The 68,234-nt window shown below is 55.4% G+C and overlaps 3 protein-coding genes across 9 annotated transcripts in view; 2 read left to right on the top strand and 1 right to left on the bottom strand.

Moving 5' to 3' along the window:
• SLC6A8 (solute carrier family 6 member 8) overlaps positions 1 to 5,634 on the top strand; it is an 8,442-nt gene extending 2,808 nt beyond the window's left edge. Inside the window, exons 3-13 of the mRNA XM_049872552.1 lie at positions 24 to 273; positions 779 to 911; positions 1,781 to 1,915; positions 1,996 to 2,099; positions 2,196 to 2,320; positions 2,818 to 2,930; positions 3,026 to 3,163; positions 3,240 to 3,342; positions 3,426 to 3,526; positions 3,599 to 3,769; positions 4,101 to 5,634. Coding sequence (XP_049728509.1) covers positions 24 to 273; positions 779 to 911; positions 1,781 to 1,915; positions 1,996 to 2,099; positions 2,196 to 2,320; positions 2,818 to 2,930; positions 3,026 to 3,163; positions 3,240 to 3,342; positions 3,426 to 3,526; positions 3,599 to 3,769; positions 4,101 to 4,241 — 1,514 coding nt within the window. The 3' untranslated portion in view covers positions 4,242 to 5,634. The remainder of the gene's footprint in view (positions 1 to 23; positions 274 to 778; positions 912 to 1,780; positions 1,916 to 1,995; positions 2,100 to 2,195; positions 2,321 to 2,817; positions 2,931 to 3,025; positions 3,164 to 3,239; positions 3,343 to 3,425; positions 3,527 to 3,598; positions 3,770 to 4,100) is intronic.
• Positions 5,635 to 9,024: 3,390 nt separating this feature from the next.
• On the bottom strand, positions 9,025 to 39,667 carry BCAP31 (B cell receptor associated protein 31). 5 transcript variants are annotated; one of them, XM_049871910.1, is made up of 8 exons: positions 39,592 to 39,667; positions 38,089 to 38,220; positions 36,565 to 36,665; positions 32,745 to 32,892; positions 17,744 to 17,879; positions 16,625 to 16,748; positions 15,648 to 15,748; positions 9,025 to 9,430 (listed from the first exon to the last, which is right to left on the bottom strand). In XM_049871910.1, exons 2-8 carry the CDS (start codon positions 38,178 to 38,180, stop codon positions 9,392 to 9,394), a joined length of 741 nt encoding a protein of 246 aa, XP_049727867.1. In that variant the 5' UTR covers positions 38,181 to 38,220; positions 39,592 to 39,667; the 3' UTR covers positions 9,025 to 9,391. The 5 variants fall into 5 exon arrangements, with proteins under 5 accessions (XP_049727867.1, XP_049727870.1, XP_049727869.1 ...); XM_049871913.1 differs by lacking the exon at positions 39,592 to 39,667 and adding an exon at positions 39,455 to 39,532; XM_049871912.1 differs by lacking the exon at positions 39,592 to 39,667 and adding an exon at positions 39,426 to 39,506.
• A 289-nt stretch (positions 39,668 to 39,956) lies between these two features.
• Positions 39,957 to 62,788, top strand: ABCD1 (ATP binding cassette subfamily D member 1). 3 transcript variants are annotated; one of them, XM_049871909.1, is made up of 10 exons: positions 39,957 to 41,261; positions 43,964 to 44,144; positions 48,717 to 48,859; positions 48,942 to 49,110; positions 49,814 to 49,908; positions 58,360 to 58,505; positions 59,140 to 59,285; positions 61,040 to 61,124; positions 61,239 to 61,364; positions 61,449 to 62,788. In XM_049871909.1, exons 1-10 carry the CDS (start codon positions 40,356 to 40,358, stop codon positions 61,693 to 61,695), a joined length of 2,244 nt encoding a protein of 747 aa, XP_049727866.1. In that variant the 5' UTR covers positions 39,957 to 40,355; the 3' UTR covers positions 61,696 to 62,788. The 3 variants fall into 3 exon arrangements, 2 of the variants coding, with proteins under 2 accessions (XP_049727866.1, XP_049727864.1); XM_049871907.1 differs by having other exon boundaries at positions 48,714 to 48,859; XR_007515812.1 differs by lacking the exon at positions 61,449 to 62,788 and having other exon boundaries at positions 48,714 to 48,859; positions 59,140 to 59,478; positions 61,239 to 61,325.
• Positions 62,789 to 68,234: the final 5,446 nt, after the last annotated feature.

Below are 68,234 nucleotides of genomic sequence, written 5' to 3'. Positions count from 1 at the left end.
AGAACTCTCCCTGCCGCCCCCAGGCCTGGGCTATGCCTCCATGGTGATCGTCTTCTACTGCAACACCTATTACATCATGGTGCTGGCTTGGGGCTTCTATTACCTGGTCAAGTCCTTCACCACCACGCTGCCCTGGGCCACCTGTGGCCACAGCTGGAACAGTCCCGACTGTGTGGAGATCTTCCGCCACGAAGATTGTGCCAATGCCAGCCTAGCCAACCTCACATGTGACCAGCTTGCTGACCGCCGCTCCCCCGTCATCGAGTTCTGGGAGTGAGTCAGGCGCCTCTGGGCCAAGCCCATCATGCCCCTGTGGTCTCCCATACTTGGCCTCAGCCTGTTGGGGCCCAGCCCTTGGGAACCGAGGCCAGGTGCAGAGGAATCACTCCCAGGCCTGGCCCATCCCTTGGGGAGCTCCCAGGCCATCCCTGCAGCTGGAGGGGGGCTGCTCTGTCAGCACCAGTTGTCATTCCCATTCTTCGCTGTCATTCAGTCCTGTCTGCCCAGTGGGGGAGCTGGTGCTGCATGTGCGGGGGTGGGGGGGTGGGGGGTGGCCTGGGGCCAGGCCAGCAGCCCCGCTCCCTGCAGCCAGGGGCTCCAAGGCTCCAGGTGCCCTGGAGTGCCTCCAGGAGGCAGGCTTGGGCCCGGGCCGAGCCCAGGTAGACAGAAGGGACCAGCTGGACTCACAGCTGAAGGAGGGAGGGGCCACAACCCCTCGGAGAGCTGCCAATCGCTTTGCCCTCCACTGACGCAACCCTCATGAGCTGTCCCTCCCTAGGAACAAAGTCTTGCGGCTCTCTGGGGGGCTGGAGATTCCAGGGGCTCTCAACTGGGAGGTGACGCTGTGTCTGCTGGCCTGCTGGGTGCTGGTCTACTTCTGTGTCTGGAAGGGGGTCAAGTCAACAGGAAAGGTACAGCCAGAGCCTGGCGGGGGACACCAGGAGCAGCACGGCCTTGGGCAGGGGTGTCTCTGGAGGGGACAACTGTTGCAACAGGAGGCGACTGGACCGAGGAGGGGGGAGGTGCTTAAATCTAGGCCACTTGGTCCCTGCCCCATTGCTGGCTATTCCTCCCGCTCTCCAAACCCAGAGACCCTGAGTGGGAGAGGCCCAGGCAGCAGCTACCCCCTTGCCACGCTTCTCTCTCTTCCTCACACTCTGCTGGGTCTGTTCTGTCGGGATGAACCGGCTCTGTGACAGTCTCTCTCACCGGCCTGTCCGGCCCTGTGTATGACCAGAGACACATGAACGTGGGACCCCAGCGTGTCTCACTCCTGGCAGGGGGAAGCAGGGACTTTGCTGTCAGTCTTTCTCTTGCCTCTGTTGATACCTGGCCCAGTCCCCTCCCAAGCTACCAATAAGGAGCCTGCCATTCCACAGAGAAACGCCCTGGGGTTAGGGGTGTGTGAGGCAAAGGAGCTGCCCACCCCCCCACCCCCTCTGACTGGCATCCCCTCAGCCTGGGCCCTACAGGGTTCTGGGAGGGAGGTCCTGCTGCCTGCGCCTCACAGTCCTCACACCCCACACACACCCACACACCTGGGTTCACACTTCAGAAAGTGCCTGTGCGCCGCCCCTCAGGTGAGCCTGCACCAGCCTGCCCGCTCCCTAAAGGACGTGCTCCCTGGCAAACGAGGCCTGGCCTTGCTCCAGCTGGCCTCACACCTACTTCCTGTTGGGGGGAACCCCAGCTCTGGGGGTAGGATGGGGGCCTCTGAGCCAAGGTGCAGTCTGGGGGCTGTGGCCAGCCCAGGTCCCCCCTGAGCAGCCTGACCCCGCAGATCGTGTACTTCACTGCTACATTCCCCTACGTGGTCCTCGTCGTGCTGCTGGTGCGCGGCGTGCTGCTGCCTGGCGCCTTGGACGGCATTGTGTACTATCTCAAGCCCGACTGGTCGAAGCTGGGGTCCCCTCAGGTAAGGAGCCGGGCCACCGCGGGATGGTGCGGGGCTGGTGGTGTGGTACCCCCTCACTCCTGCTTCTGCCACCCCTCCAGGTGTGGATCGATGCCGGCACCCAGATTTTCTTCTCCTACGCCATTGGCCTGGGGGCCCTCACGGCCCTGGGCAGCTACAACCGCTTTAACAACAACTGCTATAAGTAAGCTCCATGTCCCTGCAGTCCCCGTAGCCTGGCCTGCCCACCTCCCTGCCTGCAGGCGCTGACCGGTCCCTCCTGCCCTACCCTGCCCACCAGGGATGCCATCATCCTCGCGCTCATCAACAGCGGGACCAGCTTTTTTGCTGGCTTCGTGGTCTTCTCCATCCTGGGCTTCATGGCGGCAGAGCAGGGGGTGCATATTTCCAAGGTGGCCGAGTCAGGTAAAGGCCCTGGGTGGTGCCCAGTTCCAGAGCTGTGCTGCTGTGCGTGTGCATCCTGGACATCAACACTCCGCTAGCTGGGCCCTTGCGGGCTGGGCACAGCCCCCAGGGTCGGGCTGTAGGCCAGTCCATCTGGGGACTTGAGCCCCCCGCTCCATTCGTCCATCTGTCCCAGGGGCCTGGGGTATGTCGTCATCTTTGTCAGAGTGTGGCAGAGGGAAAGGCGGGCCTCCACCCAGAAGTCGTGGTCACCTCTGACTGCAGGATTTGACTCAGGCACACAGGTCTTATGGCTGGGGGCTGGGGAGGACCTGGAGCCTTCCTGCCCTATTGTGGGGTGCCCTGGGGCTGGGGCAGGCCCGCAGTGCTTCACAGTATGGAAAGGCCTGGCAGGTGGCTAGTGCCCCCAGGGCCCTGGCTTTGTCACTGCCCTCCTCCTCTGAGCGGATGCATGAGCTCAGGTGGTGTTCAGGTCTGGACTCAGCACCTTCCCACAGGGCCTGGCCTGGCCTTCATCGCCTACCCCCGGGCTGTCACACTCATGCCTGTGGCCCCGCTCTGGGCTGCCCTCTTCTTCTTCATGCTGCTGCTGCTCGGACTCGACAGCCAGGTTTGGAGGGGACCCAGGCAGGGCGGGGGGCAGAGGGAGGAGAGGTGGTGGCGGGGCAGATAGGAGCAGGGCCTCGCCTGAGCTGCCCACCACAGTTCGTAGGTGTGGAGGGCTTCATCACCGGCCTTCTCGACCTCCTCCCGGCCTCCTACTACTTCCGCTTCCAAAGGGAGATCTCCGTGGCCCTCTGCTGTGCCCTCTGCTTCATCATTGACCTCTCCATGGTGACCGATGTGAGTGGGCTCGGAGGGGCAGCCCTGGCTCCCAGCTGCCCTCGGCCCCTGCCTGACCTGGGTGTGCCCCACACAGGGCGGGATGTACGTCTTCCAGCTGTTTGACTACTACTCAGCCAGCGGCATGACCCTGCTCTGGCAGGCCTTCTGGGAGTGTGCGGTGGTGGCCTGGGTGTACGGTAGGTGCTACTGAGGGGCAGGGGCAGGGGCAGCCAGGACAGGCAGAACTCCAGCTCCTCCCCTCCCTTCCTCTCCCTCTCAGGCGCTGACCGCTTCATGGACGACATTGCCTGCATGATCGGGTACCGGCCATGCCCCTGGATGAAGTGGTGCTGGTCCTTCTTCACCCCGCTCATCTGCATGGTAATGCCCACAAGTTGGGCCAGGAGGGCTGCGGGCTGGCCAGGCAGGTGGCTGATGCCTCTTGTTCACCAGGGCATCTTCATCTTCAACGTGGTGTACTACGAGCCGCTGGTGTACAACAACACCTACGTGTACCCATGGTGGGGCGAGGCCATGGGCTGGGGCTTTGCACTCTCCTCCATGCTCTGTGTGCCCCTCCACCTCCTGGGCTGCCTCCTCAGTGCCAAGGGAACCATGGCTGAGGTCAGTCCCCTCGTCAACCCACCCCTAGAATGGGCAGGCCGGCCCTGGTGCAGGAAGCCTTGGAGCCAGCTCCGACTGGGGTGGGTGGAGGGAACACTAGGCCTCGACAGCCTGGGAGTGGCAGGGGGAGGAGGGCAGTCCTCAGCGTCCCTCACCCGTCCCGACACCCACTCAACCCTGCTTTCACAGTGCAGGGAGCGGGCTGGACAGGGGGCCACCGAGCGAGCAGGTGGCGGGCGGGTGTGAGCTCCTGGCAGGGGCTGTGGGCACGGCTGCGCTGAGGCCCAGCCGGGGCCCTCCAGGGGGCTCACCGTGCCCTTCTCTCCCGCAGCGCTGGCAGCACCTGACCCAGCCTGTGTGGGGCCTCCACCACGTGGAGTACAGAGCTCAGGACTCGGATGTCAGGGGCCTGACCACCCTGACCCCAGTGTCTGAGAGCAGCAAGGTCGTGGTGGTGGAGAGCGTCATGTGACAACAGCCTCCGCAGAGCCCTGGCCTCGCCAGCTCACATCACCAGCGCACCCTCTTGTAGCCATAGCAGCCCCTGCTTAGCCCCTGCCCCACCCCTCCAGGGGACCTGCCTTTCCCTGATAGCTTCGGGGTCTGCCTGGGGACGGGAGGCAGGGGGAGGCGGCCAGGGGGAAGCACCACGAGTGCTAACTAAAATCATTTTTCCGTTTTTAATAAAACACCAAAAATATCACATCCCACCAAAAATAGATTCCTCTCCCCACCCTGCCCGCAGCCAAGCTGGTGCACATGCTGCTCCCAGGCCTGCCTTCTCCCCTCCACCTTCAGCCCAGGCTCCCCTAGTCACCTGCCCGCTAACCCGGGAGACCCGGCTGGCCCGCCCTGCCTCTCAGGGCTCTACCCCCACAACATGACCACCCTTGGGGGCCCATCGCCCCAGAACCAGCAGAGGCTGCCTGGGGGCCCGAAGGAGAGGGGACGGTGAGGAGGGGAGCCCCCGGGGAGGCGCAGTGGCCCAGGCCCAGATTGCAGCTGGGCTAGACGCCCCCATCCCTATTCTCCTAGCTTGGAGAGCTAGCCATGAATGGAACCTTCTGGTTCCTGCACCAGTTGCCACCGCTATCAATTGTGTGCACTTGTGAGTACACTTGAGTCTAGGCCGTATACCTAGAGCTCTGTCTGTTAGCGAAGGTGAATACCAGGTGGAACCTGTGCTGCTGGGCAAACGAGGCTTGTATTTTGCACATTTTATAAAGACTTGAGTGAGATTTCTGCTTGTATATTTCTAAAAAGAGAAAACAGCCCAAATGGCCCTTTCCTTACCACACCCCTCCGCTTCGGCCCCACCGGCCTCCTCTCCCCCTAGCCAAGGAGTGTGAATTTCTAGCTCTAATTTTCATAGGCAAAACCGAAGCTTCCAGCTGTCCAGTAAGCCAGCCAGCCGTGTGGGTGTGCGTGTGTGATCTCAGCCCCAGACACGTGGGGCCTCGAGAGGCATCTCCCCTCCTGGTGCCCACAGTCATGGGGTCACAGCATGCAGTGTTGTGCCCTGTGGGAATCTGGGCTGCTCACCTGGTGTGCTCAGGCTTAGCTCACACCCTGCTCCCCAGGCTGAGCCAGGATGGCAGGGATCCGAGGTGGGCAGAGCCCAGGGAAAGGATCCTGGGCACAGCTGCCACCTCCGAGCTTAAGACCGATGCACTTAACACATGTGAAGTCTTCCACGTAGCAGCTTTGACCCACGTCTGTGTCACGTGGAAGCCCAGGCAGCTGAGAAAGGATTCCCCCACACCCTGAGTGACATAGGTGGAGGGGTGGGCGCAGGGCCCACGGGGACATTCTTACTGTGCTACAAAGCCACTGCAAACATAGCAATAAAAACATGTCATTTTCCAAAGCGGCTCCTGCTTCTACCTCAGCTTCTCTCTGCAAGTATTTGAGGGCCTCGGTGCCCGGGAAGGCCTTGGAACAAGAGTAGAGCAGGAACGAGGCCGGCGGAAAGCCTTTTCCCCACGGAGCTGACACACTTGGGGAGATAACGATAAAAGTACACTAAAGAAGAACACATCAAGCAGGGAAGGGTGGGTGTGAAGTCATGGAAGCTGGAGTTTTCACCAGGTTGCCCAAAGAATGCTTCACTGAAAAGGTGACTTTCAAGATCCGAACGAGTTGAGGGCGCGGGTCAGGCAGATCTGGGAAAGAGGTGAATGAGGAGGCTCCAGCAACACTCAGGGGAAAGGTGGTGGTTACCTGGACCAGGGTGGTAGCAGTGGAGGTGATGGGCAGCCTTCAGATTCCACAGGGTTGTGGATGAACAGGATGCAGGATTGAGAGAGGTGTCAAGGATGACACCAAGAGGTTTGGCCTGAGCCACAGGCAGGATGCAGTTGCCAGGTGATGCGACGGGGAGGTGAGGTCTGGAGGGAACGATCAGGAGTCTGCCCCGGGCAGGTTGTGCAGGTGTGGCCATCCCAGTGGAGATGTCTGCTGGCGGTTGGATATGGGAGTCTGGAGTTCCGGAAAGAGGTCTGGACTGGGAACAGCACTTTGGAAGTGGTCGGCACATACAAAGCCCTGAGCCTGGAAGAGCTCACCCAGGGAGGCAGGGAGTGGGGGGAGGGGGAGAAGCTGCCCGAGGACCCCGCGTCCAGTGGGGAGGGGAGGGAGGGAAACCGAGAGTGAGGTGGCAGCATGGAACACGAGTGAGGCTCCCTGGTGTCAAGGAGGAGGGAGTGATCAGTTGTCAGATGCTGCTGAAGGGGCGAGTACAGTGAGGCCTGAGAACCCTCGCTGGGTTTGGCGGCAAAATGACAGTGGTCTGGACGAGAGCAGTTTGGGTAGAGGAGGGGTCTGGAGGGGGCAGTCCTCATGAATGGGGTTCACAGAAGGGGAAGAGAGTCATTGGAGGTGGTGAGTCCAGACCAGTCTTGAGGGCAGGGGTCTGGTGACAAGCAAAAGGTGACCCTGGCTGAGCACATGGCACTCTGCCCAGACTGGCAGGCAGAGGGCATGGGCACAGGTGGGCAGAAGTCACGAGGTGCTCGTGTAATAATGACGGGGATGGGCCCCTCTTGCCCAGATCTCAGGCTCCTGGTTCCCACTCATGTCTTCAATACTGGTGTTCTCCAAGGTCACCTTCTGTTCTTTCTCACCCTACAAACCCTCTGATCTTGCTTACCTGGAACTTCACCCCCCCCCCCCACCCCCACCCCTACCCCAAGCGGCTCACTCCCAAACCTCCAGCCTGGCCCTCAGCTACAAACGCCCTTTCCAACTACATCAGATGTCGCCCCAGGGTGGCCCATACCCTCACACTGCTCCTGATGGCCCTCACCTGCAGTCCCTGTCCCTCAATCAACTCCTCTTCCAACAACTTACCTTCTCAATATGCGGTCCTGTGGCTACCCACTCACTGGATGGGGCCTGAGGCCACCCTCTCTGCTTCCCACCAAAAGTCCTGTGGGACTTTTGCACTGCTCCCCGAGGTCCTCATCTCCTGCCTGGACTAGAGCAACAGTCTACTCACCGTCCCCCACCTCCCTTCCACCAGGCCCATGTTGAAGAAGGGAAAAAGCAAGCTTCCCCAAGTGGCGGCATTGGAACCGCCATGAGGAGCAGCGGGCATCACCGTTTATCGAGGAGACAGCGACTGAGCCCCTATGGCTGTGACCCTGCTCCCATGTTCAGTGTTCAGGACATAAGTATGAGACCGGTGGGAAGCAGGCTCATGACAGCACCGCTCTGAGTGGACAGCCCTGGGGCCTTGGGGGATGGTCACTGTCAGGAATGCTGGGGCGCCAAGAGAAAGGGAGCATGCAGAAAGGGCAGGTGAGCTGGGCCTGTTCAGAGAGCAGGGGCTAGAGACTGGTCGTTTCCACAGCGCCCGAGCCTCATCCCTTAGGGCATGCCTCCCTGTCCCTGCTCCACCCCCTGGCTGGGAGCTTGGGGACCTCTCCTCTGCCCAGCACAGGGTCTGATCCAAATGGGAACTCACAGGGGGACAGGGAAGGGACGAGAGCGCTGAGAGGAACAGTAGCAGGCCCTCTGTTGACGAGGAGGGCCCGGCCAGCATGCTGTTTGGACTTTAGCCTTTAGAAACTCAGGGAGGCCTCAGAGTAAGGCCCCACTTCCTGGAAAGTGGGTCCAACCCTCAGCCTTGGCATAGCAACCCCAGGGCTGTCGCCGGCAAGCCTGGAAGACATCCGCGTGCTGTGGGTGCCGAGACTGCCTCACAGAGAGCACCTAGCAGAGTGGGAGGAAAAGGGTGGAACTCCCTGATGAAACGCTACAGAAAGGAGAAGGGAGCCCCCTGCCTGGAGCCAGACAGGGCAGGCAGCATGGGGGGGGGGGGCACGTGACTGGCCACCTAGACACTTCTAGCGACTCTGCTCCGTCTTCAGGAGGTCCCCCGACCCCTCTCCCAGGTCCTCATGTGTATGCCAAGCACGGCAGAGGCAGAAGAGACCCTGCACAGGACGAGCATCACACTGGGGGCGGGGGCTGGAGAGGCCTGGCACTGGCTGAGCTCGGGCCCACGAGGCAGGAAGCCCCTGCCTCAGCCCCAGGCACAGCCCGTGTCTGACTGAGGAGACTCAACTCCAAGGCCCAGCTCCAAGACTGGCGTACCAGGCCCAGCTCTGCTAAACCCAGACTGCCAAATGCAGCCTAGGGGGGTGGGGGTGAGGGTGAGTCACCCTGGGGGAAACCCACTGGAAGGGGGGGCTTTTAGGGCCGAGCCCACTCCTGAAGGCTGAAGCAATAGAGGGAGACCTGACCCATTTGGAGCCCCTCTCCACTGCCTCACTCTGCCCCCAACCAGTTTGCAGTCATGGCCAAGGACAAGCCTCCTCTCTGAGCTGCATTAGTCAGAGGTCATCCTGCAAACCTTCAAGAGGGGGTGGGGTAGGGTGTGACCAGTGGCACTCTGCCAAGTTCTCTCTGTCCCAACTGTGAGTTAACAGGAACTCAGAGCTGGAGTCGGCCACCCAAGGCCCTGCCTGCTTACCTGCATCTCACCGGTCCCCTGGCTCCAGCTGCCAACCCCCAGGAGACTGACATGCAGACACTCCCCAGGCTGTCATAAAGTGGGGCCTCACCCAGTCGGCAGGCATGGGGGAGGGGCAGAGCCTCCCAGAGCAAATGCGAGCCTACCCAGCAGACCCAGGAGCAGCCCCTCACCCCAAGGCTGGCCCCCCAAGAAGCCTCAGAGGGTGAGTACTATTGGCCTCAGGGAGAGCTACCTGGCCCCCGCCTGGCCAGTACCATACCGGGCTTCAGAGAGGAGAGAAAGGTGGTCTCCTGAGGCACCGTGTTTGCATCATAACAACAACTTTTATTGCCCCAAGAACTGCTGTGCCTGCTGCACCCTCCCACAGGAGCAGAGGAAAGGGGGCTCAACAACCAGGAAGCAGCCCCTACCCAGGCCGGCCCACGCCTTCTGGAAATGGAAACTGGGGGCGGGCTGGGGCAGAATCACAGGGAATTTGTAGAAACCAGGCCCCTGTCAAATGCTGGAGAGGGGACGGCCCGAGGTGGAACAAGCAACGGAAGTGCGTCTGGGGAGGGGGAGGCAGAAGGCAGTGAGCTGCGGTACTGTGCAAGCATGTGCCAGGTGGGAGGCAGCTGCGGGCAGGGAGGACAGAGCGCCTCTCCTCACTCCTCCTTCTTGTCCGTGGGACCATCGACCGCTGCCTGGAAAGGGACAGAGAGCCCAGAGCAATGGGTTGGCAGGGACCACCCTACGACTTTCACCTCCAGCCCCTAGCCCCCAAGGCCTAGCTTGGTTCCTTTGGCCCTGTGACAGGTACTCAGGTGAGCAAGGGACCCTGCCCTAACGGCACTCAAAGTTGCCAGGGTGAGACTGTCAACCCTCACCCTCACTCTACTGAAGGCCCTGAAGGACCAAGCTGGGGGCTTGCTGGCTGAGTGGCCGAGCCCCCGCCAGGGTGAGCCTAGCCTTCCTCAGAGCAGCTGGAACCTTACCTGAAGCCCCCTCACAGGCACTCCCCGTGCCACGGCAAGCTCTGCATCCAAGGCCCTTTGAAGGCCTGTTCTGCTATCTCCAAACTCTATGCCTTCTGCAAACATCTTGACACCCAAGTCCTACCACCCCATGAGCCTGGCCTGTCCTGAGGGTGTCACTTCCCCCTTGGGGCTGGCCCCAGCTCTCCATCTTCTGTGGCACCCAAACTTTGGCCACCAAGCACCAAGGCAAGCTGTCAGAAAACAGGGATTGTTACCTGCCCCTCACGCCCAGCTTCAAGACCACCTGAGCTTCAAGATGGAACGTGGTACTCCCAGGCTAGTCTGAGAACTCGAGGGTGGCAAAAAGCAGGGAAGGGATTAAAAAACATGATCCAACTATATGCTGTTTACAGGAGACACACCTTAAACCCAAGGACACAAATAGGTTGAAAGTGAAAGGATGGAAAAAAATATTCCATGCAAAGAGTAACCAAAAGAGAGCTGGGATGGCAATCTTAATATCAGACAAAGTAGACTTTAAGACAAAATCTTTCAGAAGAGATAAAATGGACATGATTTTAGTGATCAAAGGGTCGATTCATCAAGAAAATTTAACAACCATAAATACATATGCACTCGACATTGGGGCATCTAAATACGTAAAGCAAACACCGATCGAATTAATTAAAGGGAGAAACAGAGAACACTACAGCAACAATTGGAAATGTCAATATACCACTTTCAATACTGGACAGAACATCCAGAAGGAAGATCAACAAGGAAACAGAGAACTTAAATAATACTGTAAACCAACTAGACTTAACAGGCAGACATAAAACACTCCACCCCACACTCTCTGTTTCATGGCTCATTCTCCAGAAGAGACCACATTTTAGGTCACAAAGCAAGTCTCAATAAATTTCAAAAGACTGAACTCATACAAAGTGTTTTCTCTGACCACAATGCAGTAAAGCTAGATACCAATAACAGAAAAAAAAAAAAAACTGGAAAATACACAAACATATGGAAATTAAACAACATACTATTGAACTGGAAGCCCTGGTGGTGTAGTGGTTAAGTGCTACGGCTGCTAACCTAAAGGCTGGTAGTTCAAATCCGCCAGGCGCTCCTTGGAAACTCTATGGGGCAGTTCTACTCTGTCCTATAGGGTCGCTGTGAGTCGGAATCGGCTCGACAGCAACAGGGATACAGGTATACTATTAAACTACCGAAGAGTCAAGGATGAAATCAAAAGAGAAATCACAAATTTCCTAGACTCAAATGAAAATGAAAGCACAATCTACCAAAACTTACGGGATGTAGTGAAGGCAGTACTTGCAGCAGTAAATGCCTACATGAAGAAAGAAGATCTCAAATCAACAGCCCAACTTGACAACTCCAGGAACTAGACAGAGAGGAGTAAACTAAGCCTAAATCTGCCAGAAGAAAGGGAGGAACAATGATCAGAGCAGAAATAAAATAAAAAACAGAACAGCAGAGACACTCAATAAACCAGAAATTGGTTTTGAAAAAATCAATAAAACTGACAAACCTTCAGCTTGACTGACAAAGAAAAGAGGCAAATAACGAAAATAGAAAATGAAAGAGGGGACATGACAACTGACTCAACAGAAATAAAGAGAATTATGACAGACTCTGAACAACTGTACAGCAGCAAATCGGATAACCTAGATGAAATGGACCAATTCTCAGACGCCCACAACCCACCTGAACTAACTCAAGAGCGAATAGAGTCTCAACAGACCTGTAACAAGTGAGGAGGTCAAATCAGTGGTGACAATCCTCCCAATGACAACAAAGAACTTACGGACCAGGGGCTTCACTGGGGAATTCTACCAAACATTTAGACAAGAATTGCCACGAATCCTGTTTAGCCTCTTCCAAAAGGTAAAGAAGGAAGAAATACTGCCGAATTCATTCTATGAAGCAAACATAGGCCTGATAACCAAACCAGACAAAGACACCACAAGAAAAGAAAACTACAGGCCAGTATCTCTTAGGAACATAGATGCAGAAATTCTCAACAAAATACTAGCAAACTGAATTCAACAGCATCATACACCATGACCAAGTGGGATTTATTCCAGGAATGCAGGCATGGTTCAACATGAGAAAATCAATCAACGTAACATACCACATCAATAGAACAAAGGAAGAGAACCACATGGATCTCTATGGATGCAGAAAAAGCATTTGATAAAATCTAACACCCCTTCTTGATGAGAACCCTAATGAAGACTGGACTAAAAAGAAAATCCCCCAACATGATTCAGGGTATATATACGAAAAGTCAACAGCCAACATCATACTTAACTGAGAAAGACTGAGAGCTTTCCCCCTGGAACTGGGAACAAGACAGGGATGCCTGCTCTCACCACTTCTATTCAATGTTGCATTAGAAGTCCTAGCCAGAGCAATAAGACAAAAAGAAATCAAAGTTATCCAGATTGGAAGAGAAGAAGTAAAATTATCTCTATTCATGGATATGATCCTATATACAGAAAATCCCAGACTCCACAAGAAAACTTCTTCAGCAAAGTTGCAGGGTACAAGGTCAACAGACAAAAATCAGCTGGGTTTCTATACACCGGCAAAGAGAAATCTGAAAGGGACATTAGGGAAACAATTCCATTTACAATAGCATCTAAAAGAATAAAACACCCAGGAATAAATCTCACCAGGGATGTGAAGGACTTACATGATGAAAACTATAAAACACTGCTGAAAGAGATTAAAGAAGACTTAAATGCAAAGGTGTTCCACGTTTCTGGACTGGAAGCCTTTATATTGCTAAGATGTCAATACTACCCAAAGCGATCTATAGATTCAACACAATAGCGATCAAAATTCCAACTGCCTTCTTCATAGAAATAGAAAAACCAATCCTCAACTTTATATGGAACGGCAAGACCCCCTGAATAGTTAAAGCAATGCTGAAAGAGAAGGACAAAATAGGAAGACTCACAATTTCTGATTTTAAAACATACTGAACAGCTACAGTAATCGAAACAGCCTGGTACTGGTGTAACATAGACACATAGACCAATGGAATAGAATTGAGAGTCCAGGAATAAACACACACATCTATGGTCAACTGATTTTTGGCAAGGATGCTAAGTCCATTCAAAGGGGAAAGAAGAGTCTCTTCAATAAACGGTGCTGAGAAAATTAGATACCCACACGCAGAAAAATGAAATGGGATCCATGCCTCACATCATACACAAATACAAATTCAAAATGGATTAAAGACTTGAGTGTACAAACTAAAACCATAAAATTCTTAAAAGAACAAGCAGGGGCAATGCTGTCAGGCCTAGCTTTCAACAGTGGGTTATCTTACATAACAACAAAAGCACAAACAGCAAAGCACAAAATAAACAAATGGGACCTCATAAAAAACTCAAAAATTTTGTTCATCAAAAGACCTTACCAAAAAAGTGAAAAAATAAGCTACCCACTGCAAGAATATCTTCAGAAACCATATATCCAACAAGAATCTAATAATCAAAATACATATAAAGCTCCAACAACTTAACAACAAAAAGACAAATAACCCAATCAGAAAATGGGCAAAGGACTTGATAAACATTTCAACAAGGAGGACATTCAAATGGCCACCAAAGACAATGAAAAGATGCTCAGTGTCATTAGCCATCAGAGAGACGTAAATCAAGGCCACAATGACATACCATTACACTCCCACTAGGATGGCTAAGATTAAAAAAACAGAAAATAATGTATGTTGGCAAGGATGTGGAAAAATTGGAACTCTTACCCATTGCTGGTGGGAATGCAAAATGGTACAGCCATTGTGGAAAACAGTGTGGTGGTTCCTCAAAAAACTAAAAATAGAACTACCATAATAAAAATTTTTTTTTTATGACCCAACAATTCCAGTCCTAGGTATATGCCCAAAAAACTTGAAAGTAGAGACTCAAACAGAGACTTGTACTCTAATGTTCACTGCAGCGCTATTCACAATGGCCAAAGTGTGGAAACAACTTAAATTCCCATCAACAGATGACTGAATAAACAAAATGTGGTACATACATAAATGGACTACTACTCAGCCGGTAGGAGATATAAAGTCTGATACATGCTACAGTGTGGATGGAGTTTGAAGACATTATGCCAATCATAAAAGTACAAATGTTGTATGACCTCACTTATATAAAAAAAAAAAAAAGAAAAGACAAATGCATGGAGACCAATGATTACTAGTGGTTATCAGGGACGGGAGGAAGAGGGAAAAGGAGGGTTAACGGTGATGGAAAAATCACATTAAGGGTAGGGTTGCACAGCCCATTATTGTGATTGCTGTCAATAAGTCGCACACCTACAAAAAGTTGAATTGGCAAAAGTTGTATGACAGATGTATTTACAATGACCAAAAAAATAAAATGTAGCTGTTGAGCTGCTTATGTACAACCATACAGCCAAACACCTCATAGGATTTGGTTCCTTGGTCTGGAGGTTAGGGTCATGGTTTCATGGGACATCTCAGTTAATTGACCTAATAATGTGTTTAGTGCTTCTGTTCTACCTCCTAGTTTGTTGCGTAGTGCCTGGGGTCTTAAAAGCTTGCGAGCAGCCATCCAAGGGACATCTCAGTTAATTGACCGAATGACGTGTTTAGTGCTTCTGTTCTACCTCCTAGTTTGTTGCGTAGTGCCTGGGGTCTTAAAAGCTTGCGAGCGGCCATCCAAGGCACAATAGTTGGTTACTATTCACCTGAAGCAACAGGGGAAGAAGGAGAGGCAGGAATAGGAGGAAATGCAATGTGTGGCTAGCTGCCTCCATGAACAACCACCCCCTTTCTCATGAGACCAGAACAACTGGATGGTTATCAGCTGCCATGATCAAACATTTTGATCAAAGATTCCACAGAAAAATCTTGATCAAAAGAGAGAAAATGCAGACAGAATTTCAAATTCTTATGGATTCTAGACTTTCTGGAGCCACAGAGGATGGATGAACCCGTGAAACTACTGCCCTGAGATAATCTTTAAACCTTAAAGCAGAAATAACCCCTGAAGTCATCTTCAAACTGAACAGTACTTTAGCTTAACTAGTAAAAACTGTCTACCTTGAGCATTATACTCTGTTAAGAACTATGTATACGGGATCAAATTGACAATAGCAACTCAAAAGTTTAGACAGGCACCTCAGGGGACAGTGAACCTTCGTCAATGGGGGAGGAACAACTCAAAAGGAGGGTGAGAATGGTTGCACAACTTGAAAAACGTAGTCGATGTCACTGAACTGTACATGTGGAAACTGTTGAATTGGTGTATGTTTTGCTGTGTATATTCTCAACAATAAAATTCGGTTAAAAAAAAAAGCAGGGAGGGGAGTCAAGTGAGGGTGAGGGCGCTGCTTCACTGGGGCTCAGGGCAGGCTACGTGAGACACCACCTCTCCCTGAGCCCCCTTCTTCCCTGATTCAGACTGCTGAGGCCTCCTCTGATCCCCTCACCCTCTCTGCCTGTGGGGTCTCTCCCCACACTTCACATCCCACCCCATGAGGGACAAAAGGCCAGTGGCTGCTCCCAGAGTTTCAACTGGCCATCTTTGTTCTTGATGGTGCCCCTTCACCAGACTTGTGCTCGAGTTGGGTTGTGGGGGGAGGGGTAAGGTAAGAAGGTACTCTCCAGGGCACTGATGCCAAGCCCGAGGGAGCGGGTTCTGGGGCTGGGCCTGAGGGCGAGAAGGCCCCCTGTGCAATAGCAAACAGCACCGCTGCCACGAGAAAGGCTCAGGCTAAGGACCCAGCAGGGATGCTGGGCCTCTGGAACTGGCCGTGGCAGGGAGCAGTCATGCTCGCTGTCTTCCTCTGCCAAACGTTCTCAGCACACAAGGGGGTCCGTAGTCAGACACTAGTGAGGGGCACTGTCCCTAGTCAGACACTAGTGAGGGGCACTGACCTGCAGCTTGGCGTGCTCCTCCAGCAGGCGGTCGTACTCCTTGGTCAGGCCCTCTGACTGCTTCTGCATGGCGAGGGCCTCGTTCTCAGCCTTCTCCAGTTCTGGAAATGATGCAAACAAGGAAGAGAGGAGAAAGACAGGATGGGGTTAGGGAGCGCCAGCTTCTGCGTCTGTCCCAAGTGAGGCAGTGGAGGAGAATCTTCTAAATGGGGCTCCCGCCAGCTACCTGGATCACACTCTGCCCCCAGCTGGGGTCAACGGCTTACCCAAAAAAAAGCTGGAAGGAGTAAAACCACAGAGAGGATCCCCTCGCCCCTACAATGGAGGAAGAGCTCTCCATAGGGGTAACTTCAGGGGAGAGGAAACGTGCTGAGAAATTGGGAGGTAAGAGTGGGAGGCAGGGAGCAAAATCCCATCTCAAAGACAGTCTCATGGTTGCCCTGAGGCCTGTGCAGGGTACAGCAGTGGCAAAGCCACTGCAGCCTACAATGCTCCGGACCTAGTCTCTGCCTGAGAGTTAGTTTAGATTAAAAAAAAAAAAAATCAACAGCCATGAATTCCTATCCATGCCCTTCCTGAACCTCTCTCCTCTTGGCTTAAGCCTTCCTTCTCTCTGTTGAACCCCTGGCACACCTCTATCCTCAGCTCCTGGGGCCCCCTTGGCCTGCCTCGTCTGACAGAAGTCCCCAGCGTGCATTGCTCCAGCACCCTGGATAGCTGGGGTGTGATGCCTGTGGCAGCCAGGGCTTCACCAGGGCCACCTCACCCCACACGGCTTGGGTGTGTCTGTGCCGGGCCTGGAGAGCAGGGTGCAATATGTGTGTTTTCACCCAGCTCTTGAGTCAGGGCTGGTTTCCATTCTGCAAGGCGTGTGAGGTTTGTTATTAATATTTTGGCACAAGAGGGGCAACAGCAGCCAACAGAGGCTCCAGACTTCCAGAGGGTGGGGAGTTGGAATGCATGAGGACAACTCTCACTTTGCTTGGTGTTGGCCAGCTCCTCCTTCAGCTTCTTCAGATCAGCCTTCAGGCTCTTGTTTTCTTCCTCCACCTTCACCTCAGCTTCCCCAACGCGCAACTTGCCCCCGTCAGCACCAGCTTCCTAGGAAAAGAGCCAAGGGTCCGGGTTACTCAAGAGGGAAGGGGAGGTTCCAGCCCTCCTCTCGCCACAGAGCTACCATTTGCCCCTTCAGAAATGTCAGTGCAGAACTGGGCCACTGCTACTTCGAAGCTACCCATCAAAGGCCAGAGCTTGGCTGCCTGCTGAGGGAGAGGAAAGAGCCAGCTGGGCCACCTGCTCCAGCTCACAGGCTGCACACCCTACCTGCGCCTCGACCCTGCCTACCTCCCTCCTCCCCAGCAAGGGCTCCCCAGCGCCGCAGAGTTTACCATCCAAGCGCACCTGGGGATCTCTGCCAGTAGCCCCAACAATCCAGTCCCATTCTGTCCCCTCCCTACCTCCAGCAGCTCACTCCAGCCAAGGAACCGTAAGCTCACCCCTGCCCTCCAACCCCACCCAGGTTCTGAGGAAAGCCCCCAGAACCCAAATCCCCCATCTTCCCCTGAGCTTGTTATCAACAGCAGCTCTTCAGACAAGCAGACCCCATGTTCCTGAGGGTGGGTAGTTGCCAGTATCTCCCAGAGGGCAGGCCCATAGTTCACAGGACCAGGGCTTGGTCCACCCGGAGCCATTTTTATCAAAGCAGAATCTAGCCTGGGAGGAGTGGGCAGAAAGGTGATCTGAGATGAGGTGCCCCTCCTCCACCCAGGCCTCGAGAGTTAGTTAGGTGAGAGCGTCTGAGTCACCACAGACCTCTCTCCCGGGCCTCTAGGCAGCCCCCACGCCACATGTCAGCATCCAGAATATACATTCCCCCATGAGCTTCCTCTCAGCTCTTCCACTGAACTCTGACAGCTTTTTGGAAAACAGCGGACTTATTACAAGTCTGGCCGCCAGAGCATTTCCAGGCCCGAGAGGATAATGGAGTGGGGTGCCATGCCCTGGGGCCCTGCTGGCCACTATGGCCCAGAGAGAAGGATATTGGCATGGCAGCGTCCTGGGGCATCATGGGGCAGGGAAGGGGCAGGCTGACGTACCTTCTTCAGTTGGTCGTTCTCCTCCATGTACTTCTTGGCCGCCTCGCTAGCACTCTCTGCCTGCTTTTTAAAGGCTTCATTGGAGGCCAGCAGTGTGGCCTGCTGGGAGATAAGAGTCACCAGGCGTCGAAGCAGGCTGCAAGTGTTTACAAAACGAAGACAGCAGGGGAACAAAGACAGAGGAAAATTGCTGGCATTAACTCCTCTCGGGTGCTCTCAGGCCTGTGCCTGCCTCCAGCCCAGATCTGCTCTCTTGAATTACCAGGACAGCCAAGCGAGATGCCATCGGCCTGGATCTGGCACAAGGGGGAAGGTGGAGCCCATGAGGTGTCCCTGCCACTAGGATGACTGAACCATCCAGTACCCTCTCAGCCCTGAAGGCACAGGAAGGGGTCTCCTGGAGGGGCTCCATGCAGGAGGAGCCTGTGGGCTCAGGTTGGCAGCCCACCCAGAGCAGGGCCTTGCTACCCCATAGGCCAGAATGCCAGCATCTCACAGGTAGCACCGGGATGCGTCAGAGCCACCACACGGCAGCTTTCCTCCTGCAAGGCCGGCCGCCACGTAAACGGACAAAAGGAGCTAAGAGATGCGGGCCACCTGAAACATGCTGGGTTGAATTCTTACAACTACTGCTACCCTCACTCTACAGAGGAGGAAACCAAGGCTCAGCAGGACACAACACCTTGTCCAAGGTCAAAAGCCAGAAACTAACCTGGCTAGAATTCAAACTCCTGTCTGCCTGACTCCAAAGCCAGAGTTCTTCCCCACTACACGTTGTGAGTTCAGAGGGAGCAGCCCCCAGGTTCAACGGAAGAGAAGGAAAAGAGGATGGTTGCTATTCTGTGTCCTGTCCCCTTCCCAGACACACTTCTACAGGCAGCCACCAGAGCACGTCTACTATATGCTAGAGCCCAAGTGGAGATCTTGGGCTAGAGGATACAGGGGAAAAAAAGAATCTGGGCCCAGGAGCCCATCTGATATCTAAACCAGCAAAAGACGCAGACAGGTGACAGCGGGGGGCAGATTCTGGTCCCCAAGCAGACGGAACGACCTGAGATGTCAGCTGGCAAGAAAAGGAGGAAAGGATACCCTTCATTCCTTGACTGAGCCGGAGCATACCTGGGGAAAGGACATCAGGCTGGCGAGGAGACCCTGGCCAGCCGGAATGTTCTGAGAAGGTGAGCTACATACATGGAGATGGCCCAGGGAAGAAGGGAAAAATTCGCTTTAATAATGAAGTGCTTGCTCCTAAGAGACTGTGTGGCCCTCAACTGCCAGCTCCCAGGCTGGTCTCTCCTGATTGCCACCAGGCCCTCCCACAGGGTCGTCACCTGCACCTGGAGCTCAGGCCATCGGAGAAGAATGACCAAGAACACCAAGAGGCGTGCTCCATCTCCTGGCACAGCCATTACCCCCGGGGGGTCCTGGCAAAGCGGCTCCATCAAATGAGCTCTTCTGCCTCTGGGCCACAGAAGCCCACCAGCTCTTCCTGGTTTGGGGCAAGGCCCTGGACCCTGGCAGCATGGACCCAGCAGGCAGTTGATTCCTGGCAGAAGAGGAGAGTTTCCAGTGACATGCACTCACTAAAATTAGCGTCTGGGAACCTCGTGGCCCAGGGCTCAGGTTTCCCTCCTAGCTCGGCCTGCCCACCGGCCTGCCCCCACTGGACTGATGCCCTGGAGGTGGAGGGAACTACCAGCTGCCCCAGAAGCCAGAGCAGAAAGAAACCTGACTCACGCTAGCATGGCCAGAAGTCACTGGAGGGGCCTAGAAAGAAAGGCAAGTCTGACTGAGCCCAAACACCCTAAAACAAGTCCTCTCTCTGGCTGTGCAGGAAGCCCACTCCTCTGCTGTGAGCGAGGGCAGGGGATGGCCATGGATGCCACCTAGTGGCAGAGATGGGGTCTGGGGACACCACAGGGCCTGAGCTAGCAAACACTGGCAAGGCCAAGGGTGATGTCTCCTGGCTGGGCGGGCAGCTAACACAGGCAGGGTCCCAGCAGAGCTGTAGCTACGGTGACCCAGAGAGGCCAGGCCCAAGGCCGTGACAGCAAAGCGGCAGGGGCCCAGCCCTCCAGCTGCCCTCCTAGCCCCTCCTTGGCCAGCTATGGGGAACAAAGGCTGCCAAGTCACAGGGGCAGGGTCTACGCACCCAATCCAGCAAGACACACCCAGTGTCCTGCAAAAGCCCAACCCTGGTCAGCCACCTAGTCCCCTCTGGAGTGCCCCTAGACTGTGGGGAGGGTCACACCCCAGGGCTGCAGCCATTAGAAAGGTATGTCCCCAACTTCAGCTGGGCACTCAGCACCAGCTGACCATAGCCTTCTAAGTGCCCTGGGCCAGCTTCCTCCTCTCCGCAGGCTCCCCCCACACCTCCTATAGGCCTCTGCTGCCCAGGCCAAGGCAGCCATTTCCCATCCCCACCCTTTCATGCTGCCTACCAACTCCTCCTCCAACCTGCGCAAGGAAAGCTCCTCCCCGTGCTGGGTATGCCCCTCAACCACCCTCTCCTGCAGTCACCCCTCTTCTCAGCTGGCCCTCTCCCAGAAGATTTCAACAAACCCACGCAAGTCCCAGCCAGCCCTCGACCTACCACAATTGCTTGTCTGCCCTCACCAAGCCCTGAACTGCTCGTGCTAGCGTCACCGCAACTCTTCGGATTGCCAAAGCCAGCAGACATGCTGGAGGCCTTGTCTCACTGGCTCTTGCAGCATCTGACTTCCGCAGACAGTTACCTTCACAGAATTCTCCCTTCTCGTCTCCGGTAAACCCTGCATTGCCAGGTCATTCCCCTACCTCTGCTCTCTGCACTTTTCAGCTCTCACTTGTACTTTCTTCTGAGCTGATTTTACCCTCACTGGGCACCTCGGATGGCCCTTCAGACTCAGAAAGCGAGCTCGCCTGCCCTCCTGACCACCCTCCTTAAAGCCCCTGCTGTGGTGGATCCCCGCCCCCCCACGCCAGCATCTTTTTCCTTCCTTGTCCCCCATTCGGGCTATTGCCTAGTCCCATCCATCTCAACTCCAGACCAACCAGCCCCCAAATCGGCCCTGTTCTCCAGCCCCACTGCCAGTACCTGGGCCTAGCTGTAACCAGACATCTTCCCAATCCCTTTCCACACCGTGGCCAGAGCAGGCTTTCTCCAAAACAAATCTGACCACGTCACCGCCCTGCTCCCCACTGCCTGCAGGCTGGAGCCTGGCACTGTCAGCTGGCACACAGGCCACCACCCCATGTGGGCCCTCTGCTGCCTTCATGCCGCTGCATATCACCCCTTCCATCCGAAATGTCTTTTCTACTCTTCTCTGTGTGAGAGCTCTTACTGATGGTCAAGACCAGCCTCGTGGGCCCTCTTCTCTAAGGCCCTATCCTGAGGGCCCTCTCACCAGTGCCCAGCCTTCTGCACTGTCTTCCTGCTCCCTCACACCCTGCATGTTGAGATCTGCTCCGCTGTGACCCCTCTGCCCCCCACCCTCGCCACCATGTGTTTCCTCAAAGCATTGGACCACACTGCTCCCTGGATGGAAGGACCCACAGCACCAGACTAAGGGCTCCCCAGGAACAGGGACCAGGGTGGGTACCTTCAGCGCCCGGGACAGGGCTGGGTACACAGAGAACATGCGCTGAATAACCTGAGAAGTAGCTTATCGTTGCAGTCGATTGCTCTGGCCTTAACCTCCCAAGTCCTGCTCCAGGGACAACTGTTCTTAGATCCCTGTTTGTGGACAGAGGGTGAGAACCTGAGAGCCAAGGGCGCTCCCAAAGGGAGAGGCACACACTGACAGACGGGCCGTGGCCTTGAGCAGTGATCCCGAGTGCCGCACCCAACCACGCGGGCCTGACTCAGCCCAAACCAGAATTGAGCTCAGCTTCCTCGGGAAAATGGTTCTGGATGCTGAGCAGTGCCAGCATGCTTCTAGAAAAGCTGAGTAACAAGAGCAGGCAGGAGAGAGCCTCTCACTGACATGGCGCAACAAGGCCAACCCTAGCAGGTAGGAAAAGGTATTTTTCATTTGCCCTTTTCACCGATCCCCTTTCCGTCTCTGAGAGCTGCAGAGGAAGATGTGGACTAAGGAGGAAGTGGTGGGGTCCTGCCAAGTTCCTCTTTGAATATTCTAGGGTTGTGGTGACCCTGCCCCCTGCCGGTCCTGCTGGGTTGACACTGACCAGGCATCTCCTGGAGAGCAAGCAATTTAGGTAAGTTAGGTCATTTAGCCGGCAGCTAGCACTGCAGGGGACAGGAAGAGTGGTGAGGTCTTCACCCTACCAGCCCTTGCATCTTGGAGCCATAGTGCCACCTGTTGAGGCTCTAGGCCTACTACAGCCAGCAGAGGCCCTGGCTCCTGCCTCAGCCGGACCTTCCCACTTGTGGACACTCCCAGCTATCAGAACAAATGATAAGGTGAAGACCACCCCAGCAAGGAGACCAAAGCCAGGCGAGGCCCCTGGAAAGGCCACAGAGTGACAATATCAGGGAAACCCTCATCCTAAAGAGAGTGCCAGCCCTGAAAATAAGAACATCAGTTCCAACCAGCAAAGTTAATTGAAAAGATCTTCCCAAAGGGCTGCCCAAGGAGATCTTAGCACAGAAGCTCTACCCTTCTCTCAGCCTTTGGACACAAGAAGTTCTAGAAAATGGGAGAGGAGGGCTCTAGGTAGGTGAAACCAGGCCACTTAAAATGAGAAGGCCTTGCAACAACTCCCGCTAACATCCCAGACCCCGCTCAGCCTCCCAAGGACAGTGAAGGTAGGTACAGGAGAGGGGGACAGGGGGAGGTACCCCAGCCTCCCTCCTTTGGAGTTGACTACATGAGCTGTTTCTGGGGTTTGGTTTGGTTTGCTTGAAACCAGCTATCTGAGGACATGTTTGTAACTTGGGGGCAGAGGCAACCGGATGAGGCTGGACAGCCTGGCAACAAGATTCAGGGATTAGCTGAGTCCGACTACAAGTACTGGGCCCCCTGTCTCTGGAAGTACAAATCTAGAGGTAGGAAGAGCGAGGAGCCCATTGCCCCGCAGACCACCTGGCACATGGCCCAGGGAGCCCATCGCACAATCCTTGAGTCCACCAGAAACAAAGAAGTGCCTGCAACAGGGTGAGACCTGGGCAGAGGGATGTCTGTGCTGTTCGATGCTGCTGCCACTGGCCACACTGGGCCGTTCCAGTAGCAAGTGATGAAAAGGCAATACAATTAGGAGCATCAGTTCCAACAACGCTCTTAGCATTGGTGCAGAAAATTCTGTTGGGCAGCACTGGGCTGGCAGCACCCAGGAAGGACATGCCCATCACCTCTCTTCACCTCACACCCTGCCTTCCGCTCTCATCTTCGTTGCAGCCCTCTTCCTTTAGGTCCACAGCGGTCGTCGACATTAAGCCCACAGAGCAAGGGGCCCTCCTAGAACCTCCGCTTCACATGCCCTCAGAATCAGGTACCCCTGTTGGCATAGCTTCCTGTCCACAGATGGAGGGATGCCAATATTGGTCTTTCGAGTGTGAGGAAGAGAGCCTTTTGGCCCCAATTAAGTAGCTAATTCCTCTGAAAGCAGCCTACACTTGTTCTGCTGAATCACATGGGTCCTGCGTGGGCGACAGGTTGGGAACCCCTCTTTACAAGGCCTGTGCTCAGCTGAAAGGCAGATGGAACACCCAGAGGACACTGGCCCGCCACTACAGCTGGGGCAACTTTGGCCTGGGGGCTAGAAATCAACGGAGCTGCCGAAAAGGCTCTTACCCAGTGCCTAGATCGAAGTGCTATTATCCTGTTTGTACTCACAGAAAGCAGAGTGAGTATAAGCCCACGAGCTTTGCCAGAACATCCATATATATTGGATGCAGGTCACACACCCAAGGAAACTCCCCTTATAGTTGATTGGCTGATCACATCAGATCACATCACGGAAGTGATTACAATATATCACAAAATGGAAAGTAACTACACCATTACCCAACTGCCAATCTACACCATTACCTAACTGCCAAACCACTGAGAGTTATGGCCCAGCCAAGTTGACACACCTTAACCATCACCAAAAAAAAAGTATCAAGCCTGTTGCCGTGCAGTCAGTTCCAACTCATGGCAACCCTATAGGATAGAGAACTGCCCCATCAGTTACCTTTTTTAGGTATTGCCTTAAACAAATAAATTGTCCTTAAGAGAAAAAAAAAAAAAGCAGCCAAGGAAATGTGAACGTGTCCTAAATTCCAGTGGGTGGCCAGGGCTAAGCCACTGTTCTGTAAGGAAGGCCAGGCCCCTGGAGACCCCAGGCTGGCTTCGGGTCAAACTGTTGTTTAGGCTAATTCCTTCCCTAGGGGCAGCCCTTCCCCCAACCCACTAGAACAATTGCAACCTCTGCCCCTGCCGGCATCACCGTGACCCATCACAGCGAGGCTGCATCCGTCTTCTCTGTTCTGCTCCACGTGCCCTCCCCGCTCCTGAATGTAAGGTCCTTGAGGGCCCGGACTGGGCACTCTGACACCCTCTCTGGGACTGGCAGAGTATACTACTCAAGTGGGAAAAAAAAAATCCCATACAACCCAATCACTAATAGGGACGAGCACCAGCCTAGTGGGGAAGAGACCCAGGTCCCCGTCCCAGTCCAATTTGCACAGCCCTGCTCCTCAGAAATTAGTACACAGCCTGCTCCGGGGCTTCCGAGGATAGCCCTCTGGTCCAGCCCAACAGCACAAGGCAGGGTTCTCGGAGAAGCACCAAGAAGAAGGCAACAGAAATGCGCAAAGAAGCCAAGGGGAGGGTGTGACTGCTCGAAGCTCTCCCAGGTCAGGGGCCTGCAGGAGGGGTCAGGCAGCGTCCTCAGGAAGGATCTGGGGTCAAGTTCTTCCTGCCAAAGGGGGTATGAAGGCACTGGAAGCAGGGGGCATAGCTGGTTTCCTGGCTGACAGATGGGAGGGCACAAGGCTGGAGGCAGGAAGCCCAGTGGGACGCCACTGCAGGGGTCCGTAGAGGACACTGGTGGCTCAGCTCTAACAGTGACTCTATGAATAATGGAAGAAAGGCTTAGGAGGCAAGATCCACAGGACCAGGGATCACGTGGGACAAGAGAAAAGGGCAGAAAAAAGAGGACTCCCAGGCTTTGGGCTCAGTGACTGGGGGAAGCTGGTGGAGGGCTTGTTAAAACACAGATGCCTGGGCACACCCTCCACCACCCCCTCTCAGTCTGAGCCTGGAGGCCTAAGGTAGGGCCCAGAATGTACACTTCAACAAGTTCCCCGGGGATGCTGCTGGTCAGGCACCCCTTTACAACAACTGCTCTAAGACAACAATGACAATGACTATCGCAAGGCAGTGTAGCACAGCAGTTAAGTGTGTAAGTGCCAGTCACAGGCCTGGGTTAATCCACACTCAGCAAGCACTCAAATATTACGTGCGTCAATAAAGACAGTGTTACGAAATAAACAGTCACCACAAACACGTGTGCACACGGGAGAAAGCACGGTTCTCATCCTAAAGAGAGGAATCCGGAGGACCTGAAAAGACAGCACCTTGCTCCCAGCTCAGGTGAACCATAGGCAGAGGCAGGACAAAAGCCCATGAGGGTTGGCTCGGAAGCCCAGCAGCTCTCCCTCCTCCACCGCTGCCACCGCCGCACAGACTGCTAGGAGAGAACAAGGGTCTGTAGAGTATGAAGCCTGCTACCAGCCCAGGCCACCCCCTCCCCCGTGTCCCCTCTAGGCACTGTTCCAGCGACCGTCCTTTCTCCCTCCACCGGCGCTCTCCTTGTCCACCAACACACTCCTCTCTTCCCTCAACCTGGCTGCTTCTACCTGCCTGTGCCTCCCCGTCCCCTCTGCCAAGCTTCTTGGGGAGGGGGGTGGTCTCTCCTGCCCGCATTTCCCTCTCCCCGTGTCGCAAGCCCTTGCAAACTCTCCACTTGAAGCTGCTCTCAAGGTCGCTGCTGTGCCCTGTCTGCACCCTCTCGCTTACGATTGTCTTGCCTCCCACACCCAGATTTCCCTCGTGCTCGTTGGACTCTCTCTTACCTCGCAGCAGGCTCTGCGGCCCCTTGTCCCCCTGGCCCTGCAGAGGCATCACGCTGGGTTCTAGCCACCCCTGCCCCTGCAGGCTCTCCTTTGCGTGGCAGCGCCTCTCATCGATCCCTTTTGTACTCTGAGCTCTGTGGCCAGCAGCAGATCGTGCACACCAGGCACTCTGTGCTCTTCCTCTCACGGTCACCTCAGCTTCAAAGGCTTGAGAGTCCTCACTCGCCCTTCTCTGTTAGCCATCAATGGGAAGGCCTACTCATTCTGCCCCTAGCTGTGTGCCCCTCCTCATCAGCGCTGATCCCGCGGCCCAGTCAGGCTGTCAGCGTCTCCCACGACGGTGATCTCTGACACGGTCTCCCTGCTCCGCTCCATCCCCGCACTGTTGCCAAAGCAGCACTATTACTACACACACCTGAGCATGTCCCAGAACGACTGGAAACCGCTTGGCTCTCTACCACGTGGACCACACGGACAGGCAATGTGCAAACTCCTTAACCTGCTGCCCAAAACACTCGACCCTGTCTCCCCCTGCCCTTTCCCATACTCCCCCAGCACCGTTTCATGTTCATGTTCTCACTGAACCGGTTCCTGCCAGTGAAAACATGTACCAACATGAAAGAGAAAATGACAGACAACTACAAGTGGCGTAGGCACTTCGAGAAGGACTGGGAGACCTGAAGAAACCCAAATATGCTGAAGCTCATGAAAAATGACCCTCGAAAGGGTTTCTCTGTTGTTTATGACATCAGAAACAAGGGGAAATGGGCTCGATGTCCAACAGCGGGGACCTGATTAGACCCTACTCAGCACGGCAGAGAGAGATCTGATGCCCCAGAAAGATATTCATGATAAAGTAAATGGAAAGTGCAAGCTACTAAACAGCAGGAAAACCTTGATCCTGTTTTTAAGAAGCGTGTGTATTTTGTGGTGGAAAGAACACAGGTGCCAGGATCGGACCATTCTACGTCTAGATTCTCCACTTCGCCAGTTACTAGCTCTGTGAACCTGGGGAGGTTTCTGAACTTCTCTGAACCTCAGCTTCTTGTTATAAAGATTACTATGTGCTTGGCACATAGGACGCATTCAACAAGTTGTTGTTGTGCGCCTTCGAGTCATTCCGACCCATGGAGACCCTATAGGACAGAGTAGAACTGCCCCGCAGGGTTTCCTAGGCTGAAATCTTCACAGAAGCAGATTGCCAGGTCCTTCTCCCATGGAGCCATGGTGGGTTCAAACTGCCAACCTTTCGGTTAGCAGCTGAGCACTTACCCGTTGCACCACCAGTGCGCCTTCATTCAAGAAGTGGCAACTGCTATTATACACAGAAAAGGTATACGTCAACAGCAGCTGGGGTAGTTCACAGAACTGATGTTCTCACGTAAGGCCTCGTCTTCCTCCTGTGACTACGTGTTACCAGACGACTCACTAATCTTCAGGTTTATTAAAGGGACTAAAAGATAAGAGTCGTTGAACAGGTAAAACCAAGACCAATAATGAGAACATACAGAAAAACAGATTTCAGCTTTAAGAGCAAGCAGCACCTTCCTACCAAAAGCCAAGTAATTACTACTAAGGAAGCAAAGGAGCCTCAGGTCTGCTCTACAGTCAGGGGTGGACCGAAGAAACACAGCTACCTGTCCTAACAGCTTCCACCAACTCAAACCACCTGGTATTGAATAAGGGACCAGAACTTGGCATGAGTCTGGGCTTGGCCACTTAGAAGCTGGGCAATAAGGGCCACACAATGTCTCTTGGCTTCTCTTTTCCATTTGTCAAGATCCATATTAATGACAAAAGGTTACTGTGGTCCTTATTGGTTTCAATTAGAATCTACCCCAAAGTAAGTCACTCAAACCACTCACCCATGCAGGTAAGAAGACTGAGGGCCATGCAGTGAGCTGCTCAAAGCCACACAAGCTGGTTAAGCAGAGGCATCAGCCTGAGGATTCAAGTTTGACGACACCTAAGAGAGCCGCCCTGACCTGCGGGCTTGCGCTGCCACTCCGTGTCTCGCGGCATTCTAGGCAGCCCTCTATCCTACCTCCATGCTGGGCCTAAGGGCTAGTCGTGTGTTCGTCTCCCCCAACTAGGACATCTTGTCTTTCTGTGGTAACAGCCCAGCACTGGGCCTTGGGTACGGTAATGCTCACATGCTGGTTGAGCTAAGACCACGAACGGGACGATTCAAACTGGATGCAGCAAAGAAAAAGGCAGAGACATCTCTTTCCGACTCTCACACATGCACGACACGTGTGTGCAGCTAACAGAGTTGGTGGTTCCTTGTGAAAAAAACATGTCTAGAAGTTAGGAGGAACACATACCGAGAACATGTAGAAAAGGGACTTGGGCGCTATCTAGGGCAAATAGAATGTGCTGACAGATGAGAGAAAGTCTTCTTCCAAAACCAAAAGGGTAGATGTAACATGGTTTCTGGAAGAACCCACCCAGTTAAGTGGGGAATGTGCGAGTGTTCCAGTTATTGTAAACGCGTCCAGGTGCCCAGGCCTAGACGAACTCTATCCCAGGCAGTAAAACGCCCCCAATGCAGCCCTGAACCAGTTGGTAATCTCTACAATCCACGGGAGTCACCAGGGGTCCTGTCAAACGCAGGTTCCCCTGCAGCAAGTCGGGGCCGGCCTGAGAGGCTGCACTTATGACAAGTCCCAGGTTATGTCGAGGCTACCGGTCCACAGACCACACTTTGAGCAGCGAGGTGCCAGGGAGCCATGTCACCACCAGTCCATTTTCTATTATTAAAAAGAAAAAAAAAATCTACCGTGTCGTGAGGACAAACTAGAAGCCATAGATGTGTGTCATTTTTTAATAGTAAAGCTTTAGGAACAGCTCACATCACGAACTGATTCCAGGCACATACAGCCCATATATGACTTGAGAAATAAATATTTCTTCTGACAACAACAGCAATACTCTCTGGCTGTAAAATAAACAAAGCCCCCCGAACTTCGAATAATATAGAAATATCTAGTGCAGAGAGTGACTGCCCCTGTAGTCCCATCCCCAGAGATGGCTCCTGGAAATAACTGGTATGTTTCTATACTTTGTAATAATTTTTTTTACACACATGTGTAACTTTTTGTTTGCTCTGCTCTGATTTGCCTGTTTCACCCAAAGTATATCTGGGCGGTTTTTCCACAGGATTCCTGCAGATCTCTTACTGTCCACAGTTGTCTAGTCCTCTCTTGCGTGAGTGGTTCATCATCTGGGAAATCAATGTTCATTTCTAACGAGTTTGCTGATAAGAATCTGCATTTCCACCCTGCTATACTGAATCAGAATCTACCTTTTAACAAGATCCCCCAGTGATTCTTATGTATAATTCCCTGGGAATTTCTTAGAAATGCAAATCATCAGCAGGGGTTCGAACCAGAAGGAACCATTTCGAAACCCTGGTCTGAGCATTTCTACAGCTAAGGTCATGCAAAGAAAGAGAAGTTCCCAAAGGGCCACAAGCACTGTTACAGGACCTGACCCTTACATTAAGATGGAGGAGACATTTCTGACAAAGTCCTAGAACTGACTAAACAGATCATTTGTGAGCAATTAGTGAACCCATATGGATCCCTGGGATCACAGTTTCCTTTTCTAGAATACATCACCCAAGGCCCGCCTTGCTTCCTCCTGGGACGGAGCGGCAGGATCAGGATATGGTGGGTGCTGCAGCCACAGCACGCGTGGTTTTCAGCAGACACTGGGCACATGCCTTAAAACGTTCTTATAGGTAAGATGGAGAAAAGAAAGATCTGTGGCTGCCTCCACAATTCGACCCAGGAGGTTAATACAGCCACTTATCTTGTTTTATGTGTTTAAAAACAAATGAGATCGGGACTGCTATGCTTGTCAAATGGATGGGTGATAGAAGCAGGTACAAGAGATGATATTATCAGCATTGAAGAACAGACTGGAACGATAGGCCAAAATGAACTTATTCCTCCTAGCCTCCTTGCGTTATTTTTGGAATGCTGCCAGCTATAAAGAGGGAACGTTTTTATTTGAAGCCACCCATTTAGGCTAAAAAGGAAACTGCACACTGTTCTGTGCCCTGACTGTAGTGGTGTTAACAAGATTCTCTACACTTGTCAACAAACTCTAGAACTATAGGCTCAAAGGGGCAACCTTCACCACGTATCACTTTAAAAGCTCAACTGCAAGAATCACCCTGCAGCACCCTGGCTCCACAGCAGTGACAGTGACTGTGCACACGCTCACTCCTCTGGTACGCCTAGCTGCCCCAAGGCAGCACAAAGAGGGAGGCAACCATTCCACACCTGTAGCACCTGAATGCTAGAAGGGAGATCAGGAAACCAGAACCCAGAGTCAGGAAAGGACTTAAAGGCCTCAGTCAGTGGGGAAGAAGTGAAGCCCTAGTCTATTTGCTACCACCCTGAAAAAAGCAACTTGCAGTTGGCTAGCAAATCTCAAAATGCAGGGCCCCAGATGCAGCCCTTCAGGTAGCATGTGACTGACAGCAAGCCAACAGGCCTGGCACCTCCCTCCCAGGGACCTAGCCTTCTCTAAAGCTCCTGTAACAGCTCATCATTTTCCCAAGTAATAACAGCACTCATTCTGAGCCACAATAAGCTACAACCCCAAATCTCTCTGAGCAACTGTTTAGCCCTATCTTCTCTGCCTGTTCTCATCTGTATGAACCTACACGCACATTTATAAGCATTTTCAGATCTCATCAGTCATCTAGACAGCTGTGGGTTCTGAATGTTAGCCGACCTACTTCCTCTTCCTCCTAGCTTCCATTTCTCCAGGCATTTGGTCCACATGACTAATGTCTTCACTCAGATATGCACTGAGCAGGCTAACGGAGCCTCACAACCTCTTTAGACGGACTTGATCCTTCTTTGCAGCCATACATGTGACTTAGGGCCACACTTAGCTCACTAGTACCCTGCCCAGCCTTTAGCATCTTGTCCACAAGAACTGGAAACTGGCAAACGTTTTGCTGAAAATCCACACACACTGGATCTATAGCAGTCCCTTCATCTACCGATCTAATATTTTGCCCAAAAAGGAGGCAGGGATAAGACTGATAAAACTTGTTCTCTAGAAATTCATGGTGGTCACAAATGATCCCTCTCTCTTATAAGCCATCCTTTCTAAAACACGGCTTGAGGTCACAGGCAGACTCTCCCAGTCTAGTTACTTCCTCATCTACCCTTTTCCCCCTTTGGAAATTGGGGTGCTTGCCTGTCTGTCGTTTTCCAGCATCTCTCCTACTCTCTGCAATTCCTAAAGGATCTGCAATTGCAACTGCAAATGATTTCAAGTCTAAGCTGACAGCAACTCACTTCCAGCAGCTGAGCACTCTGGTACACCCTTACCCACCATGGACTTCAATTCTCTCCTCCCAACGTTTCTGTGACCCATCCTGGTCCTTGACCCTCCACCTTCTGTTTCCTTACATGACACAGACATATAAAGAGGGCTACCTTTGGTCCTGTTTTTAACGTGCTTCATGATCCAGAGCTCACCACAGGCTTTCCCTTCCTGATACCACCTGTAAAGCTCAATCTGCTCTCTTTCAGATGAAATCTAAGCTTATCTCAGAATTCTGACTTGTTTCCCTTTTGCTCTCAGACCACAAGACCATACCTCTTTTTAGACCTTCCTGAAACCCTAAAAAATACGTCTGAGTGCTCCCAGCCTTATTTCCTGACTTCCAAAAGCTTTAAGGTGGCGTGCTTGACTACTTCCGTATTAACTTGAAATACATTAACTTGAAGGGACAGACGTCTACTTTTTCCAACACTGACTCCACTCCCTAAAATCCTGGAAATCTGAAACCCAGAAAGACAGGCATCCTAATGCCCACTGAATAAGTCTGCACCAGGTAGAGAGAGTGGTAGAGTCTTTTAGGCACTGAGAGTCTTTAGTCTTTGGGCACAAAACGAAGTGGGGAATTACCATGAGCAAGTCCAGTCTGACAACTGTTTGACTCCTTGGCACTGAACCCCAAAGTAGACATCTTCCCAGTATCTTCACAAGCCTTTGATCTTAGCTGTACAGCTACTGATCAGCCAGTTAGCAAGTGGCTCAGTGGGTCAGAACACCAACATGAAGCACGAGACAACAAACAGGGCCCCAGGCTGACACAGGTGCTTTACATTAGTATCACTGTGCCCAACTCACTCCATTGGCCCTGATCCAGGCACTCGGTCTTACCAAACACCAGAAACACTCAGGCAACTGAGGAGTCCCATATATACCTGTTTACAGGTTTAACATCTGAGGAATTTCCTGGGGCGAGGTAGTCTCAGCCCCTTTATGATGTTTCTGCCCCCTGTACTCGGGTCAGGAGCCCAGACACAAAAAGCCACTACATGTAGCCCCTGACTTACAATGCATTCGAGTTACAATGAACTGCACTTACAGCGTCTGTTTTCTTTCTTTTTTTTTTCTAACCGTTAATATGTACTACAACGTTGCAGCATGTAGTTTGTTGATGTTATCGTTTTCAGATGATCGATATTACGATTTATAAAGATACTAATATAAAACGCAATAACAAAGAAAACCTTAAAAAAAAAACGAGGTATTCAACTTACATCAGAGCCGACTTACGACAGAGTTGGCAGAACAAATTCCGTTGAAAGTCGGGAACTACCTGTATTGCTCGAGCCCTTTTTAAGCTGGACTCTATAGGTCCTCTTCCAGAGGCGGGAAACTCCCAAGTCCTCGTCATTTACCTCAATCTATGTACAAATGGAGCGAGCCGGTGAGACAGTTGCCCTAAAAGAGCATGTGCTGAGCTACAGCAGAGCCAGGCCCCAGGTCTTCTGAACCTCTGGTCCACCCTTGCCCACTCCGCATGCTGCCTCTGGGGAAACTGTATAGCTCCCCTAGACCTGGACAGGGCCTGTCTCAAGGTCACTAAGTAGGGAGGGTGTCAAAGTCCCAGGAGGAGCCCGAGCCGTGCCCCACTTCCTGGCCAGCCCAGGTTTCCCTTCACAGCCCCTGCAACACACTCACAAGGACAGCAGCAAGGAAAAGCCAGCAATGTAGAGATTCCTCTGGGCACGGAAAAGCTTCATGTGAAAGTGTTCCATAGCCCCGGGATTGTTCTGGAGGTTCACCTTTTCCGTCACATCATCATACTTCCAAATCTCACGGCCAGCGTCTGTGGGGAGGCGAGGAGAGAGGTGGTGTTTAAGTCCCACATAGGCAAGCGTGGGCGGTAGAGGTCAGAAAGACAACATGAGCCTGAGGTGTCACTCCCTCTGATCAGTTTCCCAGTCATCTCCACATCAGGAGTTTCCCACTTACACACACCTAACCTTGAGTCGGAATCGACTCGACAGCACCTAACACCACCACCACTCCTACCTTCTGGAGCACCTTACCAGAAGCCCTCCCCTCAGAACCACCCTCTTCTCCGGCTTTTCTCACCTCAGTCCCCACTCCATTCTACCCAGACCAGCTTGCTAGATGCCTCAAGATAGTAACGGAGTCTGAGGCATCACTGGCAACTGAGGCAGCCCCCTTTTCCCATGGGGCCCCCAGTGATGTCTTATATCTAGTTGGGCCTTCAGCCACCCCAAGGAGAAACCGGGACAGTCCTGTCAATGGGAATGAGACTGCTAAGGAAGCATCACCAGCCCAGGAGTTAAGACACAGAGAATGCCTATCAAAGGCTCAAGTGTTTTTATTTCTAAGCTTTAAGATAAAAAAAAAACCCATTGCCGTCGAGTCGATTCCGACTCAAAGCAACCCTACAGGACAGAGTAGAACTGCCCCATAGAGTTTCCAAGGAGCGCCTGGTGGATTCGAACCGCCGACCTTTTTGGTTAGCCGCCGTAGCATTTAACCACTACGCCACCAGGGTTTCCAAGCTTTAGAACAGGTTTTCTAAAAATTTCATGCAGATTTTTTCTTGAGATTACAAAAAGGAATTCATGCTCATCATAAGGTCAAGTACACCAAAAACGAAGGAAGTGAAAGAACCCCATGACACAATGCCTCCAACAGCGCATACAATAAGCATTTAACCACCTAACCTAAAGCAGTCACTTTCAATCACGTCACCCTATTTCATTTTCTTTATGATACATACCATACCCAAAACGATCTTAATTACGTGTTTATTGTCTTTCTACTCCTAACTTCAAGAGAGCAGAGATCTCTTCTTTACATAGATCTTTATGTGCTCTTAACGGGCCCCCATGTGAGAGGGACAAGCTATGGCCGTATGGGTATTATTGTAAGGTTTGGTTTTTGATTTCAGGTTTTAGACTGCTTGGCTTTTGAGGTGATCTTATGCTATAAAATCTGCCTACCTCTGCTGTGGGCTTTTGTGCTGTGTATCATGAAACATACACTCTCAAGCCCTATCAGCAGGTATACAACCTGGTACATTTTCGGAAGGCAAGTTAGCAATACCTATTACACAATCTAAAATATTCACATCCTTCGATTGAGCAACGCCACCTCTAGGGATTTATCCTACAGAAGCAGTCACATAAATGTGCATCAGTGTGAGGGTGTCTATATAAGGAAAAATTAATTACGGTATTATCATATGAAAGAATATGACAAGAACTTCCAAAAGGATGAGATTGGTACAAAAAAGATGTCTAGGATACAAGCCCAGCTTGAGGTGGGTTGGAGGATACAAGTGAAAAACACACAGTACAAAGCAGTTTGCAGAGTGACTCCGCTGCAGCAGACACTGAATCACAAGGCAGTAATGACGGTGACCTGTGGGACACGCAGGGGATTTTGAGGGACTTGGAGTCCCCGAGGGGTGCAAACAACTAAGCACTCAGCTCCTAACCGGAAGGTTGGAGGTTTGAGTCTACCCAGAGCTGCTTCAGAAGACAGACCTGGCAATCCGCTTCTGAACAATCAGCTCCACTCTGACACACATGGGGGTGCCCGACATCAAGGTCGATTCACAGCATCTGGTTCAACCTTCTAAATGAAATGCCTGAATTTTAAAAATACGTATTATTTTTCTAATCAGAAAAACAAGATAAAAAAAAAAAACGTTTTTTTCCACCTGTCACCTGTATTCAGGACTCCCACTCCCCTAAGGAGCACCTAGACTGATGACACAAGTGGACTGGGGGTGGGGGACATCCAGCAATGGAGACCCAGGCACGCAGTACGACAGGGCCCCCCCCCATCTCAGTGCCCTGCCTGAGGTCAGCAGTCTCTGGATGCCTCATCACCCACCCTCACGGTCGGTTCTGATCCAGGCCCTCCCCAACAAAGGCTGAGGCCAGCCAGGGCTATAGCTGTAGCTGGTTCTGCCTGGTTACTTTTATCAGCATTTGCTATCTGCTAACACTTATATTCACAGAAGGCTCTGCAGGTTATCCTTAACATTAGGATAGGAAGCAACCAGTCATCAGAGCCACGTCCAGAGCTTCCAAGCAATTCCTTGACTCCTCCCCCCCTTGTCGACTACTGTGGTTCTGCACAGGATCTCCCTAGCAGCCCACCAAGCTCCCTGAAGCACCAACCCAGCAGCTAGGAAATAGAAATGTTCATTTGGGTTTGGGAAGGGGCAAGACCCTCAGTGAACTGTCCCTCCCATCCCCAAGCCCAAAAGCAAAACTCCACTCAGCAGCCGGCTTTTCATGGAGCTCAGCCCCAGGGAAAACACGCATATTCCCTATCCCTCCTGGCTCAGAGGCTGATCAGAGAGAGAACCCTAATTGGAAAGAGCTACCCCATGGAGCCTCTCCAAGTACTCCAGGAACACAGAGGTATGCGGGGAGCTGGCACCCATCCTCTGCGCCTAGGAGCTGGTAGGCCACACCTGGCCAGTTCAGAGGCAGTCCTGCCTGAACCGATCTGCCAGGCCCCGAGACAGGAGAAGGATAAATGCCTAATGCTGCTGCTAAAGGGTGGGGCTCTGCACATTGCCTTGAAGCAAGGCTCTCTCCCCAACCCCTCCCTGCCACATTTCTGCTGGGGATTCAGGCAGGAAGAGTACCACGTACCTTACCAGGGCAGCACGGCCCTGAGACGGGACTGCTTCCTACAGCAGAACCGAGCCCATACTTGGTGGAGTCTGAGCAGGGGACCTTACTGATCACGAAGCACGCAAAATAACATTTAACCACCAGACAGGCTTTCTTGATTCCTCTTGTCTCCACTACCACTTGACCTTCAAATGTTCACCTTTCAGCACCATCTACCCCTTATTCTCATCCCCAAGCATGTCCTCAGACCAGTTGTCTTCCAAGCACTAAGTAGCGTACACCTCACCGTAGAGGTTTCTAGAACCACAGGACTGGAAGGACCCTAAAAGACCTAACAGTCTAACCGAGACCCCGAGCAGTTGAGGATATGGGGACGTCCCCAAAGATATGCTCTATCTCCCCTTCTCCTACTGCAGCAGGCATCTGGCAGAGCTTCCTTTCCCAACTAGGCTTGCTGTCTATTGGATTCAAAGCCTGGGTCAAGCATGGAGGGAGAAGACAAGCGATGCCGTGTAAGTGACTGGTGAATAGTGCTAAGTAGACCAAGGTCATGGGTCACTTAGCTTCTCTTGGTTTCAGCAACATGAGGTGGTCATCTTTGGGCACGTAAAAGTTTGCTCGGTCTATGCCCACCCCACTGCTAGAAATGCCATTCAGAGTAAAGACCCTGCTGAAAGTCAACAGGACCCTCTTCGTGAATGAAGAGAGACACTTCACCAAGACAGAGAGAGGGGGCACACAATCAGTCTATGTCGGAGAAGCCCAACGTAGCACAGGGCTTTGCAGTGGGTTTACAACTCAATGGCAGAGGTCACAGCAAGCGGTCTAGGTCAGGTAGCTGACCTCAGCCACAGCTCACTCACCAATGACCAGCAGCACAAGGATGACAATGAGAACCACAAAGAAGGTGTTGCCATATGTCACCACCAGCTCCACCAGGCGGGACTTGAAAATCTTCTGCCATCTGTGAAAAAGACAAAATGGACTGGGGTTGAAGAGAAAGACACACTGGACCCTGGGCCCTGAACAGAGCAGAAATCTGGCTGTGCATTCTTCCCTAACAGCCAAAAATCAGTCAGCCTCAGCTGCTGTTGTCCAGTTTATGACATCCGGTCAGAAGGATTAACAAAATATAAAGATGCTTGTCCATGTGTAGAAATTACTCAAAAACCACATTCTTAAAAAATGGTAATCTCTGAGGTAGGAAACTTAATTTTCCCACCTTCCCTTTTGTGGTATTCAAAATTCCCACCACGCACACGTATCATTTCTTTAAACTGATCTTGACTGATGTTGTTTCGTCTGTACTCTAAATTATGAAACAAATCCCAGGTGACCTATCATTTTCATCCACAGATGTTTCAGTACAGACCTCTAAAACACAAGACCCTTTAAAAATATTTAATATAATCACAACACTGTTACCAGACATAAAGAAAATTAGCAGTAATTTCTCAATACCAAAGCCAGAGTTCAAATTTCTAATTTGGGCAGTCTTTTAAAGAGTTGGTTTGACTCAGAACCCGACAAAGTTCCAGTCCTACATGTAGATGGTATCTTAAATCTCTATTCTAGAAGTTTCCCTTTCCCTCTGCCATTTATTCTTCGAAGAAACCAGGTCATTCGTCTTATAAAGTTTCCCAGATCCAGCTCCAAGGGGTTTTTCTGTCTGCTGCATTTCCTCTGAACTCTACGAGGGATGAACAGTTTAGGTTTGGTCTTTGGTGGAGCCGTATACTTCCTATTTTATCAGGTCGGGAGTCTGTGCCTTGCAATGTAACGTTTTTTTTTTTAAGAACCTGGAGAGACTTAGTCTTATTTGTAACTTCTTAATTTTAGTAAGGATGTGTTTCTGTACCACGTGTAATTAAAAATTCATTCCAAATCAACTCTTAACAGGTCCTCCGTCCATTAAAACAGAACATGGCTTCACCCTTCACAGGCTGAGTAATCCTCATGAGGCAATGCTAGTGAGACTAATTAGGAGGACAGAAGTCACCAACTCAGCAGCAATGTGATCCAGTGGTACAACTCTTCAGGATCCCACACTGCCATCCCCAGCACCCCAGGGACCTAAGGGTAGAAAGGAGGGCATGATTCCCAGAACCATAACTAGAGATAGACGGTCTTCTTCGGGGCACTCTGAAGACCAGAAGGCAGGACGCACAGGAAAGGAACTCAGCCAAATGTGACAAAGCAGAACAGCAACACGGTAGAAGGTTGGCAGTACTAAGCATAACCTCTGCCACCCCAACCCCAGACAATTTCTACCTGTTCCTGCCCGGTCCCAATTCCAGGGCCCACCAATTCTGTACACATAAGCTACCAGCCTCGGCAACAGACCGCCAGTCACCCTCCTGCTCGCTTGCTTGCTCCACAGGCCATACCTTTTCGGAGAAATGAAGGGAATGCAGAGAAGCAACACAGCAAAGACCTCTGCATAGAGGAAGGTGGCAACTGCGACCCACTGCAGACTCATCCTCTGCAGCTAGATGGTTTCCAATGAAGTAAGCACTTTCCTGACAGGGCAGAGAAGGAACAAGAGAAGCATGAGAGTTGGGTAGCCAGTGACAGCCAGTTCAAGGTCCCTGAGAGACTGGGACAGCCATTCTTTAACCTGTACCCTAGCGCCCTACTTCGGAGTCTTTGAAGCACTGGCTGGGACACAGCTCAGCTCAGCAGGGCGACTTGGCCAATACTGTTCCAGAGCCTAACAAACTTCCACTGGCTGGAATAAAGTCACTGCTGCCCTCTAGTATGTGTTCTAACATGTCCAGTGCCACCTTTCTTGATGACTGTTCGCCAAATGGGCCCCTTTCTCTGGGGAGTCCAAGAGACTCCTTATGCATGTTCGACTGCAAAAGCACTTTCAATAAAAAGCATTACACAAAACAGCAGAGCTGCTCAGACGGCCGTCGGGCACGCTCCTTTCCCAGCCAAGAGGAGCTCTGCTGCAGCTCCGGCACTGCAGTGTTCCAGGAACAGCACTTCCTCTCAAAGCTGCGTGGCGGCCCCCACCCCCGGGGGCAGTCTGGAGGCCCTATCCCCCAGCCCTCCCAAGAGGGCCTAGAGAAAAGCAGCAGCCCTCCCTGTGGGGCTGCACCAGCGGCCACTGAGAAGGCCAGGGCGAAAACAGCCTTGCAACTGCCGCTGCGGCCTCCGAGCGGGCCTGGATGACTCGCGGTGCCTCAGAAAAGCCCACAAGAGCGACTCCTAGAGGGCAGAAGCCAGGGCCAAGGGAAAACTCAGGTCTCCACTAAGCACCTCAGGGCCCCATGCAGAGAAAGTTCGAGAAGGATCACTCTTCTAGAAAGCCAGAGGTGCCCTCCCTGGCAAACTACGGTAGCTCTGCTCTTGCCCACCGCAAGCTCAGAAACCTTTCCACTTGGGCCGCGCTACCCCAGGGGCTCCGCCATGGCCCGGGCCGCAAGCTCTCTCCGCCGACTCGGCGCCTCAACCCACTCGCGGCTCCACTTCCCACCGTGACGGCTCCTCACGAGGGCTCGCCGCCGCCCGCCCGCGCCCTGAGCCGGGCTCCGCCCGCGGACGCCGCCCCGCCGCCCCGCCGCCCCGCCGCCCCGCCGCCCCGACTCCCTTAGCCTGGCCCGCAGGCTCTACGCCCTGGCTCGCGACGCGCCCCGCAGCCCCGGCCCCCGGGCCTCTCTCCGCTAGCTACCAGCCCCGCTGCACCCGTCGAGGTGCCTGAGGACCTCAGCGCACACACCAGCGCGCAGGCCGCTGGCCGAATTTCACCTCAGCCACGACGCACGCGCTGCCGCCGCAGCCGCCGCCGAACCCTCCCTCCACAGCCGCAAGTCCCGCCCCTTCCCCCGCGGCCGGAAGCCGGAAGTGGCCCCGCCGGCCACGCCCTTCCCAGCCCGCCCACCAACCGTGGCGAGGCCCGGGCGGCTCCCCCCACGGCCACTGCCCACCACCCCCCCAGCTGAGGGCAGGGCGCCGAGGCCCGGGCGGGGCGGGCAGCCGGCGGCCCCGAGGCAACGCGGTTTCGCGGCGCGCGCGGAGCGGGGCGGGGCCTTGGCGGGAAGGCGAAGGCCGCTCCTCCAGTCCGCGTGGCCCTCCAGGTCTCTGTGGCGGGGAGGAGGCGGGGAGGAGGCGGGGCCTTCCCGTGGGGCGAGAACGGGGTGCGGAGCCCTGCGCCCGGGCTCCGCCTCCCGCTCCTCCTCCGCCTCCTCCCCTTCCCTGACTCGCCCCTGGGGAGGGGTGGGTGGGTGGGGATTATGGGCCAGTGGCGGAGTCACTGTCGCTTCAGCCAGGCTGTGGAGCGGACGTACGCGCCTGGTACCCCGGGCGGGGGCTCCACTTGGGTAGGAGGAGGTGGAGGGGAAGAGAAGTCCTCCCTGCCCTCAACCTTTCAAAGCTCTGACACCAAGGGCTAGGAGACTGACACAGAGGGGAGCTAAGGTCTTCCTGCTCAGCTGCCTGAAGAGGCCAAGACACTGGAGGGCCCTGAGCCCACCGCACCAGGGGCCCCAGCAGCGCCTCAGTTGCCTAAAGCAACAATTTCAGTGACCAGTGCAAGGCCTCCAGTTGCCTAGACAACGAGCCCGGGGTCAGAGCAAGGACCCTTCCAGCCACCTGCCTGGACTGCAGTCTCAGGCACTAGTCCCAGCCCAGCGGGTGCCAACCAGGTGACATGCCGGTGCTCTCCACCCCCCGGCCTTCGAGGGTGACCACGCTGAAGCGCACAGCCGTGGTCCTGGCCCTCACCGCCTATGGAGCCCACAAAATCTACCCCCTGGTGCGGCAGTGCCTGGGTCCAGCAAGGGGCCCTCCAGGGCCAGCAGGGGAGCCCGCGCAGGAGGCCTCCGGGGCAGCAGCCACAGCAGCCAAGGCCAGCGTGAACCGGGTGTTCCTGCAACGACTCCTGTGGCTCCTGCGCCTGCTCTTTCCCCGGGTCCTGTGCCGGGAGACCGGGCTCCTGGCGCTGCACTCGGCTGCCCTGGTGAGCCGGACTTTCCTGTCGGTCTATGTGGCCCGCCTGGATGGACGTTTGGCCCGCTGCATCGTCCGCAAGGACCCACGGGCCTTCGGCTGGCAGCTCCTCCAGTGGCTCCTCATCGCCCTACCTGCCACTTTCATCAACAGTGCCATCCGCTACCTGGAGGGCCAGCTGGCCCTGTCCTTCCGCAGCCGTCTGGTGGCCCACGCCTACAGCCTCTATTTCTCCCAGCAGACCTACTACCGAGTCAGCAACATGGACGGGCGCCTTCGCAACCCTGACCAGTCCCTGACAGAGGACTTGGTAGCCTTTGCTGCCTCTGTGGCTCACCTCTACTCCAACCTGACCAAGCCGCTCCTGGACGTGGCTGTGACCTCCTACACCCTGCTTCGGGCAGCCCGCTCCCGCGGAGCTGGCACAGCCTGGCCCTCGGCCATTGCTGGCCTCGTGGTATTCCTCACCGCCAACGTGCTGCGGGCCTTCTCACCCAAGTTCGGGGAGCTAGTGGCAGAGGAGGCGCGGAGGAAGGGGGAGCTGCGCTACATGCACTCTCGTGTGGTGGCCAACTCGGAGGAGATCGCTTTCTACGGGGGCCACGAGGTGGGGCAGGTTGGGGCGCTGGGAGGCATGAGGAAGGCCTGGGGTGGGGGCACAGCGTGGATGCAAGAGGGGGCTGAGAACAGACAGGGCCCTGGGCTGCAGAAATGGAGAAGCAGGAAGACTGGTGGGGGTTGCCTGGTCCCAGCCGCCTGCACACTCCAGGCCACTTCTGCTTCCTCCCTCCTGGGCAGCACCGCTGGCCTTGGGCTGTGGATCCTAGCGGTTCGGATTCAGAGCTCCCACCTTGCGCACTCCAGCAGACCACTGGGAGCGGGACGAGTGGATGCACGGCCTCCTGGCCAGCCCTTCGGCCCTTTGAAGGCCGGCCTAGGGCCCGCGTCTGGCAGCTGGGCATTATGGGCATGACTCAGCCCACGCGGAGATTAACAAGCAGCGCCCAGCGTGGCAGTCGCAGCGCTTAGGGTCACAGCCGCCCCCAAGGGCCCACTGGCCCGGCCGTCGCTGCAGCGGGACGCACTTCCTGCCAGCCTGCCCCAGCGTGACCGCCCTTCCGCCCGGCCCCCAGGCACAGCTTCCTGGGCGGCCAGCCTGAGGGGGGGCGCAGCAAGGTTACTCCCGGCCAGCACTCCCTTTATCTCGCCTCGCCCCTCCCCTTCCTCGTGCCTGGGGTTGCAGCTGCCTCAGGCCCTGCTCCCTGCGACTCTGGTTTCGGTTCTCCTGGGGGGAGGGGCACGATGGCCTCTGCTCCCTGAAGGCCTGCATGTGTTCCCAGGACCCCGACCTTGTCTTGGTGGCTTTGCACTGGGCACAGGAGCAGACTTCTCCTGGACCAAAACGGCCTGTCGTCAACCTTCTCCGCAGGGAGGGGCGTCCTGGGCCAGGAGCTGGCTGCTGATCAGGGGAACAAGTGCCCAACACTGGGCTGTGATCCCCTCTGCCCGATCCTCCTCTCCTGCATGCAGGCTGGCAGCGCCTTGGCAGGCAGCTGTGGCCTTGGGTGAGGTGCTTGGCACATTCCCCGTGGCTACATTATCAGCTCTGGCTGGCACACTTGCCAGCTCACAGTGCAAGTCCAGATTGCCAGGGTGCTCGGAAGATGCGGGCTCGATGCGGGCTCGTTTCAGGAACGGGAGACTTGGCCCGAGGCCCTGGGTGGGGGTAGGCAGGAGAGACATTTGAAGGACTTCCCCTTGGCCAGCTTCAATACATAGAGGCCACCCAGGAGGTCTGCTTGCCTGGGTGGATGAGGAGCTGGGTGGGGGAGGGAGAGGAGGGGGTGACGGGCCACAGGGTGGGCTGAATGCGCTGGCTGTGCAGACATATGTCGCACCCCAACCTCACTGGCTGATGTCCCCACGGACACTGGCCCAGGCTCAGATCTCCAGGTAGGGCAAAAGCGACTGGCTGGCTAGTGGAGGGCTCTATAGCAGAGCATTCTGTTTTTATTGGAATTCCCATGGAGGGGTCATTTCCACACACACACACCCTCTTATTTACTTGGGAACAATTAAAAGAATCTTATTCTCCTAAGGACTCTGGCAACCAAGAACCAAACCCATTGCCAACTCATAGTGACCGAGGAGCACCTGGTCAATTCAAACTGCCGACCTTTTGGTTCATGTAGCTCTTAACTACTATGCCACCAGGGTTTTCAAGGGCTTTGGCAGCGTGATTCAAATTCCAGCAGTGCTTGCTACCTCCATGCTGTGTGACCTTGGGCAGGGCACTTTGCCTCTCTGGGCTTCATTGGCCTACTGTACAATGAGCACATTCGATGAGGCGGTGCGAGAATCAAATGGAGAGCCTAGTGCGAAAGCACTTGGCAAAAGGAGCCAGTCTGGGCAGTCGGTTGGGTGTGGAAAGGCCAGGCTGGGCGTCCAGAGGGTCCCTGTACTGAGCCAAGAAGTCCACAACCCAATGGCCCCCTTTGCCGTCACCACTTCTGGAGACCTCCATGTCTCCACAGTCTGTTGGTCTGCTGCTGCCACAAGGAACCCTCTTCCTCTCTCCACCCTCTCTCTTTTTTGGGCCCTGCAGGACCCATCCACCAAGGCCCCTCCCCCCCACCCTGTCCCCACCCTGATATGGCAGGTGGTAGCCAATGGAGGAATGGGAGGGGAGGCTCCACACCACTGTGGAGCCAGCGGGCTGGAGCCGGAAGCTGGCCTGAGGCAGAGGGCTGTGGGCTTGGGGCAGTCCAACATGGAGCAAGGCCAGAGGGACTGGCTGTGAAGCGCGCCCTCGTGGTTTCTGTGGGAAAATGCAGTATAAGTTCTCACTACAAGGAACTTTGGAAAAGTAGACTGGCAGGGCAGTGCCTAGGGAGGGAGAGACTGGGCTCAGTGTTCTCAAAACCAAGGTGCTACCAGTGCCACTGCTTTCGGTCTCCGTGCCTGGGAACCAGGGCCAGGAGGAGGGTGTTGGGACGGAGGCCCCCAAATGATTGCCCAGAGTATGGGCTCCACAGAGGCTAGAAGCTGCCCAGAGCAAAGAAGGGAGCGTTGAGCGCCCCAGCCCCAGTCAGGGTGAGTTCCTTTGTCACTGCTGCTGTGCCCCAGTGCTAGAAACTTGGGCAAGCCCCTGCCGCTGGTTTCAGACCCGTCCTCTGTAAACACAGCCCTGTTGTAAGCCTTGTCAGACCATTGAGTGGTGTGGCCTGTGTGAGCAGTGCTCTGGGTCCTCTGGGTTGTCGCCCAGCCCGGCCATTCTCACCAGGCCGCTGGCTCTCTGGTGGCCCGCAGGTAGAGCTGGCCCTGCTGCGGCACTCCTACCAGGACCTGGCCTCACAGATCAACCTCATCCTGCTGGAGCGCCTGTGGTACGTCATGCTGGAGCAGTTCCTCATGAAGTATGTATGGAGCGCCTCAGGCCTGCTCATGGTGGCTGTACCCATCATTACCGCCACTGGCTACTCGGAGTCAGGTGAGAGCCAGACCCTGGGCCACGGGCTAGTCCTCCAGTCAGCTCCTCAGTGTCCTTCCCCCTGCGTGTGCCTCGCCTTCATAGCGCTGCTCATAGCCATGCCCAGGGACTGCACTTCAGGGTGTCCCTTCACCACCCACGTGCACCCTCGTTCACATGTCCCTGCCCTTGAACCTGCTGCCACTTGAACGCGGGGAGACAGAGAGTAGAGCAGCATCCACTAGTGTGCCTTTGATTCTCCATCCGTAGGTTGCAAAGGGAAGTGATTTGGCCAGAAGGCCTTGCGGGAGGGGGAAGCCTGACCTGCCTCTTGTCTTAGCCGTTCAGGTTTCTTTATTTTCATTTTGTCTCTCTACTGATCTGAAAGGTATACGTTCTCCTTTTAGTCTTTAGCAGTTACTGTTCAAACGTCACCACGCATCATTGAAAAGAGGCTTAGGTTAATCGATAGCTCCCCTCCTCCTTGGAGCACTGCCACTCCAAGAGCCAGTCCCCCTCCCACATGTTGGTGGGGCCCCGGGGGAAGCTTGGGTGCCCCTCGTTTTGAGACTTTGCTGTTGTTTTATCCAGTCTGTGCTTGTTCGAATTCACCCACGTTTACCAATTTCTCTGCCCCCATCCCTCCCTTCTGTGTTCGGTTACCTCCTTCTAGGTACACATCTTTTGAACACATTCTTTTGGCGTGGTTTTGTTGGGGAAAACTCAATTTTCTTGTTGTCTGAGAATGTCTTTTTTTCAGCCTTTTTTCCACATCAGAATTTAGCTGAGTGTAGAAGTTGAGGTTAGCAGTTACTTTCCCTCAGGGCTTTGACAATATTTTATCGGCTTCTCGGTTCTGTAGCTGGTGAGAAATGTTAGCAGCTCTATTGTCCTTCCTTTATAACCTGCATTTTCTCTCTAGTGCTTTTCTGATCTTTCTCTGTGGCAGTTTCACTAAGATGTGTTTAGGTGTGGGTTTCTGTTTATTTATCTTGCTTGAGACTTGGGTAGTCTTTGAATATTCAGGGTTTTCAAGCATTCTGGAAAATTCTCAGATATTATCTATTCAAATATACTCTCTCTTTCTGGAACTCCTGCTGGGTCTCTCGCTATTCTTTGAGTCCCTTCATCTCCCTTCACTGTTTCCCACCTGGCACTATCTGTGCTGACTTCTGGGCGATTTCCATAGATGATCCTTCTGCTTGCTAATTCACCAATTTTCTCTTCAGCTGTGTTCACTTGTTTTTAAAATTTCAGTGAAAGGAGCCCTGGTGACACGGTGGTTAAAGCACTCAGCTGCTAACCAAAAGGTTGGCAGTTCAAACCCACCAGCCACTCTGCAAGAGAAAGATGTAGTGGTCTGTTTCCATGAAGATTCCCACTGCTGTCGAGTCGATTCTGACCCCTAGCAACCCTGAGGGACAGAGTAGAACTGCCCCATAGGGTTTCCAAGACAGCATTCCTTACGGAAGCAGACTGCCACATCTTTCTCCCACAGAGCAACTGGGGTGTTCAAACTGCTGACCCTTCAGTTAGCAGGTAAGCACTTTAATCACTGTGCCACCAGGGCTCCTCTGAAGATTACAGCCTTGGAAACCCTATGGGGTAATTCTAGTCTGTTCTATAGGGTTGCTGGGAGTCGGAATCGACTCAATGGCAGTGGGTATTCATTTCTACAAGGGCGATTTGATTCCTTTTCAAATATGCCTGTTTTTTAAGTCTCTTATTTTCTCATTTTTTTACTGCCACTTTTATACTCTGTATTACATTACCCATGCAGCGCTCTCTGTCTACTGAGGTCTTACTGGCCTCCTTATGCCCTCAAAACCCCAGGTATGTTTCTGCCTCAGGGCCTTTGCACATGCTGCAGGCTGTGCCAGGAATGCCCTTTCGTTCGACCTCTCTCTCTGAGCTTTGCTCACTGGTGCCCTCTCATGAGGCCTTGTCCTGACCACTGTCCCACCTTTCTGCTCCCTGGCACCAGTCACCATCAAACACCCCAGCTCTTTCACATCTCTGTCAGGTTTCTCATCTCTCTCCCTGCCTTGGACTGTGAGCTCCAAGAGGGCAGGAAGTTTTGTCTGTTTGGGCCCTGCTGTGTCCCCAGTACCTGGTGGCTAGCAAGGGCACCAGGCACTCAAAGGAGGCTGAGAGTGCTGGGGGCTGGCGGGAAGGGTTGGTTTTCTGAGGGGATGGTGAGCAGGCAGGCACTTGTCCATGTGGGGAGATTTCAGTCAGGCTTGTCCTCCTGAACCCACCACTTTTGCGGCCCACTGCCCCTGGACTCCGGTGGCTTGTGCTTGCTGGCACCAAAGGCTGGAGGGCCTGGGAAGATGGTGGGGCCAATGGCTCCCAGCTCCAGCCCAGCAGCCTTGCTGGGAATGGCCACCAGGTCTCCTGCTCCAGGTTCCTGCTTTTAGCTGCCTGGGGCTCCTGGGACCCTGCAGAGAGCAGGAGTGCCATTACCTGCCAGCATCCATGGGACGGAAGACCGCACACCTTGCCCTTTCTCCACAGTGACTGTCCACCTAAGGACAGCAGGGGAGGAGGGCTGTGCCCCCTCTGCCTGTCAGAGGCTGTGTCCCTGAAGGCAGGTGCAAAGGAAGCCCTAGGCCCTTCAACTGCTGGGACTAACCCCCTTGCCACTGCCACCACTCATGTCCCAGATTGTGAGGCATTCTGTCTACCGTCCTGCCCCTTTCCACCTTGCTCTGTAGGCCATCTGCCCTGAGCTGAGTTCCCCGTCCCTCCCCTCCTTGCCCACAGGGGTCCCCCTGCATGTCTGTCTTGGAACCTTCCTGCCCTCCCCAGAGGACAGGCACTGCTCACTTATCCACACCAAGGAGTTGGCCGCCTCCTTGTTCCCCATTGCATTTCCTGAACAGTTCTTATGGGAAAACTCTGCTCCTCTGGGGCTCCAAGAGCCAAAGAAGTTAGGCCATGGACGAGAAAGGGGAGGGACCATGGGGTCTAGGGTGGGTTCTAAAAGCAAGTGAAGACAGGAGCAGGCTCCTGGGGAGAAAGAGGTGCCAGGGACTGGCGTTCTCACCAAGGTCAAGGAATACGGTACAGGAGGAGATGAGAGGGAAGTGGGAGACAGCAGCTGAGGGGCAGAAAGTGGGAAACTTGCATTTGAGAGGCCCGGTATGGCAGGTCCAGGGGGGATGATCCCGGGAGGGGCTGGGAGGGGCTGGCAGCAGCAGCGCGGGATGGAGGGTGGGGAAACAAAGCCAGGCGCCCACTGGCTCATTTTTTTAAACAGTCTTACTGAGATGTAACTCGTATACTATACAATCCCCCTGTTTAAAGTGTGCAGTTCAGTGCTCCTTAGGATGGCCACAGAGTTATCACCACTATCTAATCCCAGAACATTTTCATCACCCTAAAAAGGAAACCCCACATTCATTAGCAGTCACCCCATTCCTGTCTACCCTAGCCCCAGGTAACCACTAACGTACTTGCTGTGTCTCCGAACTTTCTGTGCTGGACATTTCACATAAATGGAATCATACAGCAGGTGACCTTTTGTGTCCGGCTTTTCACTGAGCGTCATGTTTCCAAGGTTCATGTGGCAGCATGTATCAGGACTTCATTTCTTGTCGTGGCTGAGTAACGCTGCATTGTACGCGTGCACCACGTTTGCTTTCTCTCTTCTTCTGTTGTTGGGCACTTGGGTTGTTCCCACTTTTCGGCTGTTGTGGGTAATCCCGCGATGAATGTTCACGTACAAAGATTTGTTGGCATACCTGTTTTCGGTTCTCCTGAGTATATACATGCCCAGGAGTGGAATTGCTGGACCACATACAAATTCTACATTTAACGTGTTGAGGAACTGCCAGACTTCCACAGAGTCTGCACCATTTTACATCCCTTCTTGCAATACGTGAAGGTTCTACTTACTCGGCATCTTCGTCAAGACTCGTCGTTATCTGTTATTGTTGTTGTTGTTTAACACATTAGCCATCCTAGCGGGCGTGAAGTGGTGTCTTATAGTGGTTTTGGTTTGCATTTCCACAGCGATTAATGTCGAACATCTTTTCATGTGCTTGTTGGCCGTTTGTATATCTTCTTTGGAGAGATATCTGTTCAGATCCTTTGCCCGCTTTTTCGTTCGGTTATTTCTCTGTTTGTTGTTGAGTTGTAAGAATTCTTCATATATTGTGCATGCTAGATCCTCACTGGATGTAGGATTTGCAAATTTTTTTTCCCAGTCTGTGGGCTGTCTTTTTACTTTATTGATGATGTTCCTTGACACACAAAAGTGTTCAATTTTTATGGAGTGCAATTCATCTGTTTTTCCTTTTGTTGCTTGTAAATTTGGTATCCAAACTAAGAAGCCATTATCAAATTCAAGGACACGAAGATTTATGTCTTCTTCTAAGATTTTTATAGTCGTAGCTCTTACATTTAGGCCTACGATCCATTTTGAGTTAACATCTGTGTATGGTGTGGGGTAGGGGTCCCATTTCACTCTTTTGTACGTAGAGATCCAGTTGTCCCAGCATCCTGTGTTGCAAAGACTGTTCTTGCTCCATAGTGGCTCATTTTGGACTTCCCATTGTCTCTGCCCCTTCCCTTCTTTGCCCTCAGTAGACTCAGAGGCAGTGAGAAAGGCTGCCTTGGAGAAGAGAGAGGAGGAGCTGGTGAGCGAACGCACCGAAGCCTTCACCATCGCCCGCAACCTCCTCACGGCTGCTGCGGATGCTATTGAGCGTATCATGTCATCGTACAAGGAGGTACCCCTGGCTTGACCCCCACCTTCCCACTCCCCTCTCCTCCTCGCTAACAGAGACTGAGCCAGGGTGGCTGTCCCCACAGGTGACAGAGTTGGCTGGCTACACAGCCCGAGTTCATGAGATGTTCCAGGTCTTCAAAGACGTCCAGCACTGTCATTTTAAGAGGCCTGGGGAGCCGGAGGATGCTCCAGTGGGTCCTGGGGCCGTTGTGAGCTCTGGTGTTCGTGTGGAGGGGCCTCTGAAGATCCGAGGTAAGAGTTTCCCTGCCCAGAAGTGCCCCTTCTTGTCTTGGCCCTGCTGACTTGCTGCCAAGCTCCTCCTCCCCTCCTGCCCTTCCCAGCAGCCCCTGCCTCAGCTTGGACACTTGGGTTATGGCACCCCCACCCCCGTCAGTCCACCAGGGAGGGGAGGGCTGGCCAGCAGGGTCTTGGAGGACTTCCACTGCCTTGAGCTGGGCTGTAGGGAGGGTTTCAGGGGAGAGCCATGGGTCAGAAGGCCATCCTCCTCAGAGTGGTTGCTGCCACCAACCTGCTGATCCACCACGTTCCTTCCGGGTGCCCTGATCTGTACTTCTCTTTGCCAAAGGGGGGATGTCGTTCTGGCATGGAGGTGGTCACTCACCCACCCAGCGTGGTCCAAGAGAGCTCAGGCAGTGTACAACCACAGGCAAGGTTGTCCAGCCAGCTACAGTACGAGCCAGGGGCTACAGCAGAGAAGGCCCAGAATTAGATGCTGCCTTCAGGTGGTGGGGGGGGGGGCTGCAGAGCAGGAGGTGAGACATGGTGCCTTGGGTTCTAGAGGCCCAGAAAAGCAGCTGTGCTGCCCCTCCCCTGCCCAGAGCACAGTGAGGGTACACCAGCACCTGGGCAGTTAGGGAGGGGCAGCATAGGTGTACATGGAACCCCGCTTTGTGGGAATGATGCCCGCCCGCCCTCCATCATTTCCTTTCTCCAGGCCAAGTGGTAGATGTGGAGCACGGCATCATCTGTGAAAACATCCCCATCATCACACCCACGGGAGAGGTGGTGGTGGCCAGCCTCAACATCAGGGTAGGTGGAGGCAGGGAGGACAAATGCTGCCTCAGTAGGGCTGCGTGGCAGGGGCAGGTACGGCAGCGCAGGCGCCGGCCCATGGGAGAGGTGGTGGTATCCGGCTTCAACATCAGGGTAGGTGGAAGGGGGGAGAACAAGTGCTGCCTGGGTAGGGCTTCGTGGCGGGGGAGGTGGGGCAGTGCAGGCGACTGCCCACGGGAGAGGTGGTGGTGGACGGCTTCAACATCAGGGTAGGTGGAGGCAGGGAGGAAAAGTGTTGCCTGGGTAGGGCTGCATGGTGGGGCCATGTGGGGCATCCCATGCACATGCCCACCGGAGAGGTGGTGCTGGGCAACCTCAACATCCGGGTAGGTGGAGGCAGGGAGTACAAGTGCTGCCTGGGTAGGGCTGCGTGGCGGGGGCAGGTGGGGCAGCCCAAGCGCCTGGCCACGGAAGAGGTAGTGGTGGCCAGCCTCAACATCAGCTTAGGTGGAGGCAGGAAGGCCATGTTCTGCCTGTATATGGCTACGTGGTGGGGGCAAGTGGGGCAGTCAGGTGGCAAGCCCACGGGAGAGGTGGTGGTGGCCGGCCTCAACATCAGGGTAGGTGGAGGCGGGGAAGAAAATAGTTTCCTGGGTAGGGAGCCTGGTGGGGGCAGGTGGGGCAGCCAGGGGCCCGCCCACGGGAGAGGTGGTGGTGGCCAACCTCAACATCAGGGTAGGTGGAGGTGTGGAGGACAAGTGCTGCCTGGGTAGGGCTGCGTGGTGGGGGCAGGTGGCGCAGCACAGGCATCCGCCCACGAGAGGTAGTGTTGGCCAGCCTCAAAATCTCAGGGTACGTGGAGGCAGGGAGGACAAGTGCTGCCTGGGTAGGGCTACATGGTGGAGTATGTGGGGTAGCCCAGGCGTTTGCCCACTGGAGAGGTGGTGCTGGCCACCCTCAAAATCAGAGTAGGTGGAGTAGCTGAGGACAAGTGCTTCCTGGGAAGTTCTGCGTGGCGGGCGCAGGTGAGGCAGCCCAGACGCCAACCCACGGGAGAGGTGGTGGTGGCCAGCCTCAACATCAGGGTAGGTGGAGGCAGAGAGGCCAAGTACTGCCTGGGTAGGGCTACGTGCTGGGGGTTGGTGGTGCAGCACAGGCGCCCGCCTACTGTAGAGTTGGTGTTGGCCAGCCTCAACATCAGGGTACGTGGTAGCGGGGAGGACAAGTGCTGCATGTGTAGGGCTGCGTGGCGGTGGCAGGTGCGGCAGCGCAGGCGTCTGTCAACAGGAGAGCTGGTGTTGGCCAGCCTCAACATCAGGGTAGGTGCAGGCGGGGAGGACAAGTGCTGCCTGGGTACGGCTTCGTGGCGGGGGCAGGTGGGGCAGCCCAGGCGCCTGCCCACGGGAGAGGTGGTGGTGGCCGGCCTCAACATCAGGGGAGGTGGAGGCAGGGAAAACAAGTGCTGCATGGGTGGGTTGCGTGGTGCGTACTGTTGAGGCAGCCTACATTCTTTCCCACGGGAGAGGTGGTGGTGGCCAGCCTCAAGACCAGCGTAGGTGGAGGCAGGGAGGCCAAGTGCTGCCTGGGTAGGGCTATGTGGCGGGGGCAGGTAGTGCAGCTCATCACCTACCCACGGGAAAGTTGGTGGAGGCCAGCCTGAACATAAGGGTAGGTGGTGGTGGGGAGGAGAAGTGCTGCCTGGGTACGGCTTCGTGGCGGAGGCAGGTGGGGCAGCCCAGGCACCTGCCCACGGGAGAGGTGGTGGTGGCCGGCCTCAACATCAGGGTAGCTGGATGTGGGGAGGAAAAGTGCTGCCTGGATAGGACTACGTGGTGGGGGCAAATGGGGCAACCTAGGGCCCACCCATGGGAGAGGAAGTGGTGGCCAGCCTCAACACCAGGGTAGGTGCAGGCAGGCAGGCCAAGTGCTGCTTGGGTAGGGCTACCTGGTAGGGGCAGATAGGGCAACACATTGGGCTGCCCACGGGAGAGGTGGTGGTGGCCAGCCTCAACATCAGGGTAGGTGGAGGCGAGGAGGACAAGTGCTGCCTGGATAGGGCTGCATTGTGGGGGTACGTGGGGCAACCCAGACACCTGCCCACAGGAGTGGTGGTGGTGGCTGGTCCCAACATCAGGATAGGTGTAGAGGGAGAGGACAAGTGTTGCCTGGGTAGGGCTGGGTGGCAGGGGCAGGTGGGGCAGCCTAGGCGTCCGCTCACTGGACAGATGGTCTTGGCCAGCCTCAAAATCAGGGTAGGTGGTGGCAGGGAGAACAAGTGCCGCCTTGATACGGCTGCTTAGTGGGGGCAGGTGGGGCAGCCCAAGTGCCTTCCCACAGGAGAGGTGGTGGTGACCAGCCTCAATATCAGGGTAGGTGGAGGCAGACAGGACAAGTGCTGCCTGGGTAGGGCTGCATGGTGGGGGCAGGTGGGGCAGCCCAGGGCCCCCCCACGGGAGAGGTGGTAGTGGCCGGCCTCAATATCAGGGTATGTGGTGGCGGAGAGGACAAGTACTGCGTGGGTAGGGCTGCATGGTGGGGGCAGGTGGGGCAGAGAGGCACCCGGCCTCGGGAGAAGTGGTTGTGGACAGTCTCAAGATAAAGGTAGGTGGAGCCGGGAAGGACAAGTGATGCCTGGGTAGGGCTTCATGGTGGGGGTACGTGGGACAGCCCAGGCACCTGCCCACGGGAGAGGTGGTGGTGGCCAGTCTCAGCACCAGGGTAGGTGGATGTGGGGAGGAAAAGTGCTGCCTGGGTAGTGCTATGTGGTGGGGACAGATGGGGCAGCCTAGGGCCCGCCCACAGGAGAAGTAGTGGTGGCCAGCCTCAACATCAGGGTAGGTGGAGGCGGGCAGGGCAATTGCTGCCTGGTTAGCACTGCGTGGTGGGGACAGGTGGGGCAACCCAGGGGCCTCCCCACGGGAGAGGTGGTGGTGGCCGGCCTCAACATCAGGGCAGGTGGAGGCAGAGAGGACAAGCGCTACCTGGGTAGGGCTATGTGCCGGGGTCAGGTGGGGCAGCCCAGGTGCCTGCCCACGGGAAAGGTGGTGGTGGCCTGCCTCAACATCAGCAAAGGTGGAGGCAGGAAGGCCAAGTGCTGCCTGGGTAGGGCTGTGTAGCGGGGCCAGGCAGGGCAGCCCAGGGGCCTGGCTACATGAGAGGTGGTGGTGGCCGGCCTCAAGATCAGGGTAGGTGGAGGCGGGAAGGACAAGTGCTGCCAGGGCAGGGCTGCATGGCGGGGGCAGGTGGGGCAGCCAGGCGCCTGCCCACGGGAGAGGTAGTGGTAGCCAGCCTCAACATCAGGGTAGGTGGAGGTGGGGAGGACAAGTGCTGCCTGTAGGGCCAAGTGGTGGGGGAAGGTGCGGCAGCCCATGCGCCTTCCAACGGCAGAGGTGGTGGTGGCCAGCCTCAACATCAGCTTAGGTGGAGGCGGGGAGGCCAAGTTCTGCCTGTATATGGCTGCGTGGCGGGGGCAGGTGGGGCAGCCCAGGCGCCTGCCCACAGGCCAGGTGGTGGTGGCCGGCCTCAACATCAGCTTAGGTGGAGGAGCGGAGGACAAGTGCTGCTGGGTAGGGCTGCAAGGCGGGGGCCAGTGGGACAGCACAGGCAGGCAGGGGCAGGTGGGGCAGCCTAGGCGCCGGCTCACGGGACAGATAGTCTTGGCTAGTCTCAAAATCAGGGCAGGTGGAGGTAGGGAGAACAAGTGCTGCCTTGGTACGGCTGCTTAGTGGGGGCAGGTGGGGCACCCCAGGCGCCTGCCCACGGGAGAGGTGGTGGTGGCCAGCCTCAACATCAGGATAGGTGGAGGCGGGGAGGACAAGTGCTGTCTGGGTAGGCTGCGTGGTGGGAGCAGGTGGGGCAGCCCAGGGGCCCACCCATGGGAGAGGTGGTGGTGGCTGGCCTCAATAACAGGGTAGGTGGTGGCGGAGAGGACAAGTGCTGTGTGGGTAGGGCTGCGTGTTGGGGGCAGGTCGGGCAGGCAGGCGCCCGGCCTCTGGAGAAGTGGTTGTGGACAGTCTCAAGATAAAGGTAGGTGGAGCCGGGAAGGACAAGTGCTGCCTGGGTAGGGCTTCATAGTGGGGGTACGTGGAGCAGCCCAGGCGCCTGCCCACGGGAGAGGTGGTGGTGGCTGGCCTCAACATCAGGGTAGGTGTAGGCGGTGAGGCCAAGTGTTGCCTGGGTAGGGCTGGGTGGCGGGGGCAGGTGGGGCAGCCTAGGCACCTGCTCACTGGACAGATGGTCTTGGCCAGCCTCAAAATCAGGGTAGGTGGAAGCGGGGAGAACAAGTGCTGCCTCGGTGTGGCTGCTTAGTGGGAGCAGGTGGGGCACCCCAGGTGCCTGCCCACGGGAGAGGTGGTGGTGGCTGGCCCCAACATCAGGGTAGATGGAGGCGGGGAGGACAAGTGCTACCTGGGTAGGGCTGCGTGCCGGGGGCAGGTGGGGCAGCCCATGCGCCTGCCCACGGGAGAGGTGGTGGTGGCCGGCGTCAACATCCAGGTAGGTGGAGGTGGGGAGGACAAGTGCTGCCAAGGTAGGGCTGCATGGTCGGGGCAGGTGGAGCAGCCCTGGCGCCTGCCCACGGGAGAGGTGGTGGTGGACAGCGTCAACATCCAGGTAGGTGGAGTCAGGGAGAAGAAGAACTGCTTGGGTAGGGCTGGGTGGTGGGGACAGTTGGGGCAGTCCAGGCGACTGCCCATGGGAGAGGTGGTGGTGGCCGGCGTCAACATCCAGGTAGGTGGAGGCGGGGAGGACAAGTGCTGCCTCGGTAGGGCTGTGTGGAGGGGGCAGGCGGGGCAGCCCAGGCGCCCGCCCACGGGAGAGGTGGTAGTGGTCAGCCTCAACATCAGGGTACTTGGAGGGGAGGAGGACGAGTGCTGCCTCGGTAGGGTTGCATGGCCGTGGCAGGTGGGGCAGCACAGGTGCCTGCCCAAGGGAGAGGTGGTGGTGGCTGGCCTCAACATCAGGGTATGTGGTGACGGAGAGAACAATTGCTGCCTGGGTAGGGCTTGCGTGGTGGGGGCAGGTGGGACAGCCTAGGGCCCGCCCACGGGAGAAGTAGTGGTGGCCAGCCTCAACATCCGGGTAGGTGGAGGCGGGGGGGGACAAGTGCTGCCTGGGTCAGGTTGCGTGGCCGGGGCAGATGGGGCAGCCCAGGCGCCTGCCCTCAGGCGAGGTGGCGGTGTCAGCCTCAACACCAGGGTAGTTGGAGGCGGGGAGGACAAGTGCTGCCTGAGTAGGGCAGCGTAGTGGGGGTAGGTGGGGATCCCAGGCACCTGCCCACGGGAGAGGTGGCGGTGGCCTGCTTCAACATCAGGGTAGGTGGAGGCGGGGAGGTCAAGTGCTGCTTGCTTAGGGCTGCGTGGCGGGGGCAGGTGGGACAGCCCTGGAGTCTGCCCACGGGAGAGGTGTTAGTGGCCGGCCTCAACATCCGGGCAGGTGGAGGCAGGTAGGACAAGTGCTGCCTGGGCAGGGCTGCGTGGTGGGGGCAAGTAGGGCAGCCCAAGCGCCAGCCCACTGGAGAGGTGGTGGTGGCCAGCCTCAACATCAGGGTAGGTGGAGGCGGGGAGGACAGGTGCTGCCTGGGTATGGCTTCGTGGCAGGGGCAGGTTGGACAGCCCTCGCGCCTACCCATGTGAGAGTTTGTGGTGGCCTACCTCAACATCAGCATAGGTGGAGAGAGGGAAGCCAAGTGTTGCCTGGGTAAGGCTACGTGGTGGGGCCAGGTGGGGCTGCCCAGGGGCCGCCCACGGGAGAGGTGGTGGTGGCCAGCCTCAACATCAGTGTAGGTAGAGGCAGGGAGGCCACATGCTGCCTGCGTAGGACTACGTGGTGGGGTCAGGTGTTGCAGCCCAGGCGCCCGCCCATGGGAGAGTTAGTGGTTGCCAGCCTCAACAGCAGGGTAGGTGGTGGCAGGGTGGACAAGTGCTGTATGGTTAGGGCTGTGTGGCGGGGGCAGGTGGGGCAGCCCAGGTGCCTGCCAACGGGAGAGGTGGTGGTGGCCAGCCTCAACATCAGGGTTGGTGGAGGCGGGGAGGACAAGTGCTGCCTGGGCAGGGCTGCATGCTGGGGCAGGTGTGTCAGCCTAGGCGCCCGCCCACAGGAGAGGTGGTGGTGGCCAGCCTCAACATCAGGGTAGTTGGATGTGAGGAGGACAAGTGCTGCCTGGGTGGGTCTGCGTGGTGGGGCCAGGTGGGGCAGCCCAGGCGCCCGCCCACGGGAGAGGTGGTGGTGGCCAGCCTCAACATCAGGGTAGGTGGATGCGGGGAGGCCAAGTGCTACCTGGCTAGGGCTGCGTGGCGAGGGCAGGTGGGACAACCCAGGCGCCTGCCCACTGGAGAGGTCTCGGTGGGTGGCCTCAACATCAGGGTAGGTGGGGGCGGGCAGAACAAGTGCAGCCTAGGTAGGGCTGCGTGCTGCAGCAGGTGGGGCAACCCAGGCGCCTGCCTTTTGTGTTTTCTAGCCTCAGCCCTTGGCATCAGGACCGGCAGGACTGCCTGTGCTTTCAGTAGCTGGTGCCCCCAGATCTGAGTGGCGGGTGGGCCAAAGTCAAAGTGATAGACCAACATGTCTCAGACTTAGTTCTTGGGCAGTGGAGTCAGAGCTGAGAAAAGAGCGTAATGATCACCAGCTGTAAAAATGGTGTGTTGGCAGCATAGTGGATACCCTGGTGGCTTTGTGGTTAAGTGCTGCGGCTGCTAACCAAAGGGTCGGCAGTTTGAATCTGCCAGGCGCTCCTTGGAAGCTCTGTGGGGCAGTTTTACTCTGCCCTATAGGGTCGCTATGAGTCGGAATCGACTCGGCGGCACTGGGTTTGGGTTTTTGGGTTTTGGCAGCAGTGTCTGACCTCCTTGTCTGACTTCACAAGGCTGATTGCTGTGAGGCATAAGTCAGACATGCCTCCACCCTCCAACCTTTTTTACCAGTTCTGAAACCAACCATCCCTCCTACGGCACCTTCTACCCTCTTGGGTTTAAGAGTTCATTGCCATGGCCACAGAGAACTCAGAGATCGTACTCACAGTTACGGGGTTTGTTACGGAAGTAACAGGTTACAATTCAGGATACAGTTCTTTGATCAGGACAGCCTCTTCTCCGCCGTGCCCACAGGCAGGCCTCTCTCTGGCCCTTGGGCTCTCAGCCCCTTGGCCCCTCTGCCCGGCCTCTGCCCTGCTTGGGCAAGTGTTACAAAGCTCTTTAGCTCCATCGATAAATGGCCAGAGGCACCCCACTCCACCAGTAAGCCTCTGCCCGAAGGTGCTCAGCTTTCTTGCTCAGTAGGCCGGGAAGCCCACCACACCATCTCCTGCACATCTCCTGGTTCTGCTGCCTCTTTTGCCGCCATTGCTCTGCTGCTGCTTCTTGCCATCCCTCACCATCTCCAGGATTACAGCTCTCTCTCACTCTGTCTCCTGAGTCTAGGAGAGTCTCAGCGTAGGGATCCTGGGCCCAAAGGATGCGCTCCCCTCCCAGCTCTTCTTTCTTGGTGATAGAGAGGTCCTCCTTTGTCCACCTCTAGGATGGCTCATTTTAAGTCTATCAAGATGGCAAAACTGACCGGTCCCCTCGTTAGGGTTCCATACACCTTATTGGCATGGTCTCCCCGCCCCCACAAGGGTGCCGTGCACCTTATTTGCATTATTAGCAAGCTGTCCAATCCCTTTGGTGGGCCACAAACACCTTATTTGCATAGTCCCACTCAGTCATTTGGTGGGAGTTACAAGACAATGGCAAGAAAGGCCATATAAAAACAATTTATTGTACTGTACCAGAATTGCCCAAGGGTCACCCTACCCCCTGCAGAAACCTAGGGCTTGGGAGCTCTGGGTCAACTCCAGCTGGTGGTAGAAGAGATGGCAGCTGTACTGCCTGGGCTCCGCCACTGCCTGAGTGGCCAACCTGGGGACTCGGCCCACCTACTTTGAAAAGACCCCATATAGGGCCTGTGTGCTGGGCCAGCAGCTGGACTCCTGGGGAGGACTGTCTGGCACCCGGCGGGCTTTCCAAAATCCCTGGCCAGCTAAGTCATCCCCTTGGGGCACCAGCTAGGGGTTGGGCAGGGTGGGGCGGCAATGGAGTGAGGGTGGAGCCAGGGAGGCAGGGGAAGAGCCAGAGGGAGTCATTCATTCCTTTTCAGCCAGTATTCCCTGAGCTCCTCTTTGGTGCCAGCCCCTGGGCTGGGCAGTGGAAACCAGTGAGGGTGACCGTGACTTTCTCAGGGACACGCCATTCAGATGTGGCAGAACGGGCCGTTGGCGCCTGCTGGCACCATGCTCTCTGGCGCCTGCAGGGCCTCGAGGACAGGCCAGTTCTTGTCCATTTCGCTACTTTCTGGGATACACCCCAGGCCTCTGCAGCCCCTTACCAAGAGGTGCAGAATGGCCCACTGTCCGCCCTGGCAGACGGAGCCTTGGGAAGGGGCAGAGGGGGTGGAGGGTGGAGAGGAGGGCGAGACCTATGCCTCCGGGCTCCAGCGCTGCTGCTGCCCCCGCAGGTGGAGGAGGGCATGCACCTGCTCATCACGGGCCCCAACGGCTGTGGCAAAAGCTCCCTGTTCCGGATCCTGGGTGGGCTGTGGCCAGCTTATGGCGGGGTGCTCTACAAACCCCCGCCTCAGCGCATGTTCTACATCCCCCAGAGGTGAGGAGCGGCGGGGTGACCAGCTGGGGCAGGGTGGTGGAAGGCCAGGGAAGCAGAGCCGCTCTTCCCTCGTACCTCCTTCTACTTGGTGGAGGCCGAGGTGGCAGAAAGTTGGGGCCTCGGGAGAGAACATCAGGACATGCCCTGAGTTGAGCTGCACCACGGCGCCTCCTCCTCCCTCCCTCTGCTCAACTCACTCTCCTGGTGGTTTCAGATGTGTGCAGCATGCATGCACACGTGTGTACATGTCAGGCACATATGTGTGCAGAGCATGTGTGCATGTGCGTGTGGTGGACGTGTAAGTTGAGTATAGTGTGCGTGTGTGCATGCATGCATGTGTGGCGTGCAAGTGTGGTGCGTATGCACGTGTGTGGTGTGTGCATGTGAGTTGTGTGTGCTGTGCATGTGATGTGTGTGTGCACGTGCCTGTGTGTGTGATGTGTGTGTGCCTGCATGCACATGCTACGTGTGTGTGCATCCGTGTGTGAATTTTCATGCACACTCTCTCAAACACTTTGTGGCAGGCACCCATGGGTGTTCCAGAGGGTTCTTTGTGGCAGGTGCCCGCTCAGTTCCAAAGAGTCCACAGGGAGGGGCCGGCCCTGGCCCTGGTGGACGCTCAGCCTTCCTGCAGGCCCTACATGTCTGTGGGCTCACTACGAGACCAGGTGATCTACCCAGACTCAGTGGAGGACATGCAGAGGAAGGGCCACTCAGAGCAGCACCTGGAGGCCATCCTGGACATCGTGAATCTGCAGCACATCCTGCAGCGCGAAGGAGGTAGGGGGCCAGGGCGGCCTCAGCTGTCACAGCATCAGGGCGACGGATTGCTCTTTGTTCCGAGACTCGGATGGGACCCGTGGCCACCCACTCTCACCCCTGGCCTCTCCCTCTTGGTTCCGGTACACGAAGATCACCCCGATGTCCAGGAGTCCAAAGTGCTCCGTGCTGGGGCAGGGCTGGCAGTGAACAGGTGACCCCAGGTGGGACGGGCATGTGCTACAGGAGGGAGGAGGAGGGAGAGTGTCAGAGGCCACCCCAGTAACAGCGGCGGGGAGGACAGCGTGGCCTGTGCCCTCGAGGCCTCTCCTGTGGCTGAGACAGAACAAGGGGTAGAGGGGCCTGAGAACGAGGCTTGGCTGGCAGGGAGGGGCCGGGCTGCAGGGAGCTGGGTAGGCCAGGCGGTGAGCTCGGTGTCCTCCTGGGAAGGGTTGCAGAGGCTGCGGTGAGGCAGCATTGCCTTGCACACGGGCAGTGAGAAAGGAGTGCCGGGTGCTGGAGAGAGGGGCCGGCCTTGGCGAATGGGCCTGCCAGGGCTGGGGGCGCAGGGGCAGAGTGTACCCCAGCTTGCTGGCATGCACCTGGGCAGACCAATCCCTGAGACAATGGAGGCCGTGGGAGGGAAGGGCAAGCCTGAGGCAAGAGGAGTCTGGCCTGGGCTGGACTGAGCTTTGGGGAGTCTGCAGTCCTACGGTGACAGCGGGGGCAGGGCAGCCGCAAAGACAGGAGTGAGGGCGGGTCTGGGCGCCAACTCCTGTTGTCCCTGTATAATCTGAGAGCAGCCTTGAACAACTCTCCCCCTCGCTGGACCTGTACAGGGCCTCGGCCCCAGCTGCCCTCAGTGTATGCGTTACTCTCTGCAGGGTAGAAGGCAGGTACAGGAAACAGACCAGGGCATGAGGAGTCTTTACCAGGCCCTGCCTGTATCAGAAAGGGATGTCATCAGAGCTGGCCCCTTCCTGCCCTGGTTGCCGTGGTGATGTGGAAGCCTTGTCCCCAGCCCTCCCCTGCCCTGGCCTTACCACTTTAGCTCGTCCTGTTCTTGATGGCACCCCTTGGGATCTATTAGGATTGGGGTCACTGTGATCAACAGACTGCACATAATGGCTTACATCTTTCACAGATTTATTTCACTGTGATGTAAAAGTGCTGAGAGAGGGAGGCCTTGGTTGGTGGGGGTGGCCCTTCGCCGTGAAGGCCTCAGAGTCACTCTGGTGCGTGTGGCCTCCATGCCTGAAGTCGCTTCATGGTTCAAGATGGCTGCTGCAGCCATCACATCCATATTCCAGGCAGTAAGATGGAGGAAGGGGCACGGGGAGAAAGGAGCAAGGGGCGCATACTATCTGTCTTTTAAGGAAGGCTCTAAAAGCTGCCACATGTGTAACATATTTACATCCCATTGGCCAGAATTTAGTCACATGGTCACACCTCACTGCAAGGCAAGCTGCCAAAACTTCTCTTCTTGTGGGAAGGGAGGGGCTGGGAAGAGGCGAGGGGCCATTTCTGCCACATGTCCCTGGCAGACGATCCCATATTCACCTGTTCACTCACTCACTGGAGCAGCCTGCACCGGCCTGGCCTGAGGGCTGTCACCAGGCAGTGAGCAGAAGTGCCCAGCTAGAGGCTTTTTATGAAGCGCAAATCTCTGGCTCCACTGGTGTGGTTGGTCCCCTCCTGCCAACCCCATACCTGGGTCCGGGCCCTCGCAGACACCCCTGCCCTGGTAGGAGTGAGCAGGTGGCCCCTCTCTCCAGGTTGGGAAGCCGTGTGTGACTGGAAGGACGTGCTGTCGGGGGGCGAGAAGCAGAGGATTGGCATGGCTCGCATGTTCTACCACAGGTGAGCCGGGGCAGGCGGGGGGCCCGGGGTCCCCTCAAGAAGGCAGGCAGCTGCATCTAGCGGCCAGGATGTGCAGAGGCCCAGAGACTGACTTGTGGCACCCTCCACCCCCAGGCCCAAGTACGCCCTCCTGGACGAGTGTACCAGTGCTGTCAGCATCGACGTGGAGGGCAAGATCTTCCAAGCCGCCAAGGACGCAGGCATTGCCCTGCTCTCCATCACCCATCGCCCATCCCTGTGGTAGGTGCCCCTCCAGGGTGGGGAGGGAGCGCCTTCTGTCATGGGCCGGGCGGGTGGCCCCCACCTCCCCTGTCTCCCCGCCAGGAAGTACCACACACACTTGCTGCAGTTCGATGGGGAGGGAGGCTGGAAGTTCGAGAAGCTGGACTCGGCCGCCCGCCTAAGCCTGACCGAGGAGAAGCAGCGGCTCGAACAGCAGCTGGCAGGCATCCCCAAGATGCAGCGACGCCTGCAGGAACTTTGCCACATCCTGGGCGAGGCAGCGGCCCCCGGGCAGCCCCTGGCCCCCAACCCCCCAAGCCCTGGGCTCCCCCAGGGTGCCACCACCTGAGGGGGAGCCCCAGCTCTGGGCCCTGGGCCCCCTTCCCTCCCCTGAGCTCTCGGATCACGTGAAGGAAACAGCAGCACGCACCCACCCCAGCAGTCCCTGCACACCTCTCCTCTCCTCTCCTCCCAGGCCAGCGAAATCACGTGCCCTTCCCCCAGCCCAGGTCCCTGTGTGATGCAAATGGTGAATGTGTGCAACTGCTAACCAAAAGGTTGGAGGTTCAGGTCCACCCAGAGGTGCCTTGGAAGAAAGTCTTGGCAATCTACTTCTGAAAAATCAGCCATCGAAGCCCTCTGGAGCACAGTTCTACTCTGAGACACGTGGGCTCACCATGAGTCGATAACTGTGACCTGTTAGCGTAGTTGAGTCCTTTACTTTTCCTCAGGGGAGCCCCACAGTCCTACCCCCACCCCGGTGCCGGTGAGCAGGCAGGGGTGAGCAGGGATCTCCCCACAGTGCCAGCTCCCCAGCGCCAACCCAAGTCTGTGCCGAGCCTGAGACACAAGTCCCCGTGCTATCCACCCCTTTGTCCCTCGAAGACCCTCTGCCCCATCCCTTTATTGCCACCACCCAGGGTGGCAAGCAGTGGGTCCAGCGCTGTGGGCACCCCTCCTGCCACAGAAACAGTTGCCCAGGGCCACAGCTAGGCAGAAAGGCAGATGGAGCGTGCCCGCACTGCCTCACAGAGCCCTTCAGAGCAAAGACTGCCTAGCGTTGGCTGACGAGCCTGACAAGAACGGAGCTCTGTCCTTCTCGGTCCCTAGCCTCCTCTCCTTCCAAAACCTAATTTATTGATTCTCTGTTTGTATCTGTCCTGATTGCCACGTGAGCCTCCTGCCAGTGGGGGAGGCAGGGCGGAGCAGCAGCCCACCTGGTGCCAAACTGCAGCCTCCAGCGCCACCACCTGCCAGCCTACACTGCCAGCTGCTCGCTGTGGCTCAGTGCCAAAGAGGGGTCTGCCGGGGGCACTGTCTGTGCCAAGCCGGCCCTCACCGGAAGAGGGGGACCCCACCGCCGTGTGCCTTTCCTGGCCCCTCAGCCCTCGGGCCGGGGAGCCTCCCTCAGTTCCCTGAGTAAAAACCTGCCATGGAAAATGCGGTCTGGCCTCCCCACCTCTGTCTGCTGAGCGTTGGAGGGAGTGGGAGGCAGCAGGGTGCTGCTGGGGGAAAAAAGGGTGAGTTTCGGAGGGAGTGGGACTCACTCCCAAGGCCCTCCAGGGAAAGAACTGTCCCTACCACCCTTTACTGCCCAGAGACACAGGCAGTGTGGTCTCTGCCCAGGACTCATACAGCACGAGGCTCTTGGGTTGCATGCAGCAGGGGCAGGTGGATTTGACAAAAACATTTCACAAAAATATGGGCTGAGCACAGGTAAGACGCTGGGAGGAGGGGACCAGGGCCAGCCCCTGTGGAGGAGAGAGTCTGGCCCAGGGGGCAGGGAGGGAAGGATGTCTAAAGGGAAGGATGGATGTCTAAACTTAGACCTGAAGGAGTGGCACACCAAAAAAAGGTGAATGGGGAGCCGTTCTAGAGCTTCTGGAAGAGGGAGCAGCTTATGCAAAGGCCCAGGGGTGCCGAGTGCAGAGGAAGGGAGGGCTGGGTCCTACAGGCCTTGTAGGCCACGCCGAGGAGCCTGGACGGCACCCTTAAGGCAATGAGGGCCACTGAGGAGTTTGCAGCACAATGGAAGACAACATTCTGCCTATGCTTTAATGCAGCTTGTGGGCTCTGTCTACAGGGCTATTTGGAGGGAAGCGAGAGCAACCACTTTGCCCTTGTGCAGTGCTGGTAGAAATAGAAAATGGGGCAGCCGCTGTGGAGAACAGTGTGGCGGTTCCTCAAAGGGTAAACATAGAGTTACTGTACAACCCAGCAATTCCATTCCCGGGTGTGTACCCAAGAGACTTAAAAGCAGGGACTCAAACAGAGACTCGTACACCAGTGTTCCTAGCAGCACTATTGACAGTAGACAAACGCTGGAAAGAGCCTAAATGCCCACCAACAGGTGATGGATAAACAAAATGTGGTCCACCCACACCGTGGGACATTACTCAGAATTCCAGAGAAGTGAAGTCCTGAGACGTGCCACGACTTGGATGGAGCCTGAATACGTTTATGTTGGGGGAAATGAGGCAACACAAAAGGACACGTACTATATGCCCTCGCTGGTAGGAAAAGACAAGTCTATAACATATGGAGACCCACGTTCCTTTGTGGTTACGGGGCAGGGAGTCAGTGCTCGGGGCCCCGAGTTTCTGTTTGGGGCGATGTAAAGGTTGGAAATGGATAGCGGTGTTGGTTGCGCAGCACGGTGGCGGTACAAAAATGCTACAACGGTGAGTTTTGTCACGCGGCTGCTGTCCCCTCCACAAACACAGAAGTGAGCAAGTAAGCGAGGACACTGCCTGCAGCAGCTGACAGCTACCAGTGAGGAGGGACGGTGGGGATGGGAGGGGGCGGGTGTGACGGGGTAGAAGAAAGTCCACGGGACCCGACGACGGATGGGCAGGCGGGCAGGGGACAGGCTGTGGCGGGAGGGGAGGGAGAGTCAAGGTGGCTCCTGGGCTTGGCTGAGTGAGCGGATGGGCACAGCGCCCTGCCCTTCGCTGAGAGAGAGAGTGAGCCAGCGCCGAGGGAGGAGCGGGGCTGGGAGAAGGTGAGTCGGCTGAGCGAGGCCGGGCAGCCCCCACGACACAATGAGGAGGTGATGGGAGCCCAGGGGAGCGCTCTAGCCTGGAGGTTCTCCGAGGGGACACGGGCCAGCAGAGCTAAGGTGGCAGGTGAAGCAGTGGTGTCAACGGCCCGGGGTGGAGGCACTCGGCCTCTCACTTGGCAAATGGGGGATTGTTCTTGTTGCTATTAGCTGCCATCTAGTCGGCTTCGACTCATGATGACCCTATGCACAACAGAAGAGAACACCGCCCGGTCTTTGGCCATCTTCCCAGTCATTGGTTAGCTCGTGAGCCCACAGTGGCAGCAGCCGCTGAAGATGTTAAGTGCCTTCCAACCTAGGGGGCTCATCTTCCAGCACTGTATCAGACAATGTTCTGTCGTAATCCACAGGGTTTCATGGGCTAATTTTTGTATGCAGGTCACCAGGCCTTTCTTCAGCATCTTAGTCTGGAAGTTCTGCTGAAACCTGCCCACCATGGATGACCCTGCTGGTACTTGAAATAGCGGTGGCATAGCTTCCAGCATCACAGCAACACACAAGCCCCCACAGGACGACAGACTGACAGACATGGCGGGGGGTGGTAGATGATGGACACCCAAGCAGTGCTTGCTGAGTGATTGACAGACAGACATTTACTACGGGAGATTCACAGGCTGAAGGTGCTGTGCAGAAGACCTCCAGGGACAGCAGTCGCGGGCCCTCCCTGTTGTTCAGGGGCAGAGACGCTGAAGCAAAGAAAGGCGTCTGCAAGGCTACAAGTCCCGCAGAGGGCACCTGCAAGCAGAGGACACTGATCGAGACAGCTCCTAAGAGAAAGCTTTGTGCGAGGGACTCACAGGCAGGGGTCATGACACGAAGGTGACCGAGCAGCTCTGCGAGTACCAGGTTCCCATGCGGAGGCAGAGGGCCGGGTACGAGGCTGCTCACAACCAGACGGCCCGCACAAGCAGGGTGTCTCAAGGCAGAGCACAGTGCACAGTGAGCCTCATGAGTGATGAGCAATGTGGAGCAGCTTGCGGAGGGCAACGCGGAGGGCGAGGCCGGGCAGGGACCCACGGAGGCAGTTGTGCAGGGAGAACCCCCATGCAGAGCACGTTCTGAGCAAAGCGAAAACCAAATTCATGGCCGTTGAATCACTTCTGACTCATGGTGACCCTATAGAACAGGGTAGACCTGCCCCAAAGGGTCTCCGAGGCTGTAATCTTTACAGAAGCAGGCTGCCACACATCTTTCTCCTGCAGAGCAGCTGGTGGGTTCCAACAGCCGACCTGTCGGTTAGCAGCCGAGCGCTTAACTGCTGTGCCACTAGGGCTCCTCCTAAGCAAAGCACAAAGCCATAAAGCCAGCCTCAATACGTTTAAAGGGACTGAACTCCTACCAAGTGTGTTCTCTGACCGCAGTGGAATGCACTCATGAGTGTCAGGGTAGAACTGCCCTCCATGGGGTTTTGATTTTAAAAATTAGTTTGTTGTTGGGAATATGCAGAGCAAAACACACACCAATCGAACCGTTTCTACACATACAATTCGTGTAGAATTCATTACATCCCCACCCTCCTTTGCTAAGCTGTTCCTCCCCCACTCACATAAACTCACTGCTCCCTCAGTTTCCTGTCTAAGCTTTGGAGTTGCTGTTGTCACCTTGATCCCATACAGTGCTTAAGAGAGCATAAGGCTCAAGGCAGACATTCTCTTACCAGATGAGCTAGACCATGCTAAGTGACTTTTTATTTTTTTATTCTTCCTTTAGGTCTTTATGTCACACAGTGTCACCAACTGAGAGTCCCAGGAATAGCCGGCTAGGAGCCACTGCTGCAGCGATTTATTTTGGAAGTGGCAAAACCTCTGCCTCCCGCTCCCAACCGTCCCCTCTGTAGCCAGCTCGGTGCCCGACTTTTGGGTGAGGAAGTTGCTAGACGGACTCATAGCTATTCACGCTGGGCCCCGAGGTCCCTGCTCAGTGATGGAGGGAGCTCGCCGAGTGCCATGTCTCCTACCTTTGGCCTTCCTGGTGGTCACCCCTTTTTGTCCATGGGTTTGATGTCGTAGATTGCATTTTCAGATACAAGACTCAGAAGCACGGCTCAGTTGATAGGCAGAATGAAGGTTCACCAGGATGCTGACAGCCTGGGCTACTAGGCCTTGAAGATGCAGTCTTGGGGATTGGTACACACCGGGGGTTGGGGTCAGGTGGGGGCACCTCTGAGGAGGAGCTTTGAGAGATGTGTATTCAGAATCACTGCCCAGGCAGAGTTGAAGGGACCAGAGTGTGAGCTGGGAGAAGAGGAGAACGTGAGAACTCTTCATCTATTTTAGGGGCTGGCATATCAAAGAGGGATTTTACAAGACCCTATAAAAAGGAAGAAAAAAAAAAACCTGTTGCCATCGAGTCGATTCCGACTCATAGTAACCCTACAGGACGGAGGAGAATTACCCTAGAGGGTTTCCAAGGAGCATCTGGTGGATTCGAACTGATGACCTTTTGGTTAGCAGCCATAGCTTGCCGTGGTTCTTAACCACTGTGTCACAGTGCGTGACAATTAAAGGGCAGCAGGCGTTCCCTCAGCTGGGCTGCCCATGGACAGAATGGGCTCGTAAGGGCCTGAGCTCCTGGTCACTGGAAGAAGGGAAGAGGAAGCCACCTGTCTACGACGGTCCTGAAGGGGATGGACCCTTGGTGAATGCGAGATGCCTGAGTTCTATCCACATTTTGAGGTTAAGACTGGTTCCTGATCCCAGGAAAGGTGGCAGATCCAGAGGCTGGAAGTTGTTCCTACATCTCTTCTACAGACCGTGATAATAAGTCCTTTTCTGAAACTTAAATAGCAAGAATGGTTCTGTGGTGTGCCACCAAACCCTAACTGATACAGATGGAAAGAGACATACTGGCAAAGTACTGGCCAGAAAAACACTATTGAGGCAAGGCCAAGATGGCGGAGTAGTCAGAGGCTTCCTGTAGTCCCTCTTACAACAAAGAACTGAAAAAACAAGTGAATCGATTATATATGAAAATCTAGGAGCCCTGAACATCAAAGGCAAAGTTGAGGAATTGGGCTGAGTGGCAGGGGGAAGGAGAGATTGTTCAAAAGCAGCGAGGAGTTGCCAGACCTAAGCTGGCTGGCACCAGCACGCTGCAGGCTGGATCGGCTGGCATGCTCACGGTGAGGCAGTGACTCTTGGGAAGAGTTTTCCACATCAGGAGAAACTGAGTGGCAGAGAGCCTGCTCAAGACTCCAGAACCAGTAAGAAGCGGAGCTCAATTGGCAAAAGGTAAGTACATGCATCTAACCTACAGTGCAGATCAAAAAAAACACCCTTTTTGGGAAAACCTCTCCCCCATTTACCTGCCCTCCCCGCTCTGCACCAGGTCACAGTCCAGCTTCAGCAATTGCTGTGCCCCTGGGCTGGAAGTAGGACCCATCTTGCATCCTGAGCCATTCTCCCAGCACTGGAGGGGGAAAAAAATAACAAACAGGAAAAAATGATCTACCCGTTCCCCTGAGCCAGGAACTTAGGGCAGGCACAGCCCCTTTGCCTAGGCACAGGCATAAGGGGTCCAATGACTTTAAATGCCCTTCACCCCCGCATACACCTGGGTGGGCCCATTTCAACACCGTAGGCCCTTATTAGCACAGTACAACAGGGTATATACCTGAAGCCTATTTTCGACAGTATCAGCTATAAGGGGGAGTGGCAGATTCATGACATTTGACACTGCCCTGCCCATTAAGTAGGGTACTCACCTACCCACATTAGAGGCCGGAGGACTGGTGGCTCTACCCATACCACTTAGCCACCTGCACCAGGGGTCCAAGAATAAGTGGTGACTCCCAGTCCTTACAACCAACAGCATTGGGTGCCCATAATCCG

The sequence above is a fragment of the Elephas maximus genome, chromosome X, assembly GCF_024166365.1.
Source record: "Elephas maximus indicus isolate mEleMax1 chromosome X, mEleMax1 primary haplotype, whole genome shotgun sequence".
Classification (NCBI taxonomy): domain Eukaryota; kingdom Metazoa; phylum Chordata; class Mammalia; order Proboscidea; family Elephantidae; genus Elephas; species Elephas maximus.
The sequence above is the reverse complement of the archived record's forward strand: the minus strand, read 5'-3'. Positions and strand labels throughout refer to the sequence as shown.

Excerpts from the sequence above, each read along its gene's own strand:
- BCAP31 (XM_049871910.1), bottom strand. The coding sequence starts at position 38,180 with ATGAGTCTGCAGTGGGTCGCAGTTGCCACCTTCCTCTATGCAGAGGTC. Across the intron at positions 32,893-36,564 it reads CCTTGTGCTGCTGGTCATTG|ACGCTGGCCGTGAGATTTGG; the intron begins GTGAGTGAGCTG and ends GCCTCCCCACAG. Across the intron at positions 15,749-16,624 it reads GCTGGCCAACACCAAGCAAA|AACTGGAGAAGGCTGAGAAC; the intron begins GTGAGAGTTGTC and ends CATCATTTCCAG.
- ABCD1 (XM_049871907.1), top strand. The coding sequence starts at position 40,356 with ATGCCGGTGCTCTCCACCCCCCGGCCTTCGAGGGTGACCACGCTGAAG. Across the intron at positions 48,860-48,941 it reads TCATGTCATCGTACAAGGAG|GTGACAGAGTTGGCTGGCTA; the intron begins GTACCCCTGGCT and ends CTGTCCCCACAG. Across the intron at positions 61,365-61,448 it reads ACCCATCGCCCATCCCTGTG|GAAGTACCACACACACTTGC; the intron begins GTAGGTGCCCCT and ends TCTCCCCGCCAG.